This window comes from Bradysia coprophila, unplaced genomic scaffold (genome assembly GCF_014529535.1).
Source record: "Bradysia coprophila strain Holo2 unplaced genomic scaffold, BU_Bcop_v1 contig_373, whole genome shotgun sequence".
In the NCBI taxonomy this organism is placed as follows: Eukaryota; Metazoa; Arthropoda; class Insecta; order Diptera; family Sciaridae; genus Bradysia; species Bradysia coprophila.
Window position 1 is genome coordinate 2,095,142 of NW_023503632.1, and position 51,493 is coordinate 2,146,634.

General features: G+C 36.2%; 6 protein-coding genes, 1 long non-coding RNA gene and 1 other non-coding gene across 13 annotated transcripts in view; 2 read left to right on the forward strand and 6 right to left on the reverse strand.

Annotated features, from left to right (window-relative positions):
- Positions 1-1,123, forward strand: part of LOC119081967 (WD repeat-containing protein 74) — a 1,444-nt gene extending 321 nt beyond the window's left edge. Inside the window, exons 2-3 of the mRNA XM_037191279.1 lie at positions 1-941; positions 1,014-1,123. The exon at positions 1-941 is cut by the window's left edge and continues 89 nt beyond it. Of these exons, the coding sequence (XP_037047174.1) occupies positions 1-941; positions 1,014-1,098 (1,026 nt within the window). The 3' untranslated portion in view covers positions 1,099-1,123. The remainder of the gene's footprint in view (positions 942-1,013) is intronic.
- Positions 1,124-3,759: 2,636 nt separating this feature from the next.
- On the reverse strand, positions 3,760-7,116 carry LOC119081983 (zinc finger protein OZF-like). 3 transcript variants are annotated; one of them, XM_037191304.1, is made up of 10 exons: positions 6,954-7,111; positions 6,750-6,834; positions 6,563-6,643; positions 6,492-6,506; positions 6,397-6,434; positions 6,090-6,156; positions 5,610-5,693; positions 5,351-5,551; positions 5,196-5,286; positions 3,761-3,939 (listed from the first exon to the last, which is right to left on the reverse strand). In XM_037191304.1, the coding sequence occupies exons 1-10, from the start codon at positions 6,975-6,977 to the stop codon at positions 3,936-3,938; spliced, it is 690 nt and encodes a 229-aa protein (XP_037047199.1). In that variant the 5' UTR covers positions 6,978-7,111; the 3' UTR covers positions 3,761-3,935. The 3 variants fall into 3 exon arrangements, with proteins under 3 accessions (XP_037047196.1, XP_037047198.1, XP_037047199.1); XM_037191301.1 differs by having other exon boundaries at positions 3,760-3,939; positions 6,397-6,518; positions 6,954-7,116; XM_037191303.1 differs by having other exon boundaries at positions 3,760-3,939; positions 6,397-6,506; positions 6,954-7,113.
- A 4,540-nt stretch (positions 7,117-11,656) lies between these two features.
- On the forward strand, positions 11,657-43,650 carry LOC119081999. Its single transcript, XR_005088560.1, has 3 exons — positions 11,657-11,882; positions 41,697-41,706; positions 43,640-43,650. It is a non-coding gene; the product is annotated as an uncharacterized LOC119081999 (long non-coding RNA).
- On the reverse strand, positions 14,236-16,571 carry LOC119081982 (annexin B9-like). The gene is made up of 5 exons (XM_037191300.1): positions 16,297-16,571; positions 15,697-16,072; positions 14,627-14,782; positions 14,383-14,561; positions 14,236-14,305 (listed from the first exon to the last, which is right to left on the reverse strand). Exons 1-5 carry the CDS (start codon positions 16,297-16,299, stop codon positions 14,249-14,251), a joined length of 771 nt encoding a protein of 256 aa, XP_037047195.1. The 5' UTR covers positions 16,300-16,571; the 3' UTR covers positions 14,236-14,248.
- LOC119081955 (molybdenum cofactor synthesis protein cinnamon) lies at positions 21,022-23,584 on the reverse strand. The gene is made up of 8 exons (XM_037191250.1): positions 23,355-23,584; positions 23,172-23,302; positions 22,445-23,119; positions 22,208-22,383; positions 22,031-22,139; positions 21,810-21,970; positions 21,566-21,724; positions 21,022-21,504 (listed from the first exon to the last, which is right to left on the reverse strand). Exons 1-8 carry the CDS (start codon positions 23,401-23,403, stop codon positions 21,087-21,089), a joined length of 1,878 nt encoding a protein of 625 aa, XP_037047145.1. The 5' UTR covers positions 23,404-23,584; the 3' UTR covers positions 21,022-21,086.
- Positions 25,615-25,798, reverse strand: LOC119082123. The gene has a single exon (XR_005088577.1). It is a non-coding gene; the product is annotated as a U2 spliceosomal RNA (small nuclear RNA).
- On the reverse strand, positions 32,734-46,633 carry LOC119081979 (axoneme-associated protein mst101(2)). Of its 4 annotated transcripts, XM_037191292.1 has the most exons (7): positions 46,219-46,633; positions 44,518-44,601; positions 37,904-38,082; positions 37,649-37,834; positions 37,437-37,583; positions 36,921-37,076; positions 32,734-35,469 (listed from the first exon to the last, which is right to left on the reverse strand). In XM_037191292.1, the coding sequence occupies exons 1-7, from the start codon at positions 46,292-46,294 to the stop codon at positions 35,380-35,382; spliced, it is 918 nt and encodes a 305-aa protein (XP_037047187.1). In that variant the 5' UTR covers positions 46,295-46,633; the 3' UTR covers positions 32,734-35,379. The 4 variants fall into 4 exon arrangements, with proteins under 4 accessions (XP_037047187.1, XP_037047190.1, XP_037047189.1 ...); XM_037191295.1 differs by lacking the exon at positions 36,921-37,076 and having other exon boundaries at positions 46,219-46,629; XM_037191294.1 differs by lacking the exons at positions 44,518-44,601; positions 46,219-46,633 and adding an exon at positions 40,901-41,097.
- A 2,032-nt stretch (positions 46,634-48,665) lies between these two features.
- LOC119081985 (glutathione S-transferase Mu 1-like) lies at positions 48,666-49,594 on the reverse strand. The gene is made up of 2 exons (XM_037191306.1): positions 49,303-49,594; positions 48,666-49,228 (listed from the first exon to the last, which is right to left on the reverse strand). The coding sequence occupies exons 1-2, from the start codon at positions 49,516-49,518 to the stop codon at positions 48,779-48,781; spliced, it is 666 nt and encodes a 221-aa protein (XP_037047201.1). The 5' UTR covers positions 49,519-49,594; the 3' UTR covers positions 48,666-48,778.
- Between the last annotated feature and the right edge of the window lie 1,899 nt (positions 49,595-51,493).

Consider the following 51,493-nt stretch of genomic DNA (forward strand, 5'->3'; position numbering starts at 1 on the left):
GAGTGGGGCGATGAAAATGAGATACTCGTGGGTCGGACCAACAAGTTCATCAAAATTTACGATGCATCGAATAACGAATTTACCAGCACCATTGAATTGGACGATGGACCAATCGTTGGAGCGGGACGTTTTGATGGTAAAATAATAGCCGGACTCTCTGGGGGAAAAGTTCAAATATTCCAACAGAACCAGGAATTCCTTCAAGCTGGCGACCATCTGTCCCGAATGCGACAGTGCAAAGAAAATAGGAAACTGATTGCTACGGGCGGGAAAGGCAGACAAAACAACTTGAAAGTGTGGGACTTGGAAACGAAGGCGAAAGTTTTTACGTCGAAAAATCTGCCGAACGATTATCTGGAGCTGGAGGTGCCTGTTTGGGATTCGGATATTGTATTCTTAGACGCTCATCAGTTGGCCACTTGTTCCCGACACGGATATCTTCGAGTGTATGATACGCGTAAACAACGACGGCCAGTCTTGGAGTACGTCAATCCGAAAGAGCAAATTGCGTACGGCTGCGCAACCGTACACGAAAATACTTTGTTCGTCGGCAGTGCGTCTGGAATCGTGCGTGCGTTCGACACCAGAAAGATGAAGACAATTGTGCACACGTACAAAGGTTTTACGGGCAGTGTCACCGACATCGTAACGGACAACAGCGGAAAATATCTTTTCACCTCATGTCTGGATCGATTCGTTCGCGTTCATTCCGTTGAATCAACAGCTCTGCAGTATCAATGCTACGTAAAATCGAAGGCCACACAGATTCTAATGAGAACCCATGACGACCAGCCAGACTGCGTTATGTTGGAGGACTCAAATTCAAATGAAGCCGATGACAATCAGCAATCGGATGATGATAGTAATGATGAAACGGAATCGGAGGAATCAGGAAGTGATTCGGAGTATGAGGAAATGTTCCAACAAATGCAGACAGTCGAGTAAGTTTTTGGGATGTTGTGCGAAGAGTTGGCCGAGTTTCTTAATTTCCTTTTTTTTTGGTGTTATTTCAGTGAGGAGAAGCAGGAACGGCCCAACAAGAAGAGGAAAACACAAGAATCGATTAAGAATAGCAAAATTTCCAAGAAGAAGAAATAAATTGTCGATGACGAATGTTTACAAAGAAAATGTTTTCGTGAAAATCTTTTAGCAACTGGAAAATCAGTCAGGTTTGTTTACATCATAAATTCTTTATGTGATCGGATACACTTTCCATCCGATCGCAATGAAATCTTTGAGAATTTAACACTGAGACTTTCAGTGCTCGAAAGTGTTGGTCTTTGAATAGTCAACGTAATCTCTCGATATTTGTAACGACTCAACACAGATAACAAACGTGATCGATAAACTGGCTGGGAGCTGGGGGAATGTACGAAGAGAACCACCTTTTCGACGATTACATTAATATTAGAAGTGAGCGGGCCGAGGTTTTTTCGAAGCCCGACCCGACCCGAATCGATTTTTAAAACCCGAGAACCCTAGACCCGACGGATACTGAAACCCGAGAACCCTAGACCCGACGGATACTGAAACCCGAGCCCGACCCGAATTCAATTTTTGAAACCCGATAACCCGAAGCCCGAAAGATACTGAGACCCGATAATCCGAAACCCGGAAGATACTAAGACCCGATAAAATCCAAAATATTTATGAGACATAAAAAAAAATATTTTTTATCCATATAGTGAGCAGAGTTCCTTCCGAGAAAAACCAGATTGGATAAGTTTGCTCCACTTAAGACCGTGCGACGCTGTGACTTGATGTAATTTGCGTCGGAAATAAGTTCAAAGATATATTTGGAAGTACGCTCAAGGTATAGAGATTACAAAACTATGAAATTTGTTCTTATTTCAACTGTACACACCCCCCCTGAACAAAAATAAAGTTTAACGGACCATCGTTTTGAACTCCTATAGGGTCCCTCTATTTAGAACAGCAATCAATTTTTGGGTGCATTTTCGGTAAAACTTTATTTTTGTTCAGGGCGGGTGTGTGTAGCTCAGGTTTAGGTTTTATGAATTTAACAAAAAATTAATTCGGGTCTGGTTTGAGAGTTTTTAATTCAAAAACCGAACCCGACCCGAATCAAATTTTCGAAACCCGGCAGCCCGACAGCCCGGTAAAAGTCAATCGGGTACGGGTTCGGGCCGGGTCGGGTTCGGGTCGGGCTGGGTTTTTGGCCACTTTCGGGCAGCCCGCTCACCTCTACATTAATATTTTCGTAATTTATTATAATTTCTTTCAATTAGAAGAGTGTACTGGTGAATCTCCCGTGGACGAGCTATATTTGAATGAAGGTCTTTGGTTGATTGTCACTTACTTAATCAAAACAAGTTAAGCACGCCTATGCACTAAGTCTGAATTTGGGTTAGGCACGCGCAACAAAGCTAAACAATCTAGATCTTCATTTGTTAAACAAATTTTGTGTGCAAACCATACAACAACTCCCAAAACAGAAAACAAATTTTCTCTCTGTATTAAGATAATGGTCGAAAAAGTAGTGTTGTTGGTGCATTCCCGCAGCTCAGATATATCAGCTGGGAATATCGCTTGCAGTTACGAAATTCGAGAAATAAATATTGCTCTAAATTGATAATTGGTAAAAATAGGCTGTTGAGGACCATCTTCCCATTTAATTAGCCGCTAAAAGCAAAGTCCCAAATAAAAAAAAAGTTCATATTGATGGGTAAAGTATCCAGATAAGCACGTAGAATTTCGAATTATATTTTTTACTTTGGCTGATTTTGAAAATGGAAGCTTACAGGAGTAGTTGCTGCATAAAAACAATTTTTTGATCAAATCTTTCCGTTGCACGGAATTATTCGAGTAGTGAAACTGAGCCTCAAATTTACACTTCATAGTAGGGAAAGCAGCTTGATGTTTTCGTTGTGTATCGGATTCAGATAAACTGTTAGAACTAGTCAAATTCTTACCCCTTTTTTCAACAGTTTATATCTCAGTGTGGATGGATTTTAAAGCCAATAAGACCCTACTTGCCCCGAAAGTACATGCTATTAGCATAGTATTCGAATCTTCAAATTGACGCAAAATAATAAGCATACAACTCTTTCTGAAACGAGCTGAACGCGGAGATCGACCGTCAAATTCAAACTATCGATGATTTGATGAATTGTCAACCAATGTCCATCTTCAGCCGACCCATCGAAACCAGAGATGTAGACACGTCATACTGCCCTCAAAACGGCGGTGTGGAGTCCGTTAATACAGTGTTCGAAGAGATGGAATCGTAAAACTTGGCTTGTTCTTTAAACGACGGTAAATAAATCGTGCTGTTGACTTGTTTCTGACATCAATCTCTTAATAGATAATAGGAAAAAAGACTAAAAGCTCAGCCAGTAAAATGATGATCTTTTCAAACTTCAAAGGCAGCAGCATGCTTCCTTAACTAAGTCCTAACAAAATGAATTCCGTCCAGAACAATGCCCTTCTATAAAATCTGCATAAAGTAAACGTTTCACACAGCGACAATGCGACATGAACAACATTTCGTGCAGAGCTCTTCGGTCAGCCAATATCCCATCGAGACTCGAACCGCCAATTTTCAGATACATAGGAAAAAGAGCAGACACGGTACAATGTAAAATGCCCATTTACTTACATAATTTATGTATGTGCCACATCTGTGCACTTGCGTCGGTTGTTTTGTCAAAACCAGAATTGCGAAACTTCAAAAATTTATTTTTAAGAGATAATTGAATGCACTTCGTACTGTTAACAGAGAGGCTGTTGAAACATTAAATATATAGAAACTTCATTACAGTAGCCGGCTTCTTTCCAGAGAAGTTCTGCATTCGAATCTTGTTAGATAGTAGAATGGTCGAACGAGTAATGCAGCGAGGTAATTTGCGAAATTCGTCTAGACTTTTCGGCTAACTTCCTCAGCCGTCATCGGATCAGACACCTTGCACAGTCCTTTATCTAAAACATAGCTAACGCCGACCCGTACGAAACACCTATTCGTGTCAAAAGCCTTTAAAATCACTTACATTATCCACTCTTTGCCTTGTTATCATATACAAATAAATTGTCGGAGGCAATATAGACAGCCCCGTACGAAGACAAATTTCATAAATTCCTATTTAAACAGCTATATACCGCTATATTTACCTATAAATAAACATTTCACAGATGAATATGCTATTATATAGCTCTATATGCCTGTATATAGCTCAATATAGCTGTATATAGGTATATATAGATGTCCATATATGGAATGCCTGAAACACCCCACACACATAACAAATTATTTCTATGTTAACAGAAACTCTCTAAGTACCATTTTTCCCAAGATATATCACTTTTAATAAAATCCAATATGGCCGCCGGCAGCCATTTTGTTAGGAGACCGGAAATAGTACCGATGCTTTACATTCGTTAATACCTTTCAAACAAAAAAAAAATTCATGAAATTCGGTCAAAATTTACTCGAGATATTGTCAAAATACACCACGTTCACTGTACTTCCGAGTAGCCAGATAAGAGCTCACTTCAAGAGACCTAGCTCACGCTCCGGAGAACATAATTTCATGAACTTTTTTTCCCTGATTGGTTCGGTCAATACCTATCTAATAAAGCTAAAACAGACGAAATATGTTGAAATGTGGCCGACCTACAAGCAAAAACTGCTTGCCGCCCTGTGCCTGTTTCACACCAAGGGTCGGTCATCCGATTTCCATAAACTTTTTTTTTGTCGATCGGTATTGTAAGTACCTTTTATTTGACGTATCACTGACAAGTGTAGTGCTTAAATGTCTGGAGATATCGTCGAAAAACACTTAGGCACTTATTGGGCCCCAGCTCCGGAGAGGTCGATCCGAAATCACCCATCTTCGAACTTAGCCTGTCTTTTGACATTACCAAACGAGGAAAAAAAGAATTTTTAAAATCGGATGCGTTTTACTCAAGTTAGAGAACCCACGGACAGACGGACGGACATTTTTTTTTCGCGGATTTGGCATCTCTATACAACCACAATAGGTTTCCCCTTACTCAGGGAGTCCAATTCGACGTGTTACAAACGTATGCGTAAACCTATAAGATCCCAGTACTTCGTACTGGTCTAAAAAAAAACAAAACAAATTGATCATTGGAAACTTGAAAACAATTTAGTCACTCCCATACTTGGAGTGGACGTCTCATTCAACTAACTGATGTGAATTCGTCGTAGGTACTACTTAACTTTGTGTTTTGACATATGGCGGTTCAAAGAGGACTTGTGAACGAAGACCGAATCGCAGCTTCCACATTTGAATGGCTTTGAATAAACTGAAAATATTTCGAGATTTCAAATTTTTAGCGGAATTTTCCTTAAATTTAAATGACAACTTACAGATATGAAGATTCACAGAGTGTTGCCGTAGAGACACCTTCCGCTGAAAGGTTTTCGAACAAATGTCGCATGCGAAGCGTTTTTCATCTGAAGCTGAAATTTTCTTGGTAACGCTTCGACTGTGAATTAACATATGTTTGGATAAGTCGGACTTTCGTGCGAAAGATGAATGACATATCCCACATTTGAACGCCTGTTCATCTGAAAATGTTTCAAAATGTCAAAATTTTTGCAGGATTTCGTTCAAACTAAAACCAACTGATGTGAATGTTCATGTGCCTGAATAAGTTGTGCTTCCAGCGAAATGATTTCTTACAAATGTCGCATGTGAACGGGGTTTCACCTGAAGCAGAAATAGAAATTCTGTTTCAGCATCTTTAACGATTGTAAAACTTCAAATTGAATCTGCGGCTGTAATCGCTTCTGTAAGCTCAACCAAAGCTCAAGTTTTTACGTTCTGCAGTTTTATTGGTTCCAGATCGTTTTTTAAGCTTTAATTAAAAGATGCGTATAGAGAGAGTAGTTACACTCACTCGTATGTATGTACGTATGTAGAATGGAAGAAATGAAAAGAGACATGCTATTGTTATGTGATGGAATGTGGAACGAATAAAGAGATGGAAGCAAACAAAACCCACGAAATGCAAAGACCTATTTTGAGATGATTTTACAGCAGTGAGGTTTGAATTTTTTTTTAAGTAAAAGTGCGATATCGAAATTGCTTGGAATAAAGGCTTACCCATTGAGTTTTCCAACGTGTCCATATTGGATACATCTTCTTCCTTGTTTCGGTTGGATGAGATAATCTAAATTAAGTAACAAAAATGAGAAGATGCATTTAAGAGAAGCACTACCATCGTCATTTTACTAGTAAAGATCAGAGGTAAATGTTTGATCAATTCAATGAATCTTTACAGAGAAAACAGTCTTTCACGCAAGCTTTCTGACTCGCCACTGACATGAACACAGTAAATATTGTAGCAGTGCTGTGGTCTCGCTCAAAGCAACCAAGTCAATTATGACGAAACCTTGACCATTTTTCATACCTGTTTCTCGTCTGTTGGACTTCCTGCTTCTGGTTGTTGACGATTCGGTTCACAATTTGTGGCACCATTTGATGAAATTATGGCATTGTCGTGTTGCACCTTTGTAGCACCTGAAAGCAAGTCTGTCATTCACAATTTGTGAACGTTCTTCAAAATGTACGGTTACCGATGTGAATTTCCACATGAGTCCAAATGTCTTTATCTGAGAATATTTGCTTGCAAACGTCACATCTAATTTGCTTTTGAGCTGCAAAATTAGAAATTCTCTTAGATTGTGGCTGACCGGAAAATTATTACGAAGCCAGTCCGTTGTCATCGTCATGGGGATAAAGTTGTTTGGGGTAAAAGTCTACCTTGTCGAGCCTTCAGCCAATCGGCATAGCTATTTTCCACAGGATGTATGTAATTCGTTCTGGCAGCTTCCTTCTTTGAACGCGCCTGCATTGAGATACAACAATGAGAAAAGTTGCATGCACACAGAGCATCGCGATCTTTTTCATGATACAAATCTGTTTTTCAAAAAACTCCAGGAAACAGGAACTCTACTCAAGTCTTACCGTTTTCCTTGTATTTGCAACCATTTTCAGCAAAACCAGTCACCAAAAATAATAGAACGACACGATCGAGCTCTTTGTGCTTTGTGATTACTGCGTCAAGTCGTCAAGAGATAGCTTGTGTAGAAAAGTGTACAAGATTTATGAGCAGTTTCAACAACTGTCGTTAAACGTACCGCTTTGTATTTTTAAATTTGAACTTTCTAACGATATTTACCCTATCATTGCAAATAATTTCTTAGTAAAATGAAATGTCTCTGTCGAGTGGAGCAAACGATGGATGATTTCTATGTTTTTTAGATGTTGAGACAAAGACAAGATCAATGACTCAAGTATTAGGGGTACTCTAAATCAAGGGCCCTCTCAATAGAACAAATTGACAAATTAAAATGAAAAATCATATATTTGAATGTGTGTGTGACAGCTCCGTGTACATACAGTACACGGGACTCTTAATGTCAAAAGTAAAGGGACACTCATAATGTCAAAAGCAAAGCAAAGTTGACGTTTTCGTGGGTAGTCTACCTCTATGCTCTAAATAGGGTAGTGACACTGGACAACTATAACATTTTCGTACAATACTCCAGTCGACAGGTGTCGTATGATCACTTCAGCTAGATGTTCATTGTTCCAAGGTTCTGAAGGAACAGATTAAGACAACTCTGGGTTGATGACGAAGGCGATGACACATAAATTGGGTCAGCGGCTGCGAAGTTTATATGAAAAAGGCAACTTAACAAAAACAAAATTACGAATTTTCCTAAAAGACATTTTCTTCAAGTTTACTTTACATACAATATGTACTGAGTGCGTTTATCAATTTCGGTGTTACCCGCTTTTGGTGGCTGTCTTGACCTGTTCTTTCAGAACCTTGCATTGTTCAATGTCTAACATTATTGTATATTGGTAATTCACGCCGTGAGTGCGGTCGAAATTCAAAATGCAAAGTTCGGAGGTCTTTCTAACGTAGCGTCATTTTCATACAATGAAGCGTTGAAATGTACTTTTCGGTTCACTTTTTCATCGAATCGTTCACTTAAAATTCAAATTTTAGGCACACTTACGGCGTGAATTGCAATAATTTTACAGTTTTAACTGATCGCAAATGAGTTCTTGGGTTTTGAATATCCTAATTAATTTCTTCACTCGCGGAATTTTGAAAACCGACAAATTTTCTGTTTCGTGGTTTACTGGATTTTTGTGAATTTCGCATGTGTTTCTAAATGGAGAAATCAGAAACTCAAATAAAACTAAGAAACTGAAACTGTGTCGGTTTTCAAAATTCCGTGTAACTAAATCATATACATAGCAAAACACCCATAAAGGGTGGCATGAAATTTGTTAAACGCACTTATTTATCATTCATATATAGATTAGGATTGGCTCCTTCGATATGTTTTTTTTATGTGAAATGTCAATTTGCGGATTTTCTTGTTAAGTTTGTTAAGACAACGCACAGTCAGCTGACTTTGACATCACTCAATTAGAAGGCAAAACACACACCTTCTTCTTCTTCTTCTTTTTCAGCCTGTTTCTATCCACTGCTGGATGTAGGCCTCTCCAACTTCTTTCCATTTCGTACGATCCATTGCCATTTGCTGCCAGTTTGTACCTGCAATATTCTTAATTCCGTTTGTCCATCTCTCTGGTGGTCTACCTATAGCTCGTCTTTTATATGGTCGCCAGTTCATGATCTTTTTGGTCCAACGTTCGTCTGTCCTTCTTGCAATATGTCCCGCCCAGCTCCATTTCAGAGATGCTATTCTTTCCATGACATCAACGACCCTGGTTTGTTGTCGAATCCATTTATTCGTCATTCTGTCTCTGAGTGTTATTCCAAGCATACTCCGTTCCATGGCTCTTTGTGTCACTTTCAATTTATCTTCGGATGCTTTCGTTAAAGTTAACGTTTCCGCTCCATAAGTGAGCACTGGAAGGACACAAGTGTCGAAAACTTTGCGTTTCAGACTATTATTCATTTTGCTTTTGAAAATTAGTCTGAGTTTTCCGAACGCTGCCCATGCAAGACCAATCCTACGTCTTATTTCTGCAGTTTGGTTGTCCAGACCTAACTTCAGTTTATGTCCTAGATATACATAGCTGTCGACTCGTTCAATGACAGTGTCACCAATTTTGATTTCTCTATCGTCCCCGATGTTGGTCATGACTTTTGTTTTCGATAAGTTCATCTTGAGGCCAACTTTGCTCGCCTCTTCACTTAACTGTTGTAGCATAAGCTGAGCCTGACCTAGATTCGCTGCTATCGGTACAATGTCATCAGCGAAGCGGACTGTTGACTACTTTTTAAAATTTTTTAATAGCCATTGTATGAAAAAGAATAGTCAACTTTGATCGGTTCAGTCCTCTATTTGAGTGAAGTCAAAGTCAGCTTCGGTGCTAGACAGTGCGTTGGTTAAGACCTTGATATCGCATCGTAGCACTGAGCCAATCACTCGAACAAATTTTTACGGAAAATCGGAGCCTCTTCTGATACATAACATTGCGACGCAGTTGCAAAATACCAACCTTACAGACCTAATTTATATCAGAAATTATTGAAGAAGGCCTCTCTTGAAAATTATGTTCTCGTGCTTGGTTCAGTGCTATGTTGATATGCGTGTACACTTAAGTGTAAACTTATGTATATTTCCTGATCCTGATCTATCCGCAATATCTTTCACAGACAAATTGCACTATTGTATTTTTAGTTCTCTCTACATACTAAATATGCGGAAACCGACCTTAGGCAGCATGTCACTTATTATGCAGAGGAATTCTTATAAGTTTACGTTTACATGTCAATGCGACAAATGTGGTTATGTTGATCCTTGTATGAAGTTCGCGAAACCGAGCAAGAATTCAAAAATTTCATCATTTAACACATTGATATGAGCAAGGTTCTGCAAGAACAGGTTGAGACACTTACGAAGGCGGGTGAAACACAAATCTTGACAATTCAGACATGTATATTGTTTGAAAAGTCAACTTGAAAACAATTTTTTTTTTGTTAAGTTGAAATCGTCTTATAAAATTTTCCAAACCTAGTTGGCACTACAGGAAAATTTTGATCACACCGCCTTCGTGATCAACTCGAAAGTGTCTTAACCTGTTCTTTCAGAACCTTGGATGTGAGAGACAATTTATACAAACAAGAAACAACGCACTGTAATAGTCATTTTCATGCTTCGGGCCCGAAAATGAGGGCAATTTTTCGAATTTTCTCGGGTTTCCGGCCCTCTGCATGAAAACTCACATGTGCACCTGTTTGGAACGGTTGATTTAAGGCCAGGGGTCGTACTACTCCTTATTTTCCTGATTTTCCTTATTTTTGAAAAAACCACCTTATTCCTCCTTATTTTTGAAAAAGTTCCTTTTTTTTCCTTATTTTTCAATAATTTTGACGAGAAAACTACATTTTTGGATAACAGATAATAAAAAAAAATCGCTGCGCGGCAGAATACTGAGCAATAGGGTCATCGTAAATCTTCACCCGATCTCCTACTGCTAGTAAACAAACCATAGAAATGTAGTTCCTTGTTGTCGATTTTACTGAAGAAAAATATCCACGTGGATTACAGTAATTTTGCTACCTTCCCACTCAATGGGAAGAGCGGTGTTGAAGAAGGGGAGGGAGGGTAGAATTGAAGGTAACGGACGAATGTTTGGAATGAATTGCATCTGTCTCACGCTAAAAAGCGCGGTCATACTAAGTCAGTTAAAGCATCGACTTTACAAAAAGTCAGTCTAAGAAACAATCTAACGACAATAGAGCACAGTGGGGGAGGGGGTCCCAAAGTTTCAACATTTTGGTGGACGCCACTTGTGTGCGACCTGTTGGAGGCTTGAAAAGGTCAATGGAATCTACCTGTTCCAAGTCATCTATGGATCTATCATTATTTTATTATTTCACTGATGTACTAAGAGGGAAACTTTCCCAACAAACTATTTGGTGGTAGATCACACAAAAAAACAAGACCTACATAAACTTAAATTCATTTGATCAAATTATTGTGTTGTTTACAAATTTGATATAATTCTGACCTCAAATCTCTACTTCACCTAAAAGAAAATTAAGGAATGTAGCATATTGAGAAATGTACAGTTTTATCCTGAGGTTCAAAACACGACCTACAACCAATGGAATGTTGTAAAGAGCCATAGTCTTATTTTGTGGGTTGTGTGGATTATTTGTATTAATATTTACACGTAAATATTCACAGTCCACAAAATAAACAATTGACATGGTATAAGAAAGTAGCGGTAAGCTAAGGTTAATAATTTCAATAGTTATTTGGATCACAAGGGACGAAAGTAAAGAAATTCAACCGTGTGCGAGAGTTGCTGCCCGCGCCGAAGGCAAGGGCCGCAATCGCACAGGTTGAATTTCTTTATGTCGTCCTTTGTGATCCAATAGTCATTTGTGTATCTGTTTTGGACGATTGATTTAAGGCAATTTCGCGGATTGTAGGCCGAACGAAGTGAGGTCTACAAGCGAAAGTGCCTTAAATCAACCGTCCCAAACAGGTGCACATGTGAGTTTTCATGCAGAGGGCCGGAAACCCGAGAAAATTCGAAAAATTGCCCTCATTTTCGGCCCCGAAGCATGAAAATAACTATTGAAATTATTAACCTTAGCTTACCGCTACTTTCTTATACCATGTCAATTGTTTATTTTGTGGACTGTGATTATCTAATGATGAATTAAACCAAAATATGCTGACTTTTGCGGGGGTCCAGGGGGCGGCAGCCCCCTGGTATAAGAAAATATTAATATTATCAACCATCACAACAATCAGACGTAAAAACAACAACAATATCCTTTGAATTATTCGTCATCAACTTTGTATGCTAACATTAATCAGAGCACTGGCGCACGGTTTGTTTAATATTGATCAAAGTAAACATCTTGACAAGATTTGACTTTCGCATTATGTACATCGACTTTCGCATTATATACGTAGACTTTCGCATTATGTATTAACCGATTTCGATACATAACTTGCATTTTTTTACTTTCGCTTCCCGTTTGGGAACCGAAAATTACAATTTTCGTAGTTCGTGTGATGAAAATTAACTTTTACTATTAAACCATGGTAATTCATAGGCCGCGTTCAGGAACGAAAAATTCTTCACTGAGTGAACATTCGTTTCGTTGAGTTAACGCTGTCAAGTTTAACTTTGAGGTTAGATTTCTCACGATGTACTTTGGTCGTGAAAGTTTACCCAGATGTCATGAACGTTTCGTTTCTGAACGTGGCCCATTGCGTGGATTTAAGTGGATTAAATTAGTGTAAAATCGTTGAATATGGGTATGGGAATTTTTTAAAAATTTCGTAATTTTTGATTATGAGCCTAAAAAAGCGTGCAGGGGGTGTGCGTATAAAAAATCATCAAGATTTTTACCCAAAAATTTACTTCCAAGCTCCTTATTTTCTCCTTAATTTCAACCGAAAAATTCCTTATTTTCTCCTTATTTTTTTAAAAAACCTCCTTATTTCCTTAATAAGGCACGCCATTTTTGAGTGCGAGGTCTGTTTAAGGCACTTTCGCTTGTAAGCCTCACTTCGTTCGGCCTACAATCCGCGAAATTGCCTAAAATCAATCGTCCAAAACAGGTACACAAATTTATATACCGTGCCTGCTAGTGTATCGAGTGTATCTCTTATCGTAGCATCCCATGCGAGCATTTTACCATTGGACCAATGTAACGCCATCTGTTCTCTTTCCGCTGTCTCTCAAAATTTGCGGTTCGAGTCTTGCTGGTATATTGGCTGACCGAAGACCTCTCCACAAAATGTTGTTCATGTCGCTGTGGCAGGCGTGTCTTCCAGCACTATATTTCCAGGACAAACCGTGAATTCCATTCTTGTTCACTTGGGCTCCACAGTTGCACTTGTGTGGTATGCAAATATCACATCCTAAACGTATAGTACTGCAACAGAGATTCGAAAAGTATTGTTGTCGAGTAAGCTTCCAATTTGTCGTGATGGTAATACGGTTAACCAGGCCCTAGATTCCTTTGCAATTGAAGCGTTGTATCGTGCTTTTTGTTCTTCGGTCGACAGCGTTAATGAATTCACGATTTTTTCAATGGAAATGATGTCCCATGCTTTTTGGATCGTTACAGCGCGTTGATTCAAAACACGAGATAGACTTTTGCAGCCGTGAATAAAATATTTTTGTACCTCTCGTTGAGTATGATCATTTTCGGGTAATAAAACTTCTAAAATCCAGTACGTAACACGGTTGAGGGTCCTTTTTGGAATGTGTGATTGTAGCGCTTGCCTTCGCTCCACGTCCAAAAAAAACGTTCTACATTGTATGTACTTGTCCTTGTGATGTAAATGACTATTTAACATTTTAGTGTGAGATCACTGGCAAGTAATCAATGCTGTTACTAACTGTATCACTGAGTGTCCTATCTTCTGCGGAATAACACGTTCCATGAAGTATGAATTCGCAATGGTATAGAGCAAACGTCACAACAACAACCCATAATAAATCATTTTTTGTTTTATTATTTTAGTAAATCCAACCTAATAAAAATTCACGAAAATAGAATTTATATTTATTTAAGTCAAGTCTTGAATATTCATTCATTATTTTTAGACTCGGAATCCTAAATATTAATAAATTATTCAAATAAAATCGAATGGTTGGGTAATTTGGAGTTTGAAAAAACATTTGGAATATTATGAAAGTCGTAAATAATTGCAATGAAAATTCGGAAAAATGGCTTTTATTAGCTGAATTGTTGTAGGTAGTAAATGATGTAATAGCTAAATATTGGGAAGGTCAATGAATTTTACTAAAACAATTCCGGTTCAGCCGGCGTGAAAATCATTGTCGGTGTGTCATTTTCTTCAAATTTTACACTTCAAGTTTGAGTAACAGTTGTAAACATTTTGAACAAACATACAAACCATTGGACTGACTGGACTATGATCTGTGTTCAATATGTAAACAGCGCAAAAAAAAACAAATTTTTTGTTTTGAAAATTTATTAGCTTTCAGCCACATAATAATAATTCAAATTAATCTCTGCCGGTTCTGCCGTTGTAGAAATATTGTCTGTGCGCTGTGATGTCAATGTTTTCACGCAAATTATTGTAATTAAAGACACATCAACTTGGTATAGCAACAATCATCTTTATTTAGCACCTGAGTCAATCGAAATTTTTAACAGAAAAAGTTTTTCATTTCGGCATAATTAAACATCCCAAGTTTTGGTTCCTTCAACCTTCAATTCGTCATCAATCGGCAACATATTTTAATTCACATGGATTCTAACCATCACTTTAACTATCTCCAGCTAGTGTAAGAAGAGCAAATCTATAATCGTCATTCGCTTTACTCTGTAATTGTAAAAGCGTTTTTTTTTTTGGTTAAATTCAAATTTTTCAACGGAAAATGCCGCTAAAGTTTCGTTTACCTTAATATCGCTTCCTAACTTTCGGTTAAATGCACTTTCATAAGCCGCTTTGATATCAGCCAAATCGATTTCTGAACGAAGGGCAATGATGCGAGTCAGCGTTTTGTGGCTAACTTCCCCATTGAAAGCATTGTTCAGGCTGTTTGCGAAGAACGCATTGGTATTTTGGAGACATTCAGCTACCAAGGAAAGAGATTTTTTTAAAGATTTAAATGCAAAAATCCTGTACACTCGTCAAATTTACCAGCGATTGCAACAGCCGCTTTACTTTCATCGGATGTTTCGGCCTGGATCACATCAGCAGCAGTTTGGCCATCATTGATGCCCTTCAGGATGGCTGATGTGAGACGGCGAGCTGGTGTTGAGTCCCCTATGTGACCGACTAACGATCGTTCGTATGCTTTGAAATGGCAAGAATATAAATGAAAGTTTTGGTGAATTCTTATGGAAAATGGTGGTAATTTGGTCTGGTAATTTTCAAATGTCATTTGCAATTGAAAGAAAATAATTCGACCAACGCACTACAAGCACTGGACACTGTTTCAACCAAACTTTAGCACTGTTAAAAAATCTGTAAATTTTTTTAATTTAAAATAGAGTATTCTATGTGACAGCTGTCACTCGAAACACTTTTGCTTGGAGTGCGTTGATTTGACCCAAGTATTAAGTGAACAACTGACAACAACAACTTTGTTTGTGATACTGAGTGTTAGAATAATTTTAGTCCCAGTCCGTTACGTTTTATCGGTCATAAAATATTTGCATTATGTTCCATGTAGGAATTAAGTATGATTGAACCGTTAACTCTATGTTCGCAAAAAATGTAACTCGTTCACAAATGACGTTTCATCCGAAAAAAATTAACGTTGCCTTTTATGAAGCAACTATAAAAACGTGAAACGTCGTGCAGACTTTCACTAATTATGTCGAAACGTTCAAATAGCGCCGACATAACGTTTTGTAAAATTTCTTCACTCAAAAACGTGAGGTTTACTCCAGGGGGCGAAACTTTACCTCAATTGGTCAGTAATGTACTATTTACATGCAAGCGTGCAGTAAAATGTAGTTTACGTCCCTTTGTGACAGTGAAAATGCATTTACCGCCGGTTAGCATGCAATTAGTAATAAGTAGTCATTCACACGACAAGGTGTGAACGACTCCTAGTACTGTGGGACTGTTATGTTATGGTGATAATAGCCAGTGAACGTATGGTAGAATTACGATCCTAACTTAATTTCATTTGGATACTTAGGACCGATAACAGCAAGCAAGAACTGGACTTAATTTCGACATTATCAATGTCCAAAACTCACATTTTGGATATTGGTTGATAATTTCTTTAATTTCGTCACTGCTTCTGGTACAAACTATTTCAATTAGTGCTCTCTCGTCTAAGCTCTCAGCCTCTAGGAGTGAGTTGAACTCGTAACAAAAATACTCGGCTGTGCTTGTAATCAATGCGTACGTCAAATCGTCAAATTTTTCGCCCAGCTCTTCTTTCAGCTCCTCCAGCAGCTCTCGATTGTTTTCTTCTTTAAAGTATTTTACAATTGATAGGCGTTGGCTGTGCGAACTGAAGACAAGAATTCGTATAATTGCTTGTTCGTCCGTTCCGAAACCTTTCATTTCTCGCTTTAATTTTTCTCCATCTTGTGCGTAGCTAAACTTTTCAGCTGGATGTACGGTCGCCTAATGATTCGTATTGAGAGAAAAAAAAAGATGATTTTATCTAGGAATTTTTATATTAAAAAAATCAAATTGTCGCAAATTTCTGTTTTCCAATTTAAAAAGTCACAAGCCTAATGCCACAGATATATTTTATAGCCGTACGGTATGCATATGGTGGGCGACGACACTATTTTTATCATTTTATTAAATTTCTAATTTAACGGAATTTCGATCGAAGAACTCACCATTTTCAATTATAGAATTTTATACACAAAAAGTCTCTCGAATTTCACTAAAAAAATCTTCCAACGGTAATTTCACTATAAACGCTACACTAGCAAAACTTTGATATACGATACAGTTTCTCAGTTGTACATAATTCGTCCTCAACGCATTCGATTTATTCCGAACCAGTTGGAACAAAAAAAAAAGTTCGTTACGGTAAGAGGAACACGGTTCACTTTGAGCAAAAGCTGCCAGCAGACTCATGCAATCGTCGAAAAGAAAATCAACTAAACAGCCGAAACGGAAAATCTCCAATGTCATGCGTCTTGTACGTAGCGGGAGGTTTTCACAATTTGTCTTGTTTTCATCCACAACTATGCGGCCCATTAGAGAGATTGCGTAAAAGACATCAGAATTTTAAGATTAGGAGCTCAATGCGTAGTTGAACTGAACTATGCATAACATCATCGACATTTATACTTTTATCCTGTCCTAGGAAGTATACGTCGAAACATAATAGGAATATCGCGTCAATATCGTTCAATACAATATAGTCAACCTGATCACCGTTTCCAACTGATCGACTGACACAAAATGGACAAAGTGCATACTACTTTACGACTCGATTTAATTATAGATGTTATATGAGTGATTCATCCCGAAAAATAGTGTTTTATGTAGAGCAATGGCAATGGTATAGAAGACGCCTCTATTAAATGTATATAAACATCCATGCTGGACGCAACGTCAATGTTACCAAAATAAAACCGTAAAATCAAAACACTTCTGTTGTTTTGATTGTAGGTAGTTTTTTATTGGAATTTTTAGATTCAACAGCATTATTCGGTGTATTATTTATATATTCAACTGTTCAAACGGTCTGTCGGTAATATAACGCAATATACGCATCTTATGATTTTCTCAGAGAAAGTGAATTACTGGAACAGGAAAATATCGAATGTAATACTGGAATTCGATGAAACAAAGTTATCAGTCGAAAACTGTTCTATTTAACTTACAGACTAAGATGACCTCAATTGTTTTCAGTACTACATCCTACATTCTTTGAACTCTATTTTTCATTCGGAATTTCATGATCAAATGTACTAGAAAGGTAATAGAATTACACAAAATTCCATTACACCTTTCCAAACAACATTGAATCTGAAACCACCAATCCAAGGTATGAGTAACATTTGATGAAATCTTCACAGGAAATGTCCAGTTACTCCAGTATATACTTGCTTGGGAAATCTTGGATGAAATTAAAGGCTTTAGAGCAGAGGTATCCTACGACTGCAATGTTTTTTTTATTCAAAGTGGACCTAACTGTGACGTTCTTCAGATATTTTGTAGTCACGTTGTGACTGCTGCTGATGATGATACTGTCTTATATACGAATTGCACTAGTTAGACTATACATCATCTTATTTTTGACAAAATGTTTGAAAACAAAATACTGAGAAAATAAAAAGTACAGACAAGTGGACGGAATGTATTTGAGTTTTTACATATTTCAATGATTGATGATGCGCCAAATGTGTTAAAAAAATCTGTAAAACCAGATAGAAAAAGTGTAAATGTTTATTAATCGATGAAAGCTGAACAAATGGAGTTTTGCTCTGGATCGTTCATTTGGATATTTATATACATTAACGATGGTTCCAAACATATTTCGATAATATTTTTGGTTTATAGTTTTGTTATAGTATTTTATACTAGTTGAGCGTTCCCGGCCTCGCTCGGGACTCAATATAATTTCAAAATGTTTAAATTAGTTTCATCCGTTTTCCCACTCGTCAAAAGTAAAATATTTTCAAACGTCAAAAATGTTCACACGTTACAAAAACGTTTGCCCGATTAAAGAATGCAACGGACAAAATAAAAAATCATGCGTCAAATACCGCAAGTAAATGCAATAAAATTACATCAGGCGTTGTTTCTTACTTTGCCCAAATAGTCGGTATGCCAAGTTTTAAGCTCGGCTTATTTAACTGACAAAATATTTACGCGTCAAAAAATCGCCCGTCAAATAACGCATGAAAGTGAATAATTTTTCGCGCTCTTCGTGTAAACCTTCCTCATTAGTCAGTATGCGAAGTTTCAAGTCTATAAGACTTTCCGTCTGGGTTCTCATAGAGAGACAAACAAACAAATAAATATTAAACTTTATATTATAGATTGTGACCTACATCAGAGCGCTGTACTTTTGTAAATATTTTTGTAAAGGTTTTTGATGAATGGCAATGTGGCGAATTAAAATCCATTGATGTCCTACATTCAATGAAATGTAAAAATAATAAAACAAAAAACAATTGAAAAACTCGTAGGTCGGTGCTCATTCAAGCGATTCGAAACATGAAGAAGATCTCGTCTTTTACAATTTTACCATTAAATTTTTTACTCTTAAAATGTTTTGTTTTTTCAATTTTTTTAGTGTTCTGTTATAACAACTATAACTCGGACACAAATTGTTGTTTCCCATACTTAATAGGTGACAGGTTGTCGCAGTTATAACACTTTCGACATCATCTAATGTGTATGTACGTACAACATTTCAATAAATTAATTTTTATTTTGTTTTATAATCTTCCTGGATTGGTAGAAGTGATTATGTTTAGAAAATTATTTAAGCAGCTGCGACATAATAACTCTTGCGGTTTTATCACCTATATAACGATATCATAATCTAAGAAATAATTTTGCAAAAATCGTTCTTAAACGATTCGTTCAAAGTGCCTGGTGTTTCGTATAAATTTCCTTGAGCTCCAATTAGACGATGTTTTCGTGAGATATTTTGATTGTGCGTTTCATAAAAAAACATAAATTTTATTAATAAAAATTCCGTTTTGATTCTTTGTGCTTTAGTAATAATAGTAGATTGCTTAGCTCCTCCGAAACCCAGAACTTAAGACGACTTCCACTTAATGCGAGTATACGGACGAATTGACGCGACTTTCCGCCTGCTGTAGAAGTCTATTTACTTACCTATGGACACAAAGTTATAAATTGAAGTCTTTTAGACTCATTACGTTCATTACTCGAGACACAATCAGGAAGATCGTATCTATAGAATACAAGTAAGCCTGGTTTGAATTTAATACCCACATTGAATAAAAAAGTGTATAGGTTTATGTAGAGAGTAGTTCCTGAATGGCTTCGAGAATTTAATGATGACTGGGTAGTACAAAAGATCCGTACGTCACCTGTCTGTATCGTTTAGAAATGATCGACCCTAACTGACGAACTCTCTAAATCTCAGGAGAAGCTGAAGTTCCGAAAGATATTTCATCAATAAAACTACGTGTACTGTTACCCGTTGGTGTGATAGTTCGTCTCCACGTCTCAACGGGTCTAGAATTCCTTCAGCAAAACTTACATTATCTCCCTTTAATTAAGACAATTGATAAATCTTTGTCAATCCTTAACCTTTCACTAAAAAATCTGATTTGGCGAATTTCTTAATTCTATAAGGACTTTCTTCATCTCATAAATATGCCATACCAAGCCTCTATACATGCATACGAAAACCATAATAAAAATCAGCATTAGACCTATTTATAAAAACTCAGTTCTGTTTATTTTTGAACAATCTGTAAATAGAGACACACCTCTTCATAATGTTTTTGTTTAGTGATCACTTCATTTCTAGTATATTGCGCTGTTTTTGTGTTTATTAACAAACGATTTTTGATGCAAATGTTTGGCCCGATGGTCGAATTTCGCATTTGGGCTTTTTAATATAAGAATTTCTGATAGTCAACCAAATGCAGTACTAGATCCAATAGTAAAACTGATGAAGTGCTTGCCGCCTGAGAAAGTGTCGCAGACGAATTTTCTGTGTTGCTCACACCCAAACTGTAAGTATTGGAAATTATGTTTCCATCAGATGTCGGAAATTTCTTACAAACGCGATTTTCTAACAGGTCGCATGAAACGACGTAATAATGAGCGACTGTAGTTCTTACTAAGGTAAAACCATCAGCTCAAAGCGAGGCAGTGTTTTTATATAACAAAATGAATGATTTTTTCGTGATACGTCTGCCGTTTATAAAAGGTTATTAATTGTATGAAACAGGCTAAAATTAACGTTCTTAGGCTCCGAAATGTCCAATATTTTGCGTATCAAAGAAAATATTCGGATGCCGACGAACCACTGTGTGTGCTATCCGAAAATTGAAAATGACTAGATTTTTCGTGTGAACTTTGTTGAGCCGAGGCGAAGCCGAGTGTGTAATGGATTTTACATGCTGAGGGCGTCTAAAGTAGTGCTGGAATACGATTTTCGACGTATGTAACAGGACAGTTGAACAGTACAAATGACAACTAATTTTCAGATTCCATGGATGGTTATACTGTCTGTTTTTAATAACCGAAACAGTTATGGTTTCACATCGTTTAACACGCTTCAACAATAAAATTAATTGTTTACCACATCGTTCCTCCTTCGGAACATACCAGGCCAAGTTAGGAACACACAAATCGTAAACGATACCAATAAACGCGATTATTTTCAATATTTCTGTTCGCAGTGACTTGAACCACCGATTGTAAAAAAAACAATAAAAACATTTAATTTCACAGATCTAAAAAAAAAGAGATGATCATCGTGCATCAGCAGTGTGTATAGGTCTACACATTCCACACGAAAAAGACCAGCATTTTCATGTGTATCGAATTTGATACGATTTGATTATGAGATAGTCAGGGTCGTGACACCAACAAAAAAATATGAAAACTCGAGGTAAAGATTCAATTAAAAACCAAACTATAATTTCCAATCAACCATTTACTGTAACAACTTGATAACTCAATGGTCCTTGTAACTTGAAATAAAATCATGTTTCAACACAGAAGCCTTCAAAATTGCTCCTTTCGACAGATGACTTTGTTTTGCCGAATGGGCTGGCAGATGCAATAAAACATCCGCTCCGCATATACTTTGCAAACGACTGCTAATTTGATCTCCCGTTATTTCTGCATACAATTTCCCATTTATAGACGTTACAGAAGCCCTAGCATATTCCGGACGAGGATCCAATTCGATAGTATCGTTGAGTAGCTCGACAGCGATCACTGACAGGTTCAATTTACTATCGCCCTGTCCTTGGAGATATCTCAGTGCCGGAAGAACGAACAAATGGAATGTAACGAAAGCAGACAGAGGATTGCCTGGTAGACCGAAGACATGTTTTCCGCTAGTGTTGGATGCATACGTCATTGGTTTGCTGGAAAAATTTCGCGGTGCTGAATATCAATGTGGAAATCACATTCGTAAGATCGTCTTACCCTGGCTTCATATTCACTCGTCCGATGGCCAGGTCCATTTTCAGATCCAACAAAGCTTTTTTTACGAAATCTTTGTCACCCATTGATACACCTCCGGTGCATATAATTACATCACAGTTGTTTGTCATCTCGTTCATGCATTCGTACAATGATTCGTAGCTGAGAAATGAGATCAACATTTCAGTGGTCCATTGCAGAAGGAAGGAAATCGAAATCCGAATCATCAAAAGAACAAAAATCTCACCTGTCCTTTGCAATTGTTGTTCGAACATCGGTGAAACCGAATCGACGTAAAAGTTCCTTCAGCATTACACTATTCGAATCATAGATTTTTCCCGGTCGCAATGTCTCCCCTGGTACGATCAATTCATCACCGGTCGATATTATGCCAATTTTTGGTTGGTACTGGAAAAGTGTTCATTTTGATTCTGTAACTTGATGGACATCAGGCTAGGCTTTACTCACGAATTCATGAACAACACCGACACTTGCGAACATTGCCGGATAAGCAACACTATCGGGAGAGCCATGCGTGAATAACCGTTGACCTTTTTGCAAATCGTTGCCTATTGGTCTGGAAATTGGTTGAAACGATTTTGATAAGACTTCTCTGCTGGACGACTCACTACACCATTTGTATACCTTATGTCCAAATCGACAGTTGGTTCCACTAAAATTTCAATGACTTTTTCAACATCAGATTCCACTTCTACAATTTTCGTGTCTTCCACCTGGATCACACAGTCTGCAAAGTCGGGAACTGGAGCTCCAGTATTGATTTTATAGCAACATTCGTCCGGGAAATTCTCACTTTTGACCTGGAAGGAAACAGTTGCAAGCAATTCGAACACTTTTTATGATCTCTCATGACCCCCATACCTCGTCTCCAGCAGCAACATAACCAATAACGATTTTCCTTCCTTTCCCACCTGTTGCCTTAACAGCGTATCCGTCTTTAATGGATGCTCGGAACGGTGGCAGATCAAACGGACTTTCGAAAGACTCAAATTTCTTGCTTTCGATTCTGTTGAACTGTTGCAATTTCGATTTTATAATCCGACGAGCATCGTCGACACTGACCATCGGATATGGTGAGTTGCGATCGTTACCGTCACCGGTACCGGTCTTGTGTGGACAAATATGTTTGACCGACGATTTTGGTTGTTCGTTTTTCACCTCATTTCGGGCGTGTTGTTGAACGTCTTGCACACATCTGTGTGTTGATTGCACTTGATCCAAATCGTTTCGTAGCAATTCAATTGCATGCGGTAATACATCACAGACGGCCGCAAAGCATTCCGACACTGCCTTCTTGCTACCCGGGAAATTGATGATTAGACTCTGTTTGCGAATGCCACTGACAGCACGGGATAGAACAGCAAATTTCGTTTTTTCCAAGCTTGCCAGTGACATTGCTAACTGTAGCTGAGGTGCATCTCTTTCGAGCACTTTTTTCGTTGCTTCTGGTGTCACATCGCGGTGACTAAACCCGGTTCCTCCAGTTGTAAGAATTAAGTTCAGATTTAGCACATCGGTGTAGAAGAGTAAAGTACCCTGAAAGGAATGTTTTGACTCATCGTAAGACAATGACATTGTGATTTGTTACCTCAATTTTCTCCATATCATCCGGAATGACGTCATATTTCACAGTCGTCGGATTGAATTGAACCTTCACCAAGTCAATCAAGTGTGGACCGCTAGCGTCCACAGCCGATCCTTGCGAACAGCTATCACTAACTGAATGAAATTATTTCACCAATTTTTACACTTTCCGGCAAATCGAACTTACTGGTCAATATTCCAACACTGGAAACAGACGATTTTTTCGTAGATTCCATGTTTACGTTTCCGATATCTGATATGTTCAATTGATTTTGTACAAGCAAACTAACAGTACTGATTCGGCCCAAATTTTCTTATCGCATTTTTTGTAACAAAACAATTCAACCGTAACTGCGATACAATGTCCACAAAACATCAAAACAGTCTCAATGCGCAAGAAAACATATGACGATGACGTCTTGAAGAGAAACATTCAACAAAATGTTGAACGACCTATTATACGATAACCACATCGGCAACAGCAGAACAGTAGGGTGTATTGCAGATAATTTAGATGCGCTGTGGATGCGCACTTAGGTAAGCATTGGAAGCATAATTAAATCTGTTCGATTTTAGGATCTGAACATTTTTAACTGATTAATTCAAAATCTTTTACTTCAATGTTTTAACATCTTTGGGGCTTGAGAAATAACTCTAAAATTACTGAAAAGAAAACATTTTCAATGTCTATTTGGGTTTATCAACGCACTATCGTCAAGTGTGTTGGTTATATCTATAAACTATTCCCTCGACGGTTACAAAAAACTCATTTCGAATTCCTGTTGATGTAACAACCAGTTGTGAATGTATCTCGGGGATGGTAGACGCAAATATGGGCTTAATACGATAATCAACCACGGTGGGGTTGAACAAAATTTAAATAGAGTCGCGACACCACCTCTGATTTTTTTTAATATTCTTATTGAGGGACTCGAGTACTATAAGGAACCACATTCAGTTCGAAAAATTTTCCAGCCGTTTCGGAGAACCGGCACTCATGGCCGTGCGGGAGCGACGAGTCAATTTGAATACAGATTGTTATCGCAACGGATAGAGGGACTAATTCTAAGCTAATTCGTATTGAAATGGCTCCCCTTGACAACTTGACCACGTAGCTACAGCCAGCTAAAGTCAAAAATTCAACATCTTTCAATGGTGATATGTCCAAGCCGAAGAAAGTTTGAAACTCTTTGAATAGCGATATTGGTAGAGCATTCCATGCTCTAATAAACGCCGAGAACAGATTTTACAAAATTTGTTTGAATTGTACAATATTTGAAAAATTTTATTTTCACCATCTTCGGTGAAACTAGGACTCATCTGCAATACACAGGTTGATCCTGTCTGCAGCAAAACAATAATGCCTGATCAGCCTGCAGTCTAAGCTTTACAACAATACCACACCCGCCATACCAGCCTCACAACAAGTATCTTTTACGACATTTTGTTTGCAGCAAGGTCACTCTACGACGAAATTTTCAATTTATCATCTATCTTCAAGTGCCCGTTCCTTTAGAATGAGTGGAATTGTTATGCATTCTTCATAAATAAGTGGTATAAGTCATTTGCAGCAATTCTTACATTAATTACGTGTATCTGGAGTCGGTTAAAGCTGATTTCGCTAACCATTAGAGGAAATTTACCGTAAAAATATGTGGAAATCAGCTTTAACCGACTCCAGATACACGTAATTAATTTAAGAATTGCTGCAAATGACTTATACCACTTATTTATGAAGAATGCATAACAATTCCACTCATTCTAAAGGAACGGGCTCTTGAAGATAGATGATAAATTGAAAATTTTGTCGTAGAGTGACCTTGCTGCAAACAAAATGTCGTAAAAGATACTTGTTGTGAGGCTGGTATGGCGAGTGTGGTATTGTTGTAAAGCTTAGACTGCAGGCTGATCAGGCATTATTGTTTTGTTGCAGACAGGATCAACCTGTGTATTGCAGATGAGTCCTAGTTTCGCCGAAGATGGTGAAAATAAAATTTTTCAAATATTTTACAATTCAGACAAATTTTGTAAAATCCATTCTCGGCGTTTATTAGAGCATGGAATCCTCTACCAATATCGCTATTCAAAGAGTTTCAAACTTTCTTCGGCTTGGACATATCAACATTCAAAGATGTCGAATTTTCGACTTTAGCTGGCTGTAGCTACGTGGTCAAGTTGTCGAGTAGAGCCATTTCAATACGAATTAGCTTAGAATTAGTCCCTCTATCCGTTGCGATAACAATCTGTATTCAAATTGACTCGTCGCTCCCGCACGGCCATGAGTGCCGGTTCTCCGAAACGGCTGGAAAATTTTTCGAACTGAATGTGGTTCCTTATAGTACTCGAGTCCCTCAATAAGAATATTAAAAAAAATCAGAGGTGGTGTCGCGACTCTATTTAAATTTTGTTCAACCCCACCGTGCAACCATTTGGTTTTTTTTCTTAAGTTTTTTTGGGCCGATCCAGGCGGTACTGCAATACCTGGCCAACCCGTGACAAGGGTGGAGCAAGCTTCTAGCACTTCGTCTGTATTCAAAAATAAGTTTAATTAATCAGGTTGTCGGATTAGCTCAATAAAGACACATTTTTTACTTATTTTGTCAATATATTTCGTCTTCCAAATGAAGACATCATCAGGGCTGTAACAAAACAATGTTGTCTTTATCAAAAAATTTGTCTTTATTGAGCTATTCCGACAACCTGATTAATTATTAGATCAGGTCATAAAATATTGAAGTTGAAAAATAAGTTTAATATTCATAGATATTAAGCTAATAAGAACATACACTACACCTCAATGACATAATGATTGCATAAATTTTGCAAACATCCGTGACTCTGACATATGCGAAGTGCTTTTTAACGTTACAATTGCGCAACGGACTATTTGTAACATTAGCACTATCCCACAGCGCGAAGCTATTATACTAATCGCGAGCCATTCGTCTGACGTATTTCGACAAATCAGAAAACAACGCAAAAAGGCCAAATCTCTGTCGTCGTAAGTCAAAATTACGTTAAACCGATCAAAATCAAATTGTCTAAGTCGCGTTATCCCTAAAGTACCTAGAGACACCGTTTCGTCCAGCTAATCTCAAAACTCACTAGTTCACTTCCATAAAATTCCCATGAATTTTATGTGGAAACAGAACACTGGGGGACTCGTCAGGAACGACAGTGTCGAGAGTTTTGTTATTGTATGCGCTCTACGGTAGGGAGGGTAAACTTTTTGTAAAAAATCAAGCAAACAAATGAAACCAAAAAGAAGAACAAAAATCAACATTTTAATGAAATAACAAATTCAAACCTCAACCCATCGGCTCACGCACAGATCCATTCACCCATTCATTCACTTTTGCACAAAAACTCACAACAGTAAACTTCACAAACATTTTCACTAAAACTGAAACCGAAAACTAAACAAACGGAAAATACTGACACTAACACTAACAAAAGCCATGGCCACTAATCTGAAAAAACAAAAAGGGAACATTAGAACTAACGAAAAACAAAAATCAAAGAGAAGATCACCTAAGCACTCCATTAACACTGGCAGAAGTGTTAGCACGGCCCACAGCGCAATTCCTCGGTTATTTCTTCTTTTCGAATTAAATGGTCAGTAGTGCTTGTCCGTCTGAGGAAGGTGGTCTGTAGATGAGAGAATGAATGCTCGCCGCAGGCAGAGTCCCCGTTCCAAAAGAATTCCAATGCAGTTTGCCAGAGTTCCATTAGAGAGGTCCATCCAACTAAGAATATGTTCTTAGTTTCTCTATTCTCGGAGCATGGAAGCGGATTCCAATAACTGAAAATCTAAATCTAAATGGGCGTCTAACGTTTGACAATAATAGTCTCAACGAAATAATTTTTTTAAGAATATCATTACGTTATGGCAGTGCCGGTTTTTTAACGTTGCGATTTGGCAACGGACTATTATGTCATTGCTACACCTAAAAAGACAAAAGAAAAAAGTTGATTGGTATATGAGATCCAAAGCCAATGAACGTCAACACAAGGTACGGTCGAATGTCAAACTTTGTATGGAGCGGAGGACATAGCGATTTCATATAAACAAACTCACCTCTCATGGGAGGTGAGTTTGTTTATATGAAATCGCTATGTCCTCCGGTTTGTACATTCATTGTACGGTCGGTGAATTTCTTTATTGCATTAAATTGTACAATTAATTGTAAAAAACAAAATTTCAAAAGAGGAAATCAAAAGAAGAACCCAATGGGTTGTACATCATAAGAGAATCAGAAAATTTGAACAAGCATATTTAAGTATATAGAGTAGATGGTGAAATTTTTTTTGAATCGGACACACCATTTTAGTTTCCGGATGTTTATGGTGCTATCGATAGGTAATTTCAAGGTGATCATTTCGTAGAAGAAGAATTTTTTTAAAACAACCTCTCCGGCTCGGGGCGACTCTAAGAAAATTTGAAAATTTCAAAATCATGACTTTTTCAGAAAATTTTACACCGAAATGAAACGACCCGGTCGGTTTTGATCTAATGGTAGTTTGTAGATAATTGACAGACGATTCTAATAAAAGTATCGTCGGGTCGAAAGGTTGTAGTTGTGAGTCAGGGTGAGGCATCAAAGTCCAATTTTATGGTTTTGTCAATGAGCACCCCAACCGATTTTTTATTTTATTGGCTTAAAATGAAGGCTAGCACATCCCATTTAGCATATCAAAAAATTGGGAGGGGGTTTTTCAATTTTTTCAACAAATCTTAAAAAACTTTCTTATGAGTGCCCACATTCCTGAGATTTTTTACTGGAAATGTATGGGAAGTTCTCCTAAAAATGAAATTAATTGATATATACTGGTTGTCTCTAGTCTACCGAACAATTATATGCACTAACAAGAAATTTAACATTTTTACTTTGTGAATGTGGACAACTTTCACTGATTTTTTCACAATCGGGAAGCTTTCTGGCCATGTCTAGCTCATCCACTGCTGGGTATAGCTTCAGTTGCTACTATATCTCATAGCCTGAGACCGCACCTTTCCAAAAATACCAAACTTGCCCTATTCCCTATCTGGCTTGTATTCTGTACGATGTCAAATATGTGGGTAAGTCGACCTACTCGAATGATTTTTGAGGAAGTTTGTAATTTCCAATTTTAACCGAAATAAAGTTACAAATTATGTCAAATAAGGTTGTTATGGACTCATTTAATGAAGTTCACATGCAAGGTGATACATTTTGATATTTCTTGACAAAGTTCAGGTCAATAGACATAAAGATCATTGAGTACTTCTGGTCACTGAATGACTACTGAAAGTGTTAGGAGATATCAGAATGTATCACCTTGCGTGTAAACTTCATTAAATGAGTCCATAACAACCTTATTTGACATAATTTGTAACTTTATTTCGGTTAAAATTGGAAATTACAAACTTCCTCAAAAATCATTCGAGTAGGTCGACTTACCCACATATTTGACATCGTACAGAATACAAGCCAGATAGGGAATAGGGCAAGTTTGGTATTTTTGGAAAGGTGCGGTCTCAGGCTATGAGATATAGTAGCAACTGAAGCTATACCCAGCAGTGGATGAGCTAGACATGGCCAGAAAGCTTCCCGATTGTGAAAAAATCAGTGAAAGTTGTCCACATTCACAAAGTAAAAATGTTAAATTTCTTGTTAGAGCATATAATTGTTCGGTAGACTAGAGACAACCAATATATAGCAATTAATTTCATTTTTAGGAGAACTTCCCATACATTTCCAGTAAAAAATCTCAGGAATGTGGGCACTCATAAGAAAGTTTTTTAAGATTTGTTGAAAAAATTGAAAAACCCCCTCCCAATTTTTTGATATGTTAAATGGGATGTGCTAGCCTTCATTTTAAGCCAATAAAATAAAAAATCGGTTGGGGTGCTCATTGACAAAACCATAAAATTGGACTTTGATGCCTCACCCTGACTCACAACTACAACCTTTCGACCCGACGATACTTTTATTAGAATCGTCTGTCAATTATCTACAAACTACCATTAGATCAAAACCGACCGGGTCGTTTCATTTCGGTGTAAAATTTTCTGAAAAAGTCATGATTTTGAAATTTTCAAATTTTCTTAGAGTCGCCCCGAGCCGGAGAGGTCGTTTTAAAAAAATTCTTCTTCTACGAAATGATCACCTTGAAATTACCTATCAATTATTCAAAAAAAATTTCACCAGATGTAGGATTTCATTGGGAAAAGCGAGCATCGTGTCATGAATGAAGTAGATAAATATTTTTACAGTGGAGTTTCGAGCAAAATTAGATGTTGAAACAACATTTTTGGTAGACCAAAATTTGGTCGTTTACTGAAGAATTCACAAGTTAAGCGAAATCGACCAAATGGGTGCGAGCATTGAATTTCAACATTTATATGATGTAAGGAAAATTTAATTAAACAATTAATGCAGGGACTGAAAGATAAAAAAAAATATTGTAATTACAGTTGAGAACGGAAATTTACACCGGCGTTAAAGTAAAACCAAAGAAAAACAAAGGCTCAAATGACGATCGAACGATCGAAAAGAAATTTCAAAATGATCCGCTGATTCAACCAGCCGGATATGAATCACAAAGCACAAACATCCAATGAAGCGATTGGCGTGTCCATACAAACGTCACCACTCGATCTCTGCACGCGGGCCTCCTCCGTAATTCCACCCAAAAATGCGTTGGAAACATCAGACAACGATCGATCAAACCGGGCAAAGGGACAATGCTTCAACGGCATACGAACGGGCAAGAGCTGACAATGAAAAAGAAAGGGCGGATAGAGAAAGTCAACGAGCCGACCAAGAAAGAGAGAGGGTCGAACGTGCTGAAGAAGAAATCAGAAATCTACGAGGAATGTTATCGGTACGTACTTTTAGTAATTTCAGGCTACGTTTAGAATGTAAGACGTACATTTAAATTCCTTAGCAACGACGTCGTAAATAATAAATCGCGAATGATTGGATGGGCATCGACCAAAGAAAATTGACAGGTTTTACTAAGGTTTTGTTCAACTATACAATTTTTCTCAATTTTCCATTGAAAATCGTCATGATTTTCATCGACTTCTTTTTCGACTACTGCCTTTGGAATTTTCCACAATGGGGACATTTTCGAATTTTCGGACGTCCACTTTTCAATGTATAACAAAATGGTCATAAGTAATGGCCTGGTTCACATCAAGCGCTTTAAGACACTCACTTGGAAGAAATGTCATTTAGCATTTAGAAAAATTTCAGGATTTGACTCATTCCAACGTCTTAACTTACGAGTCGGTAATCCAATTTTAATTGTTTAATTGTCCGAAGATATCGTCGAAAAACCCTAAAACACTTATTCCCTATAAACGGAAAAAAAAGAATTTTAGAAATCGCTGATTTGGCATCTACGGACAACCACAATAGGTTTACCCTTACTCAGGGAGTCCAATTCGACATGTTACAAACGTATGCGTAAACCTATAAGACCCCAGTACTTCGTACGGGTCTAAAAAGATTTCGTACCAACGAATATCATCACGGTTTGAAAGATGTTCGGAACGAGAATCTTATACTTATTACGAAACGTTTCGACTTGGAATCAACCATAAAATCGAATTCGAAAAGTTTCGATCTTATGGGTCGGTCTCCACGACATAAATATGTAATTTAAAAGCATAACCAGACCATTTGATGACTTAGGCTCTGTCCTATTCATATTTAACTAAACTAAGGAAAACCACTCGTGGAAATGTTAAATTTAGTTCTTTATAGTCTTATGATATGATTGTGATTAGAGCCTTTAGAATAAAAAGAAAACGGAAAATTTCAATTGGAAGGTGGTAATTAGTCCTGTAACTCTTTCAAGTTCTTTCAATGGGTCGTCGGTGGGTTAAATAAAACACCAAAATATTAAAGCAATGAAAAAACTATATAATTGTTCCAATGAGATAAAAAAGATATTTTCCTCCTTTTTTCTTTTGTGTAGTTGTTGTTGTTGCTGTTGTTTTGTTATTATAGTTGGTTATATCAATAGATCCATCTCTCCAACTCTCTCTTTCTAATTTGTATTTGATAAGTATTATAATATAGACATAATTTGTTGAACATAATAAATATGCCTCCTCATTAATCATTCACAAAATACAATGCAAAGCACAATTTCACCCACAGCTTTTCTTTCAATTTATTGGTTCAACAGTAATTCATTTCGTATTGCAAATTTGAATTTTTTTTTAGAGTTTAATTTTTGTTAATTGTTAATAGCTAACTATTGTTTCTTTTTGTTACTTAGATATTTTAGATAGATATTTTGTTTGAATTATAATTTTTTGATCATTTCTTGTTTCGTCTTCCTTTCTTTGGTGTATGAAAAGCGATTATTTTATATGAATTATTAGGGGAATTCACGCAGTCAAATGTAGAGAAATATACTCAGTATAATTCGTAAATCTAGTTAAAACTGTATAAGTTTGACAGCTGTCACCTGAAAAAAAATAATTACGCGTCGGATTTTAATCAAACAAAATGCGAGTGTGTAGCGCGTGATCTCAGGAGTCCGGCAAGGTTTTTTAACCGGACTAATATCTGCCGAGCGATAAGACTTTGAAAACACGAGGTGCTCGACATACGTAAAAAAACATTTTGGCATTTTGTTTGACGATAATCCGTCGAGTCAAAAATTTGACAGTTGTCATTTAAATACGATTTATACCAACGCACTTCAAGCAAAAGTGATCAAGGTTGACAGCTGTCAAATAGAGTACTATTTTGTATGAAATGGTCATACTCATGCCTGATGTGTGTTGTTTATACTCGATATACGCTATTAACTCGATATAGTGAAATAAAAACGCGAGACTTATCGTGTTTCCAAAGTCTAATCGCTCGATAAATATTCGTCAAATTGAAAAACTAATTACCTTGCCGGACCTCAGAGAACACGCGCTACACACTCGCATTTTATTTGATCAAAATCCGTCGAGTAAGAAATGCAATTTTTTTTTCAGGTGACAGTTGTCAAACTTATACAGATTTATAAGATGTACTAGAATCTATAGTATATCTGATATACAAAATATACTGAGCATATTTTTGTATATTTGACTTCGTGAATTCCCTTAATATAACTTGATATAATTTTTTGTTGTTGTTGTTTTTATTTTAGTTTTTATATAAATATATTCATTTGCATTTTATAGTTTATATTTTACGACAATATTTTGTTGTTGTTGTTGTTTTGTATTGATGTTTGATTACAATTTTTCATTTTTGTTTACCTCTTAAGAATTATTTGATTAGAAAATATTTGTTTAAGCTTTAATTATGTAAACAACAGAAAAGAAAATGATTTGCATACTTTCAATATATACCACGAACTATAATATGCAAAAATAATTCTTTTTTTTTCACTTTTTTTTTTGTTTATAAAGTATAAAGCACACATTTGTCATAATGATAAAAAATTTGGATCCAAAATGTTCGGTTGTCTTCTTCTCAATTGATTCAATTACCTGTTCTTTCACTTTCAAATTATATTTTTAATTTTTTTTTTACACTTATTTCATCGCGTCAAATTTGTTCTTCTTTCTTTAGCTACATAAAATTTCCTTAAATTAAAATACAAGAATATATTGTAGACAATAGATTAATAAAAGGCAGCAGAGTGGCGGTTTTTATCATTTAATTCACTTAACATTTTGTTTATTTTTTTTGTGTCTAAAATGTCTGTTTTTCATTTAATCTTAAATCAAAAACTTTTTTGTACAATCATTTAAGCGAGGTGCATTTCAATCAAATAGCATTGTTTATTCGGAGATCAATCGACATTTTTAATTTAATCGATGAGGCTGGAAATTAAAGAATCAGGGTAATAGTGCACCTTAAAGAACTTTTTTTTAGTTAGGTTTCACTTTATGACACTGGTACATACTGGCGTGAAATGTACTTTTCCTAATTAGTGTTGAAATATCACGACTTCGTCACGTCTTTTCAACGTTGTTTTGGAAAGACGTTGTTGGTTGGTACCAACTTATGCTAAATGAACTTTTTTATGGAATTCAATTCCAGCACGAGCCGGAGCCGGAGGCGGAGAATTTTAGCATGCGTTAGGAAAATAACTATTTCGACACTGGAAAAATCGAGTTGATAAATGACTATATCTTCTTCTAATCGTGTTCGATACGCAAAACAAAAAAGGTGTTCTTTCCACGTGATCTATTTCCAAGCCAGCCTTCGGTTCAAATTAGAATCTAAATACTTAATGCAAAAGGCAGCCCATTTTTTGCTAAACAGACTGTTAGAAAAATCAAATACTTTGTCTGGTAATACTATGCATCTTGTAGTTTTGATTTTTTTTCTCCTTTTAAACCTGCTTTAAAATTTAATCCGACTATTCTCTATAATTAACCAATCCAAAAGGATTCTCAAAATATTAATAGTTAAAATTCAGCTCAAACAAAAAGCATTTCAACGAAAGCAAAGCACCATAATAATCCTAAATTGTGTGAAACAAATATATAAGCAGATTGGACTAACTTTTTGTATAAATTTACATTAATGAGTTCACGATTTATGTTTAGAACGACTGAATCAAGAATTTAATAAAAATTGCGGACTGCAATTGAATGAAATTTATCAAATTTACACACCTCAAATGTCCCTACATGAAATTCTCTAGGACAGAAAATAGTTACGATCAATCCTATAGAGATTTAATAAATTGCTTCGGTGCGTTCGGCATGTAATACATAGCTCTAGGAGAATGTGAAAAGTTTTGTTTTTCTTCCTCTTATAACAGTTAACTTCTCATTATTTCATTAATTTTCAACTAAATTTTAGATTTTCAACTTTTGCCGGCTTTTGTTCTTACTTGTTCTTATCAGCGTGAGAATGTCTAACAATATATGTGATTTGGCTTTACAATAATATTCTCGCAAATACTGGCGCTAAAACAAAAAAAAAATTAGGGTATTTTATTGCGTGTGTGCATTTAGCTTTTCTAAAGCAGCAACACTTTCGTTTTCTGTTGTAAAGACTTATTTTATGTAATAGCTTTACACAAAATCCCTTTTTTACAATAATTTTTCAACAGTTTCCAGGAGGAAAAGGTTAACTCTAGCTGAACCTACCGCTTCATTGAGTTATGCGCTTACCACTCGCTAACAGACATTACGTACCACATCAGAATTATTCGTTTTGCCATTGACTAAAAAGTAATAGTGAGCGGAGCGAGTTATAAAAATTTTGTACGGAAAATAGTTATTTTCCAGGGCTCATTAGTCAATTTTTTCAGGCCCTTAATTGCTCCAGCTCCCTGAGCTTAGCCCATTTCACCCATACGCTTTCTTTCGGCTCAGTTTATAATTTTCGCACTAGTCAGATCAAAAACTTGCAAATTAGGTGCGGCACGTAATCCACTAATGGTCTCATGATTCCACCAATTTTATTTTACTTTTTAGAATTTAGCGCCACAGGTTTCAATATTGTTTTTGTTTTACCAAAATGTTTGTCGCTGTCGCAGCATCCAAAGAGGATGCTCTGTAGCGCATATTTTTAATTTTTTCATTTCCAAAATAATACTTAGTCATTTCCTATCCTTAGTTTGGTCTTTTTAAAAAAATGTTACTGTCTTTTCGGTCAATGCGTTTTGTGTCACTCTTATAAATGAGCGCTTTTCTTTGAGCAAAATATGATTATTTCTATAACGTCCATAAGCCAAAAGCTTTATAACATCAGACAAATGAATATATATATTGTGAATGGGTTAAGGTAATTATATGTGTATTTATACTTATATTGTATTGCTTACTACAGTAATTTTACAAACAAATTCTGGCTAAAATTAAAGGATAAAAATTAATACAACAAAATTTTAATTTTCGAGTGTAATTAGCTACGCTCTCCTGTTCTCATGATATATCTTAACATTTTCTTTTTGAATTCGATTAATTGATGATGGGCGAACGGTTACATTAAATTTTTGTTTTTTTAAATTATTTTATTCATTTACCAAAAGCGTTTATCTTGTTTTATAGTTATTATAATTGTGTTTTTGTTGACAATTTTTGTTTGGTTTTTTTTTTCATCTCAAATGAAAAATCTTAAATTCCCGCACGATGCATTTGAAAACTTAGTTTGAAACAAAACGAGAATGAACGAAACGGGAAACCATTTTTTTTTGTTTCATTCAATTAACAACGGGGAAGATCCAAAATTAATTTTTGTTTTATTTTAATTGGACATTTCGCATTTTCCATCGTCCATACCTTCCATTTGTGTGGCCTTTGCTTTGTTTTGACGGACGATTTCAGCACGACGTTCCTGCGATGAAGATGAAATTTTATATTTTAATTGGAATTGAAACATAAATGGACAGTGTCCGTTGGACACGCGCGTGTTGTATGTTGGAAATTGTTCGTTATTTTTATTCATTTGGGACAGGGAGTAAACTATAGGCGGAATGTCTATCCATGCAATTATTTTTCAGCTAATAAAATTAGGTCGAGCGCATTGAATAAAAAAAAATGTAAAAGCGGTAGAGACCTATTTCAAATTTTACGTTTGTTCTTCGGTCAAGCTTGACAGTAAAACAGAAGAAAGATTTGAATTAGGTCTATTTTACACTTTAAGCTTACAAATGTAGCATTTTTTTAACGACACCGTTGTCGCAGTGCGAACAAATTTTCGTTATTTGTCACCCATTCCCCTGTTCGAAATTTTCCAATATCTATCATAAAAGCCCCCCCACACTTGGCTTAGTGTGAACATCCTTTATAGATGGCCAATTGATGGTGAAGTTTTAAAGATTTTTATGTTCTTTCAGTTATTGGGTTATCCTCAAAATCAGAATAAAGATCTGATTTCTCCCAAAAATGTAGATAATTTAGAGTAAAACTAGCACGTTTACGTATCATCTACAGCTGCAATTTTTTAACACAATTTACGAGATGACGTGTCATGACATAGATAAAACCAGAAAGTTAGCGGAACGAATACACCAAAATTTTACAAATCCATGGAGTTTCGTTGTGGGAACTCCTTTCTTGGCTTAAAGTATTTAGTGCGAGTGTCCGATTTAGTCGAATTATCAAGCAGGCATATGATAAACGGACATGTTGAAAACAATGCGAATTGTTCACTCATCTAGGGCCATCACATGAGAATAAATAACACGACAAAACCACTGTGAATACGTAGATCGAATAAATGTTGTAGGAATCATGGGTATAAATGACGTGTCTAGTTCAATTACTTAATCAGGGCCTATTATTTGTGAAATTTGCGAAACTGAATTTCACAAATTTCTTCAACTTTCACCGAATTTCGTTAAATTTCACATAATTTCGTCAAGTTTCATCTAATTTCGTTTTACTTCACTAAATTTCGAATATTTACTAAAATTTTGCAATTTTCACACATTTAGTATAATAGGTCATGTATTTAGAAAATATCGTTTTTCGGATACAGCTCAATAAAATGGGTTGTGTAGGATGACTCCTTCCAACAAGATATAACATTGGGGATTTTTATTCTGGAAAATTCTAAAACGAATTTTTGAATATTTTTTATGAATTTTCAGAATTAAATTTCCCAATGAAAAATACAAAAACGAAAGAAAGAAACTTGGTAATACATAGTTCGCGTCAATGGTTACTTTACTATAACGATGACAACTAAAAACGTACGAAAAAGGATCGTGCTCAACAAAATCAATAAATAAAAGGGAAAACGGCAAAACAAACAAAATGTTTCAATCATCTCAAAACACCTACATGTTCACGTAATTTTTCAAGCTTCTTTCTAACTTCTTCTTCTCGCTTTTGCTCGGCCGCATACAGTTTGTTGTCGAAAATGTGTTTAATTTCCATACATTTTTCGGTTTCCCGGATGTCGGCTGTTATTTTTACCTCGGCAAGTTTATTTATGTTCTGATAGATGACAATGATGGCACGGTGAAGTTGTTTAGTGATTAGATGTTGGGGGTGTAATATTTTATGTTTATGATGAGGTTAGTCATTGTGGAAGCGACAGAAAGTTGGTAAGAAAATATGAAAAGATAATTTTATGAATCATGCCTGAGATTGTTTTATGTACAGATTAACGGGCAAGTCTTTTTTTTTAAAGCCCCACCAAAGCCTAATTAATCAGAAATCATCTCCACAATAACAAATTCACAAAAAGTATCCCAATTTTCACAGAGAAAATTCTGGATTTTTTGCAGTGAATTCTATCGAGTCAATTTCAAAATTTATGAGGCAGAGTAACTGCATGCATGTGTATCAACTCACGTGTTCTTTTAGATGATTCAACATCTTTTTCATGTTCTCATCTCGAATGGCAGCAGCGACTTTATGTTTTTCATCTATCGCCACACGTTCCAATTCCTTTTGCTGTTCCAACAGAATCCGTTTCTTTTCGATTTCTTCGGCATGATCCTAAAAATGAAAAAAATAATATAAGTTTACTTTACTCGTTGACGCTCCGAATAGACTGTACACACTTTTAACTTTTTCTTCATATCACTCATTAAAGCATCCCGTTTCTCGACATGATACTCCATTTTCGCGTCTAGTGCCTCTTTCGTTTGATTTATAAACTCGATATTCAATTCGTCCTTCTTTCGGGCAATCTCTTCGATTTTACTCGCCTTTGCTGTCCAGTCAGCCATTTTCTTCGCTTCAAGTGACTGAAATTTGTTCATTTAAATTAGTTGAACGAATTCAGCCTCGGATCGGAGAATCGCATCATCACTTACAAGTCGACGTTCTTCGGCTTCCTTTAATTTCTTTGCGATTTCATCGTTCGATAAACTCTTATTCGCTTTCGTATTACTTCTAATTGTGACTGGGTTTATCACATTTCCCGTTGGCTCGGCTAAAATAACTTCGTAGCTCAAACCTCCTTTCGATTTTTCTTGGCATCTTATTTCGGTTGCTGGAAAAAAGAGAGTTTTATTGAATCATAGAAGAATAAAGCGACCGTCAATGGAAACAACTTGAAATAGTTCTCGATTCTAAGACTGCAGAGACCGATGAAAGACGAAGCTCTCACTCAATCTGGCCCTTAAAGCAAAGAAACTATGGACAAGGAATAGCCAATCAATTTATTCTCACTTATATTGCGCTAATATAAAAATGGGGGAGTTTACAAAAAATCTGTCTCCCGGCTCCCGGGTTGATATTAGACCATACCTGTATGAGGTGTATCATGTCAGAATCGTTATAATCCGCGTTGTTGATGTAGGATAAGTGCGTTAACACTGGGTGCAGGTGATCGAAATGTTGCGCAAAAATTTTAAATGCATAATTTAAAGAACATGAGAACGAGAAAGTGAGAAAGACACAAGGTCTGCGACTGAAAACATTTTAAACTTTAAAAGACTTTAGCAATTTGTCGACACGTTAAATAATAGCACCTAGTTCTGATGCCGAAGCAAGTACATTTAGTGAAAACTTAAAACTCGCTGTAAAGTAATGACACGATGAGAACGTTGAACACAATAGAAACACTATATGGATAAACATAGCGATATTAAAACACAATGGAATCGGTAACAGTTCTTCATTTTTTTAAACTGTGAAATATGCTCTTTACGTTAGGAGAATCAAGTGGAATTGTGTTAAGTTTATAATTGACTACTACTGCATTCAACAACTCAAATGGGTTGAATGTATTTCATTATTTCAGTCGGTGAGGTGCGGGAAAAAAAAGAAAAGTAGGAAAATATGAAGTTTTGATTGCCTCGCCAATAAATGTTTTGTTTAGTCCCGTCAATAACTTTCACTTGACAGGCAAAACAGGTAAAACAACTCAAAACAAAAACACTGTTCCGGGAGCTTGCCTTCAAACTTCGGTCGTTGTTTTGGAACGGGAAGCTTTGAGTCGCGACAGCGCTTATTCGCTCGAAAGTTAGGGCGGTCAAACCAGAGGTAAACAACAACCTAAAAATCATATTTTTTTATGGGTCTCAAGAAAGTCGGCATGATTGCCTGTTTCCCGCTGTTTTCGGAAGGGAAACAGGGAAATACAAAGACTGTTTCAAATGAAAGGTATTGTCAAGACAAATCAGAAAATTTGAGTTTCAGGAAAGTCTGTTTGTTCGATCAGTATCTACTGGCGAGAAAGTAAACAAAAGTGCATAATTTTCCTGTTTTTTCGCACCTCCCACTGTAAGTTTAACTGTGTAAGCTTTCTACCGTATACATCGAATGTAAAGACATGGCTCTAAAAATAGGCTCCGTAAATACGCTAGGTTCTACTTACTTTTACATAAACAGCGGATGCAGAATTTTTTCAGAATAATTTCCGCAGCTCAGCTGATTCAAAGTGGATAGGATTAGACTAGCATTATGTTGAAGATATCGATCAAGCAACATTTTAGCATAAATGCAACAAAACAATAACCGCTTTGCGGCATTGCATAATACACAAATAATATGCCAGCTTTCACGGAAAGAAAAGACTGTATTACACACATCGCGTGATTTTCTTCGATATGCCGAAAATTCGTAAACGTTTCATAGCCGAGTGAATATAAAAACATAATTTTTGTTCCTTTTTTTATTAAATTATTCAAAAGAGCAAAACCGATATTGTAATGTAATTAATTCATTGCTGTTTTATGTCGATATTTAAGTGCCTTGGACAGCACATGAACTGTGTGTAAAATCAAGATCGATATTCATGGAAATGTAAACTCCAATAAGTCCTTAAACTTGATATAAAGTTACATTTCGAGTCCATTAATTGCATGACGCAAAACAATTGAGCAAACACAACACAGAAGAAAATATATACGAAAATTACGAAACGGCTAGGAAGGAATAGAAAACAAACCAAAATTAGGTTTTTATAAATAGAATCAAGTCCTGAAAAAATCAATAATTATTTTATGTTGAACATGAACAACCACTTCTGCTTTTTGTTGTTACCTAACCAGTTAACCCAGCACTTGAAATGGGTGTTTTTGTATACCTAATATTTTTAAGAGTTTTTTTTTTGAGCTATATATAAAAAAGATAAAATGACGAATTTCGCACCCAAGAATTTCCTATTTCATTTCAAAGACGTAGAAGAGTGGTCGGTGTTAAGCTGCCTTTTATTACGTTTAATACGTGTCGCTGTCATGAAATATTTACTTTAACCATTTTAGCCCGCCAACGAAACACGCACGGTGTATGATGGATATTTTATGTTGGTTAAGGCAATACGTTCGTCAATATCCGAAGTAAAATTTTAAGGAAATAAACCGTATGTTGCTGCTAATTAAAAGGAAATAAAGGAGCGAATTGATGAAAATAAACAATTTAACGAAATTGAAACTTATATGGAATTGATGGTGATCATCAGTTTTTAAATGAATGATTCAATTCAGCGTACCTTCCCCGCATTATAAGAGTCTCACAGTGTGTAGGAAAAGAATCAATTATTTCCCATGCAACCTTTCGTCGGCATAATATATAAATAGTACAGAATCAGACACATGTCTAGTCGTGACGTCTAGTCACGCAACCATACCGCTGTGCCACAGAAAAAAAATGGAATCAATTTGTCGCCTTTTCATGTTATTACCTTTGTGTTCGAATCAACGAAGCAGTTGAAAAAAAATTAATTTAAGCTTTATGCTTGGCTCTGCGCCTAATTAATCGTATTGTTTCATTACGAGTTACGAATTCAATTTGTCATCGGAAACCATTTTTATGGCCGAAATTTGGCGGTTTAGTTTTTTAGTAAAAATTCTTCTTTCATTTACCTTCATCACATTTTATATCCATTTTCGTTGGATGGAAGAATATCTTACGATCACACGATTAATATAAAAGAAATCAAAATTAAAAAATGGTTTTACTTAAAACGCACAACACAATAATTAATAGGACGGGTGACTGTGATGACTTCGATCTAAATACAATCTATTAAATTTGATCTTATTATTATGAGTCAAATGTTGGTAGTGCAATCAGGAGAGATCTCTCACGACAGCAATTACTCATACAAACAAACAAAAATGACTCGAAATCACTATTTTCAGAACCATAACAACATTAACGCTGTTTTTGAAAGAAATTGACTTCTCTCAATGATCTCTCTCTAACACCGCTTCTCAGAATTAAGCGCAATGTAATACTGTCCAAAAGGCTTCATACGAAATTAGCTGTTTGGAAAGCTCAAACAGATTTACATATAGATGTAATGTGATTTTGTGTAATTCTGTTACATTTCTAGCATATTTATACATTTCGTCATAAAATTACTAACGTCAGCGATCTATTTAACGAACCACATTCACTCTAAGGCAATTCAAATGGATATTTACCAGAGTAAATTGTGGGTTTTGTTTCTTCGCCGTTCATGTAAATGTTGAGCTTTTCTTGGATCTAGCGGCGTTGTTCCAAGAAAGCCGCTAGATCCAAGAAAAGCTCAACATTTACCAGAGTAAAGCAATAGTTATTTACGTATCTGTTGTGGACGGTATATTTTAGGTAGAAAGGTAGAATATTCTCGTTGGACATTAATTCATATAGTTTAGGTAATTTCGCGAGTTATAGCCCGAACGAAGTGCCTAAAATAAACCGTCCACAACAGATGCGTATACAACTTTTCATACTGAGGGCCTAAATTACGAGAAAAACTCCGAAAAAAGGATGGCGACATTTTAATTCTCACCACAGAACTATTGAAATTTCTACTTACGTAGCATAGAAAATGATGTTATGTGCGAAGTGGATAAAGTTCGAATAAAATAGAACTTTTGAACAGGCTTTTAAAGCAAACAAGAATTATCATGTCTTACCATCTTGAGTTGTGATGTCCTCAAAATAGATTTTTCGTGTACAGTTGATGAAAAATATGACGTTACAATTACAATCCAATTTTCTCCTCATACAATCCACATGCATTGCTAATGTTACGAAATTTACGTATGTATATATATCATGTGGATTGAACAGCATCAATTGAATTGTATTCGTTAAAAATGTGACTTCTAAGTTGCTTAAATTACACAGCATATTGATCAATCCAATGGACATCGTCGTTACAGACACAGAGTCGAATTCAATTAATCTTTTTACCAAACTCAAACTTTAAAACACATGGTGATGCACAGAAAAGATCTATAGGCATAGAACTGTAGAAGATAAAGTTTACAGGCATAAATAAAATATCAGTTACAGCAACGCACTTCAAGCATGAGCTCTACTCTAAATAGAGTACCGAAACTGGACAGTGAATCATACAAATTTTGGCACTGTAAAATAATTTGGAATAAAATCTTTTCATACAAAATAGTGTTTGGCAGCTTTCACTCGAAGCACTTTCGCTTGAAGTGCGTTGGTTACCGATACGAAAATATGCGGAGCACTGTGTGGCTACTGGCTACTGTTATTTATATTTAGTGTTAAAACTATGACCGCGGGAATTAACTTTACATTATCTGTGGTGTTGATTTACCTGTCTAAAAGAGCTAAAAAGTATTTCTAATGGGAAATTCAGTTTCTGGTCGGAAACCCGCGATATAAAATCCTAACCATTTTTCTACTGCATCAAAATCATAACTCATTGAAAATTAAACCAATTATTAATTTTGAAGGGCATACACTCACGGAATTTTGAAAACCGACACATTTTCTGTTTCTGAGTTTTACTCGAGTTTTTGATTTCTCCATATAAAAATGCATGCAAAATTCACAAAAAACCAGTAAACCACAAAACAGAAAATGGGTTGGTTTTCAAAATTCCGTGAGTGTAACAGTCAGCCACTTTATAACGAGTGACGCATCTCATTTCTGCTGTTTTTCAGCTGATGCACTCATACACATAAATGTTGTAATGCTTATTTATTGCCTATCCACCCGGAATATTGTTATTACACGTACATTTCCCACCCACGGAAAGCGGTCGTTACATATGAGAACTTTTTCATTACATCACAAGTGATGTATAATAGTAGATTACATTGAATGCTGCTTGGTAGTTCATTACACTCGGAATCAATTTTGTGAACTCGCGAACTGACTCATGTGGTTTTAAGCAACTCGCTTTGGAAACGGTCATTTTGACTCGTGTAGTTGCATACCTCGCCTTCGGCTCGGATATGCAAACTCTACACTTGTCAAAATAACCGTTTCCAAAGCTTGTTGCTTATAACCACACTTGTGAGTTCGGCTCGTATCACAAAATTGATCCCTCATGTAATGAACTACCTCCGCAGCATCCAATGTAATCTACTATTATACGGGTGAACTCATGCGCGTGATAATAGTAAAACCGTAAAGATGTAAAATCATATTTGTTTTTGATTGGCTCAGCTAAAAAACAGCTGAAACGAAATACATCACTCATTTGAAAGTCGCCGACTGTAAAGCGAAATGAAGATTTGAAAATTTTATTAAAAAATCAGGAAATTTCCTCTATTCACTTGTAATTTGAAACTTTGCTTGGTGTGGGGTGTAAGCAACCCTTCTAGATTATTTGAGTGTGAAGCCATAAGAATGAGTTATTTATATTGTTTGCGGTTAGTTAAGAACATTACGAGCTAAAATAAAGCTATAAAGGTTGTCTGTATTTACTTACAAGTAATTCAAAGGTATAGAAAAAAGTGGCTCACATCGCGTAAAATCAAGAAAAGGGAAATTCTATTCAATGAACGTATAACGGGATCTGAAGAAGAATTAGTTGTTTCAAAACTGATTTTCTGGCGACACACATTTGTAGCGGCTAAGAGTCACTGGGCAACGAAATATTTTTTAGGAGTGCGCGGAAATGTAGGAATGTCGTTAATGGTGAAAGACCCAATCACGTGTCAACCATAATTATAAAACGACAACTCATAGATTACCATCACATTAGGTTATTTTTCGAGTTGTCAATTTCACCTTGACATATAGTATCATATAGTACCCTTAAGATCAGGAGGGCTTTCATCCTAACTCTTGGGATCTCTTAGAATCCTTGCCTACATTCCAAAAAAAGAAAACATTTTTGTCCCCATCAGAGTACAATTTCGTCCAAATCGATAGTGCACAACAATTGCCGGCCCAATCCGAAAAAATGTTTGAATTCATTACACCCTAGAAAATTGCTATAAATTAACCCATCCAAAATGTGTTTTGATTCATGACCTATCGGGAATTGATTTTCGTACGATTTTCCATACATCGTTCACCCTGGCTTCCGTTCGTAAAACATATATGCATGGGAGAGCTTTTAAATGTTGCGTGATTTACTAGTGACCTTGCGCAAAGTTTCCGGCGTTGTCAATAACATTTTTAAAAAATTTGTGTTGTCGAATGGTAATTTTAACGTATATTAGTCATCAAATCAACATATAATTAACTTATCAACATGCTACAACATAATCATACTCACTTATAAACTTGACTTTCTTCGTCGCTTTTGGCTGAATGGATCGAACTTTTGTAGGTTTTTTAAATAATGCTGATCGATTGCCCACTGGAAGTATTGAAGAAAAAGAAACTCATTATTAACTAATTAATTGCATTAAACCATTAACCGATGGGTTCTTTTCTTGAAAGAAAAGATCGATTTTTTACTGGCTGCGTTATTATTGTGAGCAGTCTTTTTTTTGCTCAATAAAAACGTTCTTTTCTTCATGCAGTCAGTTCGTCATTCCTTCATAGATTTTCAAAAGAAGGTCTAACCGTCTGCACTAGAGTGTATTCAAAATAAGTATATGAAAACCATGGAAGTGAAGTATTTTTCACCCGTGCGGCGTGAATAATCTTATTTTCTCCACTCAATTGCTGTGTTTTCTTGACGCTTTCTCTCCGATGACAGTTCAGGTGAGAAAATTTCCATTTTTTCAGCTCTTGTTTTACCCATGACAAACAAGAGCTTTTTCATGCCTTGGACATACATTTCGGACGGTTGATTTTAGGCACTTTCGCTTGTCGCCCTCACCTCGTATGGGTTACAAAAATCTACCGTCCACAACAGATACGATAATAACTATTTCTCATTACAAACTGTCACTTTTTGTTGATTTTGAAAAATGGTAAAACAAATTGATGTGTCTATTTCGTGGATCAAAACGGTTATTCACGCCACGAAAATTACGTGTTCACCTCGGGGAGAAAATAGGAAATTCCAACTCGAGATAGTTTTGGCCATCGCTTCGCTCTAGACGCAAACTTTCGCTCTTGTTAGGATTTCCTATTGTTTCCCCTTGGTAAACAAATAACCGTTTGACTCATATAGCAAACACTTAAATTTTGAGTGCAAAAGGATTTTCTTTAAAAAAGAAAGGATTTTCTGGGATTCGAAAGTATTTTTTGGTAATATCAAATTAATCCGGCATTTTCACAGGATTTTTAAGGATGTTTCTTTGATTTTCAGTAAATTCCTTAAAATTTAAACAATTTTTTTGGGGATTTCAACGATTATGAGGATTTAAAAAAAAGGGTTTTCTTTCGAGAACAAAAGGGTTTTTTCACAATTTTCTCTATTTATTTGCCCCTCGGAGAGTGCCGTACGTGAGTCATCTTTCAATTTCTTTGGGCAGATATTTCAGAAAATACTTTCAAAATTATTCCGTTCATTCCGCTCCAACAGTCTCCATTTACCAACGTGAAATTATTCCGTCTCCAGAAACTTTATTACAGTAACTGGTAACGAAATTATATACCAAAATCCTATTAATTTTTATCCCTTCTGTTGCTTCCGATTCTCATCAAAATGAATCATAGAGCCGGTATATGCACAAGCACATCCGAGTGTACGAAATAACTTCTTTGTTATATAAAAAAGAAACACGCCTTACATGATATAATGTGAATAACACACGGCAATCCTCAGCTGATTTTTTTGTAACACCGATACATAATGTACGTATCAATAAATTACCATCATCCCAGTCATTCCCTTATATTACTATGATTCAATTTTTGATTTACATTCCTAAACATTGTCTCCGAGATAAATAGTTCCTTTCCAAAATGACTCACTTGTAGATCGTAAGGATATTATCGCCGCTGGTAATGAAATTTTATGACGTTCAGACGACTTCCTTTCTTCTTCATTTATTTTGGAATATTTTTTTTTTATCATTACCTGCCGGTAAAACTGGTGCTCTGCATGTGTGGCAGAAACACTGCATAACAGAATCTCTAACTAATCCAATAAGCATTTTGATGGGAAATGTTTTTGTTCCAGACGTTCGTTTCAAATATTATATCCACAAAAGTCGCAATCGAAAATCAATAGCAACAATTTTACTCGTATCGAATGTAACACAACCGACAGCGATATTGAAATTAATTTAACAAATTCAACCCTGAACCACTATTTTAAATGTAAGAAAAACAAATTGAAATTAAATTAAATTCTACTGTTCTTAGGGCGGGGCGGTATGCACAAAAATATTTCTTCTTTTCTTTAATGTTTCCACTACACTTTTTTCTTGTATTGTACACGGCAATCGGATCTCCGTGGGTTGTATGTTACCACTTTATAGTCAGAAAAAGAACTGCGCGATATATGATTTACTTGCGTTAAAATAAGTCGGAAAAATGTCGAGAAAACTACGAAAGGAAAAACCGATGAACGAGTGTTTCGCACACATTTCGATGTGGAAAATGTTCGGTTTTGTTAGAACATAGAACATGGGAACAATCGATATACAAGGATTCTCATACCATTTCGCTTTTTGGAAATCGACTACCCTCGCATGTTATCACCACCCATCCTGTATTTACAGTATTTTGCGTTAGAATATAATATCTTAACGTATGTTGGATATACGTGCATTGACTGCGTGTTGGATGAATTTCTGTTTATGTATGCGAAAGGTTGAGTCATAGTCTGGTATAAGAGGAGTTCAATGCATAAAGTTAATTCCGTTTAAGGAACAAGGAAGTATAACAGAAATTGTTTTCAACAAATGTGAGACGTTCATAAAACAGTTTCTTTTCATCAATGATTCTGCAATGATTTTTCATTCAGCTGAAACCTTGAATTTGAATAGAAAATTTTAAATTTTGCTGATTTGCTTTGCGAAAGTTTTGCCACGAGCAAACTGTTCTTTTTATGGATATTTTGTTTCACAGTTTTCCCATTAAATACACTTTCATGACTTTCAACCAAAAATGTTATCTAATGTTGAGACGGTTGAGATTGTTGTTCGTTGACAATAAATTAAAGTTTCCCACAGTCAGAAGAAGTGAAATTTCAGCATATATTTGCTTTCGCTGTTTTTCAGCTGATCCACACAAACAATCAAAACAGCTGAAACAATTTTATGCTGACATTGCACTGTGTCTGACCTGACTGTATTTTCATGATTCATAATTTAGATTTACGTGCGATTTACAGCACCACAACTTACCCACCTATGTCAATAATTAGTAAGTTATAAGTAAACGAAAAATTCAATTTTCCTACGTCTACATCTGACAACTATGATAAAGCAGAATAATCGTGAAGAATAAAACAGAAAATTCAATTTTTGCGGAAAATTTTTAATTCGATAAAAGTTGACAAACATATTGATTCATTCACACTGTAAAACAGTGCTTTGTGCTTTCCCTGGATCATTAATTGTTGTGACTAGAGGTGTATTAAATACTGTTCTGTAGAGAGGTAGATAATAGTTATTTTCATGTGTCGGGGCCGAAAATGGGGGAGTTTCGAGATTTTTCTCGGGTTGTCGACCCCTTACATGAAAATTTTTTTGAGTATCTGTTTTGGACGATTGATTTTAGGCACTTTCGCATGTAGCCCTCACTTCGTTCGGGCTACAACTCGCGAAATTGCCTAAAAACAATCGTCCAAAACAGATACACAAATAACTATTGTGTATCTGTTTTGGACGATTGTTTTTAGGCAATTTCACGAGAGTGCGAAAGTGCCTAAAATCAATCGTCCAAAACAGATACTCAAAAAAAATTTCATGTAAGGGGTCGACAACCCGAGAAAAATCTCGAAACTCCTTCATTTTCGGCCCCGACACATGAAAATTGCTTTTTATGCCAAACACTGCGAAAGTTTGTATTTTCGGTCCTCAAATGGTGACCGAAAGTAAAAAAATTCAGGCCTTGGGCCGAAAGTAAATGTTACTGTCATCATTTTACTTTCGCCCCGTGGGCTTGCGTATTTGCGGGCCGAAAGTAAATGTCACTGTCATCATTTTACTTTCGGTCCTCATATGTCTCGAAAACACATGTTCACTTGATTGAAAGTACGCATTGAGTGTAGTGTTGTGTTGACGATAGCCAAATGTTTTGTGAGCAAGTGAATGTATGTTTACAGTAATTTCATTTGTTAAATTGTTTTTATTTTTATACCAGGGGGCTGCCGCCCCCTGGACCCCCGCGCTTTTCGGCATTTTGGTATTTCTACAGCAAATTTTGTTGATAACTCAACAGTTTAATTAAAATTATGTTTTGTTTCGGACCGAAAATACAAATCTTCCGCAGTATTTGGCATAAAAAATAGTATGCATCACTCGGGGCAAAAGTAAAAAAATTCAAATCGTGTGATTGCCGCCCTTGCCTGCGGCGCGGGCTGCAAACTTCACACGTTTGAATTTTTTTACTTTCGCCCCTTGTTATGCAAAATACTATTCTATTTGTGATGATGACCAATATTCTTTGCAAAATTTTGTCGAGTGCAATCACTCGCTTTGTCCACCCCATGCAGCCATAGGACCGAAGATGGGAAATTTCTTATATTTACCGCTTGTCATGTAAGCCTTCATTTGAGGAATATTCTCAAAACGAGTAAGATAGTTGTTAACAACAGCTGCATCTTGAAAAGCGTCTGGGCTGAATAACCGATTAAAGTCGAGAGCGTCGTATAAAAGATAGTCGACGTAAGTCAATTTATCGCCAGCAACCCATTGATTTGTACCCAGAAATTTTTCAATTTCTGCGATCAAATCGGGTAATCGTTTCAGATAAGCCTCTCGGTCTGTTTCGTAATTCGGATTGAAATACACCATACGTATCAATCCATAGCGTAAATCGATTGCTTGCTGTTCAGCCAATTCGATGCGCAGTGTTTCAGCTTCGTTGTCACCGACCAAACCGTATTTCCTTCCCAAATGACGTAAAATCGTCGTACTCTAAACGAGTGTTCGTACAAAGTTCCAGTAATTTTTGCGGCATTCAATTTTACATTCAAAACCATTTAATGTACCTGAGTCAATTTGATATCCCCATCAGAGTAATATGGTAGGTTGGGGAAATCAAGACCTAATATTGGTCGATCGTTCAACCAACCCGAGCCGTCGTACTCGGGTGCCGCTCCGATCGTATACAACTTATCTTCGAATTCAGCTTCTTTGTAATGCAACAAGTTGCGAATAGTCGAAGCGAGTCCTCGAAGATCCCAATATCCCAAAACTGGTGCCATGATTACGTCTTTTCAGTTTTGCTTAGTAACAGCAACTAATTACCTTTTACCTGTCTCTCACCTGTGTATTATATCAGTTACCTGTATTATGTCAAAACTTCAAGACTCATCTCATTGCGCAGCTGTGCTACGAAATTACGTACAGGTAAAATGATTTTGGTGTTCGGTTCACTTTCGCTAACGTAACTCAATTTTTGAAGAAGAAAAATGAAAGAACTTGAGATTCTTTTGTTTCTTCTGCATTTCCTTCTGCTCAAAACAAACGAGGCATTGAAAACGTGTTTTGGTCGCAATTGCTGCATCTGTCAATGAAAACTAGGACCAAAACACGTTTTCAATACCTCGTTTGTTTTCAAGGCTGTATACTTTGGGTATACAGCCTTGGTTTGTTTTGAGCATTCGAATTACTTGAAACATCGAGAAAAATATTTATTTCGGCATTATTTGAATTATCATCGACTGTAGCAGCAGTCCCTTCATTGCCAATTCGATTCCATTTTCGAATGTGGCCACTTCCGAATACCACAAAAATTAAGTTACTTCCGATGAATAGTCCAGCCCGAACGAAAAACAATTTCTGCCACTCTTCTTCGGTGCTCTAATGGAAATCGTAAATAATTTCTTTTTAAATAAATCTCCTTTCAATTTAACTGTTGGTGGTATAAATACCCTGTCCTGTCTTCAGTAAAATAAGCAACAAGCAACGGTATATTAAAATAAATTTGGTTTTTAAACTATAAGGGTTTTTCAAAATCAAAATCAAAACCCACCGCCCGACTCGCTTGACGAACGATCAAATTCCTCAATTTTTCGGAAATAAGACTCTTAAGGCAAGGTAACATTTATTCTCTTGAATATATTCTCTTAAGTAGTGAGAAAACCCTTAGAAAACCCTCTATTTTTACAAAAGAAAATCCTCAAAATCGGAGAAAATCCTCAAAATCGGAGAAAATCCTTAATCTTTTAAAAGGTTCAAGAAAATCCTTGAAAATCGAAAAAAAAACTATGAAAATACATCTAGTCTTTTTGAAAATCCTTTGTCAACGAAATTTGAAAATATCTTTTCCTCTAGTCAAACGATCTGAAAGTTTTTCCCGAAAGATGTTTTTTCGATTTTTTCTCGATGTCACTTGTAAGCATTGAGTGAAACTTTGCAATGGCCGTGATTCACACGAGATTTTTTTACAATTGACAAACAAAACCAAAGGCTCTATACCAGGCAAAAGTTAACAGGTTAAAACTCACGGCTAGCGATCCCTTCAAAAATTCAAAAATATATTGACAAATTTTTCAGTCAAGGGACCTGACCCATTTAAGTGGTGGACCTAGCTGACCTTAGTTTAGCTTGAAGAAGAAAGAGTTGAAAATTTATTTTCATGAATTTCTGCTATATGACTTATCATCAAACTCGTTTTGGCATCTGTTACGCTACATGCTACTCCTGTTTCAGTATAGTGATAAGGTGAGCATTTTATATAAATCACATTTTTAGCTGCTTGTAAATCATTACACTACACTCATACTTTGCTCCTTTTTGTGAAAGGAGACCACGTCATACTTAAGCTTGGAAGGAGTTATCTACTGTGAAGAGCTGCACCATTCTGTAGCAAGTTGAAATGAATCGAATGTAACTGAAAAATATATTTAATATTCACTTTCAACGTGTGAAAGCACAAAAATATAGTTCAACAAATCACTCGGTAAAAAAAACTCCGTCCTATTGAATGCTCCCACCTGTTTCCCGACACATTTAAGAAGTATTAATTCATAAGCGTAAGAATGCAAACTAATTTGTGAACTGTATGTCCAGATTTTGTTTACAGCAGAGAGGTATGGTTATCTGTTTAAACTTGTACATACGTACTGAAGAATGAAGTGAGAGACTTTAAAATCTCACAGAGGACTAGCATGTTATCAGTACATACGTCGAATCTATTACTTCTATTGATCTGTCAATACATTGACATTCGGCTCT

What these genes read in the sequence shown, in the direction of transcription:
- LOC119081983 (XM_037191301.1), bottom strand. Translation starts at nt 6,977, where the DNA reads ATGGTTGCAAATACAAGGAAAACG. An exon ending in GTCCAACAGACGAGAAACAG is followed by an intron (nt 6,157 to 6,396) that starts GTATGAAAAATG and finishes TACTTAATTTAG; the next exon opens with ATTATCTCATCCAACCGAAA. An exon ending in GCACATGAACATTCACATCA is followed by an intron (nt 5,552 to 5,609) that starts GTTGGTTTTAGT and finishes AAACATTTTCAG; the next exon opens with ATGAACAGGCGTTCAAATGT.
- LOC119081982 (XM_037191300.1), bottom strand. An exon ending in AGCGGCTGTTGCAATCGCTG is followed by an intron (nt 14,562 to 14,626) that starts GTAAATTTGACG and finishes TTTCCTTGGTAG; the next exon opens with CTGAATGTCTCCAAAATACC. An exon ending in AGTTAGGAAGCGATATTAAG is followed by an intron (nt 14,306 to 14,382) that starts GTAAACGAAACT and finishes TTACAATTACAG; the next exon opens with AGTAAAGCGAATGACGATTA.
- LOC119081955 (XM_037191250.1), bottom strand. Translation starts at nt 23,403, where the DNA reads ATGGAATCTACGAAAAAATCGTCTGTTTCCAGTGTTGGAATATTGACC. An exon ending in ATGATATGGAGAAAATTGAG is followed by an intron (nt 23,120 to 23,171) that starts GTAACAAATCAC and finishes CATTCCTTTCAG; the next exon opens with GGTACTTTACTCTTCTACAC. An exon ending in ACTGTCGATTTGGACATAAG is followed by an intron (nt 22,140 to 22,207) that starts GTATACAAATGG and finishes ACCAATTTCCAG; the next exon opens with ACCAATAGGCAACGATTTGC.
- LOC119081979 (XM_037191292.1), bottom strand. Translation starts at nt 46,294, where the DNA reads ATGCTTATTGGATTAGTTAGAGATTCTGTTATGCAGTGTTTCTGCCAC. An exon ending in AGCACCAGTTTTACCGGCAG is followed by an intron (nt 44,602 to 46,218) that starts GTAATGATAAAA and finishes CAATACTTCCAG; the next exon opens with TGGGCAATCGATCAGCATTA. An exon ending in TTGAAAAATTACGTGAACAT is followed by an intron (nt 35,470 to 36,920) that starts GTAGGTGTTTTG and finishes TCTTCATCGCAG; the next exon opens with GAACGTCGTGCTGAAATCGT.
- LOC119081985 (XM_037191306.1), bottom strand. Translation starts at nt 49,518, where the DNA reads ATGGCACCAGTTTTGGGATATTGGGATCTTCGAGGACTCGCTTCGACT. An exon ending in GGGATATCAAATTGACTCAG is followed by an intron (nt 49,229 to 49,302) that starts GTACATTAAATG and finishes ACACTCGTTTAG; the next exon opens with AGTACGACGATTTTACGTCA.